Source organism: Pelophylax lessonae, assembly GCF_965119305.1.
Source record: "Pelophylax lessonae genome assembly, chromosome: 4".
NCBI lineage: Eukaryota > Metazoa > Chordata > Amphibia > Anura > Ranidae > Pelophylax > Pelophylax lessonae.
In genome coordinates, this window is record NC_138771.1 from 170,428,618 (window position 1) to 170,500,706 (window position 72,089).

Sequence of the window (72,089 nt, forward strand, 5' to 3'; positions counted from 1 at the left end):
TAACTCTGTATCCAGATGGCACTGACAACCGCTTGTTGAAAACGATTGGAAGATCGTTTCGTTCCAGCTGAGTCTTATCCCAGCAGATCTCAGCCACCAGCCGCACTGACAGCCTGCTAGACTTTTACCTTCTAGCAGGCTGTCAGTGCGGCTGGTGGCTGAGATCTGCTGGGATAAGACTCAGCTGGAACGAAACGATCCTCCAATCGTTTTCAACAAGCGGTTGTCAGTGCCATCTGGATACAGAGTTATACTCGCCTGAGAGCAGCGTAACAGTATTTGTTATCCACATCCATCTGAGGCTGTCAGTACCAACTGGATACAGAGACATACTCCTCTAAGAGGAGTGTAGCAGCGCATGTTATCTATATCCATCTGGTAAGAGGCCCAGCGGGCTACTTTGCACGCACGGTGGGGAGCACCATTTTGATTTAGAGCACTGGGATCGTTTGATTTTGCTAAGGAGAGCACTTACTTTATTCCGTCCGGTAAGGAGGAATTCCAACAGGTGGAGGGAATTCAAGTCACTAGCTGTTTTGAACACCATCTGTCACGAATCACATCACTGATAACTGTTTCGATATTGACACATTGGTGTCTTGGGACTTTTTTCTAGATATATATATATATTTTTTGCACTAATATTTTTGCACCAATATAATTTGTTTGATTTTGAGGTTGCATATTTTGTTATTTGCAATTTATTGCACAGTTTATTTTGATATAGCGCACCACCTATTACATATTATATATATATATATATATACGTTGTGGTATACACTACACTATCTGATCTCAACAAACTGTAAAAAGCAAAAATCTCTCTCCCTGCCAGCAATGTATTATTAACTATAGAATCCCACTTATAAATCACCTGCTGGCCAAGGGATCAAACCCACAATCTTGCAATTGCAGGCCTGATATTCTACCAGCTACGCCACCATCAAGCATGCTTAGGTTGAACACACTTTCCCTGCCTAACTAACTAACTCCTATCTCACCCTACACACACAGTGGATGAGATAAAAGTTAGGGAGAGTGTGTTCAGCTTAAGCAGGCTTAACGGTGGCGTAGGTGGTAGAATACCAGGCTTGCAATGAGAGGGCTGTAGGTTAGATTACCTTGGCCAGTGGGTGATTTATTGGCATTTAGAGGTCAGAGTCCATTATAATGCGGGAACTCAAAGTTCCCACGAAGAAGCCCATTTGTTCATCATTCGACGAACGAGTGAACAACCAATGTTCGAGCCGAACTTATGCTCGACTCAAAGCTCATCCCTATTCATCTGTATGCTTTTTTAATTAAATTTGAACTGCCGCCTCAAAAGAGTGAAATAAATGCACAAATATCTTCAGAAAAAAAAAATCTTATGGGTTTTTCCCACCAAACTCTACATTCTTTTCTATCCCCAGAGAAATAATTAGAAATAATGAATTTCTGGGACTTGGTGCCTGCCACTAGTCTTCTTCCTCCCCTAAAAGTTATATATATCACCACATTACCCACATTAGCAGCAAGTGGTAATGACTTCCTCTTGTGGGCTATCCGTTATATTTCACTGTCCTATGGTATTTTGTTTGATTATGCTTGATTATCTATGATTGGAATCTGGTACAAGGAGTCTCAACCCTTGCAAAACAGTAGTTTTATGACATGGGAGCTCAACCTGTGGCTCTCCAGCTTTTGCAGAGCCACAAGTCCTATGAGACATTGCAAGCCCCTGACAGTTACAAGTATGATTCCCAAAGGCAGAAGCATAATGTGACTTATAGTTCCACAAATGCTGGAGGGCCACAGGTTGAGCATCAATGTTTTTTTAATACTTTATGTTATAGGTTGTTAAATATGTTCCTCCTGTTGCATGACTACAGCTTTTGATTTTTTTTGGTTTAGCTTTGAGCCTGGTGCTCTCCATTACCTTACCTTGATAGAGTATTACCACTACTTTCATCAATTCTATGGTCTTCATGTATATTTTGATAATTTCACCCTCTGGTGCTATATTTTTATATGTCTCATTCTGACATGGACAATTGATGTTTCTGTTTTTTTATATGGCCATTAAGATTATGTCTTTAAATGTTGACTTGATACGGAAGGAAGCCCTACTGTAAAGTTGATATTTTATGTATCCAGGAAACCTACATTCAAGCAGATAAGGTTCCTACATGTACCCACCGAAAAAGACCTCATATTGGTATTGCCTAGGCAAGTTTTAAGAAAAATTATATTTATGGCATTGAAGAACTTGTTTTGAGTCCACGTTTACAAGGTCAAAACAGACCTGGAATGTAGATATATTGTGTTAATGGCTGATTTTGAACAAGTTGTTTATATTCTGATTTGTGTGTATGCATCCCACACTAAACACTCAAAATTCTGTAGAAAAATTCCAATGACTGCGTAAAATCATTTGTCACGGCATTTATTATGATGTGGATATTTTAACACTGTAACTTTTTTTTAGACACAACCAGTCCCTACACGAAACAAACAAGGGCCCTCGTCACTATTTAGCGGTCTGAGTACCTTTATGATGTTTGGAGATGCCAGCATTGAAATGAAAAAGACTATATACTTTTTTTCCTGTCCAAACTATTCTCAAAAATAGACCTATTTCTGACTATTAGATAACTTTTATACGGTCATCCATCAACACAATCTCCTGGTCTGACAATGACTTTCTAGTTGGTTGTTAGACATCCCTAGATGTTTCTGATGACGGTAACGTGTGTTCTGTCTCTGCCCTACTTTTGTCAGATGACATTAGGAGCACCCATATATGTGTGTTTTTCCATGCATTTGGAAACACACAGGTGTGAATGGAGCCTCATTGTTCTTGTGTAAACACACCAATTTCACTTTCATTCGCACTTAGTGTAGTGGAAACACGTGTTTTTAGGCATGTTTCTACACAAATAAGGCAGCCTGTAGCAGTAGTTTGGTTCTTCAGCACTGTCAAGGTTCCACACCAAAGTTTTATGCCATTGCTGCTCAGCTGCCAAATTTCAGAACATTTTTCTATAGGGTCATTTCTGCATTGCTTTCCAGTGTTTGCTGTGTATTATGCTGCTCCGGCACTTTCAAGATGTCACACCTAATTTTTACACAGTTGCACCTCAGCTGTCAAATTTTGTAATTTTTTTTTTCTTCAGGGTCATCCCTGCTCTGGTACTGTCAAAGTGTCACACTTGTTTTTTGATTTTGTTTTAATTGCTCTGCAAGTTACCCCTATATTTTCCCTAATATGTTTATTTCTTATGATCCCTAATAATATTAGGCAAAATACTGTGATTATTTCTGACAGCTTGACAAATGCTTGGGATATTTTTTATAAATAAATTCCATAATATTTCTGTGGCTGCTCCTCAGTTGTAAAAATTATAGTATTTGCTACAGGCTAAATCAGGTGCTTTAACTCCTGTTTTCAACCTATGCCAGTGCCCCATCAATCAAGACTATTTGTGTCTTTTGACCCTCTGATAGTGTAGTCTAACACCAATTTTTCCATTAAAACCTGTCCAATCACCCCACAATAAACGTGGGCTGGTAAAAGTTCTTACATTCTGTGAATTGAGTTTGTAAAATATTTTGGTGACCTGCTTTTGATCAAATAATACACTCTAGTACCAATGTTTTGATTATAGGCTGCTGAATGTCTCACCTCCTGTTAAAAATGTGGAAAGTTCACATTTTTTCATTATTCTATAGACAGTCAGTGCAATATTTTGCTGTCTTTTTTTCTGGAAAATAAATACACTTTAAATAAGATTTTGTTTTTTGATTTTTTTATTCTTTATTTAAGGTATGCAACAAGACAATGTAGTCTGACACTGCAGTCTGTTCTCAGTGATAACTGTCAACAGTAGTGTTGAGCGAACACGGACTGTATTATTCGTGTTCGTACCGAATAATTGGATTTTTTTTACCCGAACACGGACACGGACACTTTACTGTATGTTCGGGTAAAAATCCGTGTTCGGTCGTTTTATTTCCAGGTTTTGCATGCTTTGGCGCTCTTTTCATGGCGGGCTTTCAACAGCCAATCAACAATCGTTTAACTGGTGTGCCTTAAGCCATCCCAGCCATGCCTGCAAATGTCTTAGTAGCTGTGATTGGCCGTCTGAAGCATGTGACCAAGTCTTTATAAGTTCGAGGCAGCCGCCGCAGCAGCGTCATTCTGCTGCTTAGCTAAGGGACAGAGCACACATCAATGTGCTGGCTGCTGATTAGGGAAAGATAGGCAGGAAAAAACCATTTGTGTCCAGATAGAATTGAGGGACAGGTCGGAGTGTTTAGGCAGGGCGAGTTGTAGGCATTTTAGGGATAGAGTCTGCTGAATTATAGGGTCAGTGTCTTCTACAAACTACAATCGATATTGCTGTGTGGGGGGTGGGGTGAATCTGCACTCAATCCTGATCTACGATCTCTTCTCAATCCTGTTAGGGACAGAGTCTGCTGAATTTTAGGGAAACTGTGTTCTACAAACTACAATCGATATTGCTGTGTGGTGTGGGATTGGAGATAGGCAGGTGTCAGTGATCCACATCCATTTTTCTGTGTGTGAGCTGCAGTGAACACAATCTTTTTGGGCTGCAGTGAACACAATCTTTTTGGGCTGCAGTGAACACAATCTTTTTGGGCTGCAGTGAACACAATCTTTTTGGGGTGCAGTGAACAAAATCTTTTTGGGGTGCAGTGAACACAATCCTTTTTGGTGTGCAGTGAACACAATCTTTGTGGGGTGCAGTGAACAAAATCCTTTGTGGGGTGCAGTGAACACAATCTTTTTGGGGTGCAGTGAACAAAATCCTTTTTGGGGTGCAGTGAACAACATCCTTTTTGGGGTGCAGTGAACACAATCTTTTTGGGGTGCAGTGAACAAAATCCTTTGTGGGGTGCAGTGAACACAATCTTTTTGGGGTGCAGTGAACACAATCTTTTTGGGGTGGAGTGAACAACATCCTTTTTGGGGTGCAGTGAACAAAATCCTTTTTGGGGTGCAGTGAACAAAATCATTTTTGGGGTGCAGTGAACACAATCTTTTTGGGGTGCAGTGAACACAATCTTTGTAGGGTGCAGTGAACACAATCTTTTTGGGGTGGAGTGAACAACATCCTTTTTGGGGTGCAGTGAACAACATCCTTTTTGGGGTGCAGTGAACACAATCTTTTTGGGGTGCAGTGAACACAATCTTTGTGGGGTACAGTGAACAGAATCTTTGTGGGGTGCAGTGAACACAATCTTTGGGGGGTACAGTGAACACAATCTTTTTGGGGTGCAGTGAACACAATCTTTGTGGGGTGCAGTGAACACAATCTTTTTGGGGTGGAGTGAACAAAATCATTTTTGGGGTGCAGTGAACAACATCCTTTTTGGGGTGCAGTGATCAAAATCCTTTTTGGGGTGCAGTGAACACAATCTTTTTGGGGTGCAGTGAACAAAATCCTTTGTGGGGTGCAGTGAACAGAATCTTTGTGGGGTGCAGTGAACACAATCTTTGGGGGGGTACAGTGAACACAATCTTTTTGGGGTACAGTGAACACAATCTTTTTGGGGTGCAGTGAACACAATCTTTGTGGGGTACAGTGAACAGAATCTTTGTGGGGTGCAGTGAACACAATCTTTGGGGGGTACAGTGAACACAATCTTTTTGGGGTGCAGTGAACACAATCTTTGGGGGGTACAGTGAACACAATCTTTTTGGGGTGCAGTGAACACAATCTTTGTGGGGTGCAGTGAACACAATCTTTGGGGGGGTACAGTGAACACAATCTTTTTGGGGTGCAGTGAACAACATCCTTTTAGGGTGCAGTGAACACAATCTTTGTGGGGTGCAGTGAACAACATCCTTTTAGGGTGCAGTGAACACAATCTTTGTGGGGTACAGTGAACAGAATCTTTGTGGGGTGCAGTGAACACAATCTTTGGGGGGTACAGTGAACACAATCTTTGTGAGGTGCAGTGAACACAATCTTTGTGGGGTGCAGTGAACACAATCATTGTGGGGTGCAGTGAACTCAATCTTTGTGGGGTACAGTGAACACAATCTCATACTTCTGAAGGTTTGAGGGTGCTGCCTGTTCCATACTCCCCCTACTCCTCATCTAGCCTTTTAGGGGTACAAACAATAGTAATTGGGGCCTAGTGTGGTTGTGTACGTGTGATATACATACACTTTTTTTGGATCATATTTTCTATTCCGCTATTTAATCAAAAACCTTTGGGGATCAGTTAAATTGGGGGATAGTCTGTGTTGGTACGTGTGAGAGAGATCCACCTTTCCAAGTTGTTGGGGTTCATCTCATACTTCTGAAGGTTTGAGGGTGCTGCCTGTTCCATACCCCCCCTACTCCTCATCTAGCCTTTTAGGGGTACAAACAATAGTAATTGGGGCCTAGTGTGGTTGTGTACGTGTGATATACATACACTTTTTTTGGATCATATTTTCTATTCCGCTATTTAATCAAAAACCTTTGGGGATCAGTTAAATTGGGGGATAGTCTGTGTTGGTACGTGTGAGAGAGATCCACCTTTCCAAGTTTTTGGGGTTCATCTCATACTTCTGAAGATTTGAGGGTGCTGCCTGTTCCATACCCCCCCCTACTCCTCATCTAGCCTTTTAGGGGTACAAACAATAGTAATTGGGGCCTAGTGTGGTTGTGTACGTGTGATATACATACACTTTTTTTGGATCATATTTTCTATTCCGCTATTTAATCAAAAACCTTTGGGGATCAGTTAAATTGGGGGATAGTCTGTGTTGGTACGTGTGAGAGAGATCCACCTTTCCAAGTTGTTGGGGTTCATCTCATACTTCTGAAGGTTTGAGGGTGCTGCCTGTTCCATACTCCCCCTACTCCTAGCCTTTTAGGGGTACAAACAATAGTAATTGGGGCCTAGTGTGGTTGTGTACGTGTGATATACATACACTTTTTTTGGATCATATTTTCTATTCCGCTATTTAATCAAAAACCTTTGGGGATCAGTTAAATTGGGGGATAGTCTGTGTTGGTACGTGTGAGAAAGATCCACCTTTCCAAGTTGTTGGGGTTCATCTCATACTTCTGAAGGTTTGAGGGTGCTGCCTGTTCCATACCCCCCCTACTCCTCATCTAGCCTTTTAGGGGTACAAACAATAGTAATTGGGGCCTAGTGTGGTTGTGTACGTGTGATATACATACACTTTTTTTGGATCATATTTTCTATTCCGCTATTTAATCAAAAACCTTTGGGGATCAGTTAAATTGGGGGATAGTCTGTGTTGGTACGTGTGAGAGAGATCCACCTTTCCAAGTTGTTGGGGTTCATCTCATACTTCTGAAGGTTTGAGGGTGCTGCCTGTTCCATACTCCCCCTACTCCTCATCTAGCCTTTTAGGGGTACAAACAATAGTAATTGGGGCCCAGTGTGGTTGTGTACGTGTGATATACATACACTTTTTTTGGATCATATTTTCTATTCCGCTATTTAATCAAAAACCTTTGGGGATCAGTTAAATTGGGGGATAGTCTGTGTTGGTACGTGTGAGAGAGATCCACCTTTCCAAGTTGTTGGGGTTCATCTCATACTTCTGAAGGTTTGAGGGTGCTGCCTGTTCCATACCCCCCCTACTCCTCATCTAGCCTTTTAGGGGTACAAACAATAGTAATTGGGGCCTAGTGTGGTTGTGTACGTGTGATATACATACACTTTTTTTGGATCATATTTTCTATTCCGCTATTTAATCAAAAACCTTTGGGGATCAGTTAAATTGGGGGATAGTCTGTGTTGGTACGTGTGAGAGAGATCCACCTTTCCAAGTTGTTGGGGTTCATCTCATACTTCTGAAGGTTTGAGGGTGCTGCCTGTTCCATACCCCCCCTACTCCTCATCTAGCCTTTTAGGGGTACAAACAATAGTAATTGGGGCCTAGTGTGGTTGTGTACGTGTGATATACATACACTTTTTTTGGATCATATTTTCTATTCCGCTATTTAATCAAAAACCTTTGGGGATCAGTTAAATTGGGGGATAGTCTGTGTTGGTACGTGTGAGAAAGATCCACCTTTCCAAGTTGTTGGGGTTCATCTCATACTTCTGAAGGTTTGAGGGTGCTGCCTGTTCCATACCCCCCCTACTCCTCATCTAGCCTTTTAGGGGTACAAACAATAGTAATTGGGGCCTAGTGTGGTTGTGTACGTGTGATATACATACACTTTTTTTGGATCATATTTTCTATTCCGCTATTTAATCAAAAACCTTTGGGGATCAGTTAAATTGGGGGATAGTCTGTGTTGGTACGTGTGAGAGAGATCCACCTTTCCAAGTTGTTGGGGTTCATCTCATACTTCTGAAGGTTTGAGGGTGCTGCCTGTTCCATACTCCCCCTACTCCTCATCTAGCCTTTTAGGGGTACAAACAATAGTAATTGGGGCCCAGTGTGGTTGTGTACGTGTGATATACATACACTTTTTTTGGATCATATTTTCTATTCCGCTATTTAATCAAAAACCTTTGGGGATCAGTTAAATTGGGGGATAGTCTGTGTTGGTACGTGTGAGAGAGATCCACCTTTCCAAGTTGTTGGGGTTCATCTCATACTTCTGAAGGTTTGAGGGTGCTGCCTGTTCCATACCCCCCCTACTCCTCATCTAGCCTTTTAGGGGTACAAACAATAGTAATTGGGGCCTAGTGTGGTTGTGTACGTGTGATATACATACACTTTTTTTGGATCATATTTTCTATTCCGCTATTTAATCAAAAACCTTTGGGGATCAGTTAAATTGGGGGATAGTCTGTGTTGGTACGTGTGAGAGAGATCCACCTTTCCAAGTTGTTGGGGTTCATCTCATACTTCTGAAGGTTTGAGGGTGCTGCCTGTTCCATACCCCCCCTACTCCTCATCTAGCCTTTTAGGGGTACAAACAATAGTAATTGGGGCCTAGTGTGGTTGTGTACGTGTGATATACATACACTTTTTTTGGATCATATTTTCTATTCCGCTATTTAATCAAAAACCTTTGGGGATCAGTTAAATTGGGGGATAGTCTGTGTTGGTACGTGTGAGAGAGATCCACCTTTCCAAGTTGTTGGGGTTCATCTCATACTTCTGAAGGTTTGAGGGTGCTGCCTGTTCCATACCCCCCCTACTCCTCATCTAGCCTTTTAGGGGTACAAACAATAGTAATTGGGGCCTAGTGTGGTTGTGTACGTGTGATATACATACACTTTTTTTGGATCATATTTTCTATTCCGCTATTTAATCAAAAACCTTTGGGGATCAGTTAAATTGGGGGATAGTCTGTGTTGGTACGTGTGAGAGAGATCCACCTTTCCAAGTTTTTGGGGTTCATCTCATACTTCTGAAGATTTGAGGGTGCTGCATGTTCCATACTCCTCTTCCTCATCCTCCCTTTAGGGTAGGAAAAAATTTAATCGGGCCTAGTCTGTGTTTGTACGTGTGAGATACACAGTTTTTTATCCTATTCCGCTATTCAATACACACCCTTTTGGTGTAAAAAACATTAAATTGCGGCATAGTTTGCATATTTGACATTTGCATATATTGTGTCTTGTTGCGCTGTTTTGGGTACTCCACCAACATGGCCAGTGGCAATGACGCCATTCTCAGCTTAACTATCCCACTTCTATGCCTCCTTGAAAAAACAATTTGGGCGATGATGGAAGAGGATGTGGCACAGGATGAGGAGGAGGAGGAGGAGGATGAAGAGGTAACATTTCAAAGGCTTTCAGGGCAGTCATTCGCAAGGGGCTCCGAGGGTGGGTTCCTGCACACACAAACGCCAGGGACACAATTGTCCAGCAGGGGCACAGTTCTGGAGGATGAGGAGGATGAGGAGGAGGAGGAGCTGGAGGAGGAGATGGAACCATGTTCACAGCAGGGTGGCACCCAGGCCAGCTCATGGCCATCACTGGTGCGTGGCTGGGGGGATACAGAGGACACGGACGATACACCTCCCACAGAGGACAGCCTTTCGTCGCCTCTGGGCAGCCTGGCACACATGAGCGATTACATGCTGCAGTGTCTCCACAACGACCGCCGAGTTGCCCACATTCTAACTTGTGCTGATTACTGGGTGGCCACGCTGCTGGATCCCCGTTACAAGGACAACGTACCGTCCTTAATTCACTCACTGGAGCGCGATCACAAGATGCGCGAGTACAAGCGCACGCTGGTAGACGCCATGCTGCTGGCATTCCCATCTGACAGCGGGGCCACAGTGGAAGCACAAGGCAGAGGAGGAGGAGGTCGCCAACGCAACCAGGGCACCGCCAGCACCTCAGAAGGCAGGGTTAGCATGGCCGAAATGTGGAAAAGCTTTGTCAGCACGCCACAACAAACAGCAGCACCAGCAGCTCAGATGGAACGTCTTAGCAGGAGGCAGCATTTTACCAACATGGTGGAGCAGTATGTGTGCACACGCCTACATGTAGTGAATGACGGGTCTGCCCCCTTCAACTTCTGGGTCTCCAAATTGGGCACATGGCCTGAGCTTGCCCTTTACGCCTTGGAGGTGCTGGCGTGCCCTGCAGCCAGTGTATTATCTGAACGGGTATTTAGCACGGCTGGGGGCGTTATAACAGACAAGCGCAGCCGCCTGTCCAGAGACAATGTGGACAAGCTCACGTTCATTAAAATGAACCAGGCATGGATCCCACGGGACTTTTCCGTACCTTTTGCAGAATAGCAATGGATACCGACCTTACCCACCCATTGTTCCATTTTTGCTCTTTCTCACTCTTTTGGGGTGTACCCTCATTTAAAATTTTTGAAAAGAAGCAGTGTTGGCTACCTCGTCCTCCTCCTCAGGGCCAGATTAATGTAGGGGCTATTGGAGCTGCAGCTCCAGGCCCCTACCTTTTATATAGGCCCCGGGTTGGCCATATTCACTGTTACCGCTCTTCTGTCACTTGTAAACACAGAAGTCTGGCTTCTATGCTCGCTTCCCCAGGCAGCACCCTCAGAACCTCCCCACACAGCGTGAAGGCCGGACAAGGAGGGACAGTTGGCGATGCATGGATGTGTTTATGGGCTTCAGAGACAGCATCCCATGTTGAATTAGGCATGCATGGCTGCACCCTTCCTCCTCTGGGTGCATGGCAAGGCACGGCCCTTAAGGCCCTTCAAAATCCTCAGCACCAAGCCCATGATGCTGTTAATCCGGCCCTGGTCCTCCTCCACCGCCGCTTCCACCTACACCGCCCATAGGTGTGCGCAGCCTATTGCATTAAGGTGTGCACCCCAAAGTTGAAATACACATGCATGTGTTTGCCAGCAGGGAGAGTAATGTATCGGGGCCATGTACCTGTAGGCAAGGAGAAATAGAGCAGAGCAGGTCCCAGGGAGATCTTTCCCATCTCCTCACTGGCAATGCTATGTGCCCTAGGTGATTAGGGTGTGCCCAGGCACACCCAGCACACCCTGTGCGCACGCCTATGTCACCGCCACATCCACCACCACCTCAACCTCCCTCCTACTCCATATGGGCCTCGTCCTTCAGAGATGAAGAAGAACATTGTTTTATTTTTCTGTTTTTTTTTGTTGTTTTAAGTTATTTCCCTATCCACATTTGTTTGCAGAGCACTTGCCATGCTCTTAATTACGTTTTGCTGCCATTTGCAGCACTCTAGCCCTTTCCTTTGGTGTTTTAGAGCCATTTTAGTGCCTTAAAGTTCGGGTCCCCATTGACTTCAATGGGGTTCGGTGTCCGGGAAAAGTTCGGTAAAAGTCCGGGACACGGACCCGGACTTTTTTTTAAAGTTCGGCCGAACCCGTCGAACACGGACATCTAGGTGTCCGCTCAACCCTAGTCAACAGTATTATATTAAGCATGTACAAACAAGGGGTTTAAAGACTGCATCAAAGCAACAGATCAAGTCCTTTAAAAAACAAACAATACCTAAAGGCTTATGGCCGTAGCATCCAGCGTAAGTATATCCTGTATTGTGGTGGAAGTCACATAGGAGTACATGACATACATGTACACACCAAGGAGATGGCACAGACTGGTAGACACTCAATTACTATGAGGTTAAACAGAAACATCATATGGTATAGGACAAGCATGTCCAGGCCTCAAAACAGTTGCACCTATCGGTCACGCATACAATATAGCATTTTCCTTGGTTTTGAGAATGGGATAAAGGGGGAGAAGAAAAAAGTTAAAGGGAAGAGAAAGTGAGGAGCATCGGCAGGTTCCACGGCTCAAGAAGTCTGAATCTCAAAGAGAAGTAATCTTTTACTAATTTAAGGGTAGGTCAAATATTCATCTGAGATATAGAATGAATCCCAGTACAGCATTTGTGTATTGTGTTCCTCTGTCTTGTCCCTGAGAGCAACGGTCAAATGTTTAATCCGTTAAATATGGCTCACTCTTACAAACAATGGTGACGCAGTAGGTTGGGATGTTGCTTCCACATGCTGGGGATGCATGTCCTGGCAGCATTCAGAAGATGTTTTACCAAAGACTTAGGGTATCTCTTACTGGATATAGGTTTTAAGTTAAGGATCACTGAAGCCGGGTTGTTAAAGAGAGAAATGTCCATAAGTTTGTGAATGATCTGCTGGATTTGTTGCTAGAAAGGGCAAAGCTTTGGACAGTCCCAGAAGATATGGAGTAATGTGCCAGTCTGACCAACTCCCCCCCCCCCCCCCGAGTGTGTGTTTACGATGAGAAGGTTTACTTTGCCAAACCTAACTCATAAAGATTGTCCGGCGCTTACGAAAGAATCCCTGATTTAACTTAACTGGAAAAGTCTGCAAAAGACACAGGAGACATGGCATGATAATAATTTTGAGGACGTTGCATCTACCAAACCAAGAGAATTAGTGTCTTCCATTTCTCCAAATCTGCAGAGAAGATGCTTTATAAATGTTGAAAGTTGTATTGAAAAATAAGGTGAAGATTAGAAGAGATGTTGGTTCCCAGGTACTGGATGGCTTGAGAGGCCCAAAAAAAGGGAAATTTCTACTGAGTTGAGCAAGGGAACGAGGTGCAGGAGAGACTTTAAGGGAATCCAATGTTTGCAGTTCGACTTTAAAGTCCGACAAGTCACCATATGCACGCATTTTGGCCAATAAGACTGGTATAGAGATAATCAGATACATAAAACAGTAAATCATCCGCATAAGTGGCAAATTTATGGTGCTATGTACTAGGTTTAAGGCCTCCAATGTTAGAATTGAGCCTAATGTGTTGCAATAGAGGTTCTAAAGCAAGTGAAAAAAGGTGTGAAGAGAGGGGGCAACCCAGTCTTGTTCATTTGTTATAGCAAATGATTCGAGGGGGCTCCAATTACCCTAACTGTAGCAGTAGGAGTTGAGTAGAGAGTCACGATCCAAGATAGTATATGAACTGGCATCACATGTGTCACAAGGTAGCCAGGAGAAAAGTCCAGTTCACCCTGTTGAATGCTTTTTTAGCATCAGTCGATAAAAGGATGAGTGGAATGTTAAGATGCTTGGATCTTACTATAATGTTACTATAATATAATAATCTATTGTTAATAGTCCTAATCATGTTATCTTGGGCCTCTCTTATAACTAAACCCGACCTGATTGAGAAGCATGATTCACTGGAGGACGGAGCCTAATCTCCCAGCTAGAATTTTCATAAACAAAGATCACAGTTAAGCAAAGAGAGAGACCTAAAACTGGCACAGAGGAGTGAATCTTTCCCCGGTTTGGGGATTACCAAGATACTTTCACGTAGAAGGTCTGGGGCATAGTATGGTTATCTAATATTGCATTATAGGCATTAGTGAAATAGGTCATCAAATGTTCATGGAAGGTTTTATAATATGAGACTGTATAGCCATTAGGTCCAAGAGCTCCCCCCCCCCCCCCATAGATCCAGACACTGCACTTGTGAATTCATCTAAAGAGAGAGGCTGAGAGAGTATTTGATTTTTTTCAATTTCCTCCGCATTAAGGGAGGGCAGTCTTGGGGCTCTAAGGTAGTCATCAATTGCTGCCACCTTATTAGAAGCATTGGCTGTGGGGGGGAAGAGGGATGTAAGTTATAAAGTGACACATAGAAAATACAGAAGGTCTTAGCTATCTCTAGGGACAAATTAATTTTAGAGCCTGAGGGAGTGAACGAAGTTGGAATGCACGATGAGTTGCAATGGGCGCATATGGCGTTCACCAGAGACCTGCTGTACTTGTCACCAAATTCATAATAAAAACTCTATGAGCCCTCATGGGTTTATTTTTGGCCTGAAATAACAATTGTTTCCTGATCAGCTCCTGTAGGCAAGTGAGCTCTGCTTCTGTAAGATTTTATTTATAAAAAGCTGACTTGTTCATTCTGTTACAAATGCAGACTATCAAAGATGCTCATTTCCACCTTTTTTATATAAAATAAATACAGTTTAATTGTGGGCTGCAAAACTGTATTTGGTCTGTTATTTTCAAAATGTGTCCTACTCTAACTTACCTTGTCTCTCTTTCTCCCTTTAAATGTAGCCTACTAAAAAGTCTTACACAAAGTTCAGATAGTCTGTACAATATTTCTAGCATAATGCACTATAATTTTATGTTGAAACCTGCCTTATCTCTTCATTTTCAAAAGCAGCCTATTTGTCATGTAGCTGAGAGGAGACTGAAATGACGAGGTCAGCCATCTCCAGCCCAGGCCCCACTAAAAATGGAACAGAGGTTACCAAGAGACAGGAGAAACACATGTGCCAGCAGATGTTGATAGGAGAACTTGCAGCAGGAAAAGTGGTTCCACGAAGACTGGCGAACCAATGGGACAAGAACAGTAGCAATGTTTAGTAATCTAGCCCAGGTTAAAAGGGCACTCCACTTTCATTGCTGGTTTAGGATGTGTGGCTTGTCAGAGCACTCAGCAGACCCGAGATAGGAGCATTTAGGGATGTACAGAGTTGGTACAGCAGACAGCCAGGCAGGCACTTGAACAGGACAGGAAGCAGGGATCATAGACAGAAGCGTGGTTACAGGAAAAGCCAGGGTTATAAACAGGCAGGCAACGAGGCACAAAATCATAAGCAAAGCCAAAGTCAAGAACAGAGCCAATTCAGGAATTAGGGACAAGTCAGAAGCAGAATCCAAGATCAGGTCAGGGGCAAGTCAGATCAGCAACAAGGGAATCATATAGGATAAACGTAAGGCACAGGGAACAGCTAAAAATCAGTAAGCACAGAACATTGGCATGAGCATCCTTTAAATATCCCATCTGGAGCTAACAGGAATTGTGCATGCATGTGCATGCGTGGGCAAGTGTGCATTCTTGCGCAAATGCGTGCACCTGGAAACCATTCTGTGGGAAATACCATACGCATGTGCATATCTGTACTCCAAATGTCTCACAGAGATTCCTTGACACTAAAAAAAAGGATTACATGACAGCATGTCTGTGCAATACTACTGATTCTTGTCTCTGACATAATCCACTATAATTTATATCTCATGTTAAAACCTTCCTCATAAGATAAGATAACATAATATACTTTATTGTCATTATATACATACAATGAAATTTATCATGGTACTCTTTACACTTTACAGCAGCAATATTTAAAAAAAATCATTTTTCGATACAACCACACTTGCATACTTCCTAACACACACCTTTGTGTATCCTTAAATACAGCAAAAAATATAAAATATTCTTTTAAAAAAAGTAAAATTTGTACATAGAATTGCTAAAACTCTGCTCCAGTGGGTTTATAGACAATACAGCCCTAGTGAAAAAACTATACTTCAGGTGATTAGTGTGCCTTTTAGGGGTCCTATATCTTTTACCTGATGGCAGTGGGGTAAACACATGGAAACCTGGATCAGTTGAATCACTACTAAGACCTTTTGTTCCAATATACCAAAATCCAATAATGACCAGGCAGTAGATTTCTAGTATGTATGCCAATACTTTATTTACTGGGGAGGTATATCCAAAAACACCAATAAAATATAATACCAAAAAACGTGGATCTGACATCTGCAACTGCTTATACAAAAAATATTTTTTTATTATTTGTAAACATATTAAAATCCAAATTCCAGTGTATTATGTCCTGGGGTACCCCCTTCCCTCCGGTCCTACCTCTTTCCCACCTATATCATCCTCCCCTGTACCTACCCAACCCTCAAAAAGATCCCCTTTAACCTGAACCCCCCCCCCCCTGGAGTATGATAGAATAAATCAGTCAGATGCTCCGCTAGGGAACCCCTGAATAGTATAGAAGGCAAAAGGCATGTGGTATCCTGTTGGCAAAAGATATCTGGCCAAATGAGGATGTAGAGGACCTTCATAGGGAATATGCGACTACAAACAGTATTGGTCAATCCAATATTGTACATAGTGGCTGTATGCCAGTATGTCTAGAATTGCAGCTGATATGACCAACTTCTTCATTAAAGTGGAGCAGTGTTGTGTCCAGTTGTAATGCATGTACACACATGAGGTCTCACCACAACCATCCAGGTCCTGTTGTAGGTATAATGCCTCCTGAGATGTCCGAACTCTTCTCTGTGTCCTCAATGGCTGGCTATATCAGATAGCTCTGGGTGTATAGTTTTCCCTGCTCACTGGCATGCACTTCAGCTTGCAGTATGCAGGTCCAGTTTTGAGGTTTAGATAGTTTGGGGGGAGGGGAGAAGAGGGAGGGAATAAGGTAAAGAGGTACACCTAGACACAATGCAATGGAATTCTAAATTTTATATGATTACAATTAATAAAATATATTTTAAGTCTTTGTTGGTATAAATACAAGGTGAGCCTCTAGGGTCACAAATGTGTGGGGGGTACCATCATCTATTTAGTAATACAAAACTGGAAAAGGAGATGGTTTCCCCAAAAAATGTCTCCAAAGAAAGGGGGAGGTGAGAAAAAAATTTAGTTTCCGGTGAGTATGCTGGCCATGCAAGAACTAGAATGTTTTCAGCTTCCAGGAATTGTGTACAGATCCTTGCAACATGGGGCTGTGCATTATCATGCTGCAACATGAGGTGATGATCATGGATGAATGGCACAACAATGAGCCTCAGGATCTAGTCACAGTATCTCTATTCATTCAAAATGCCATCAATAAAATGCACCTGTGTTCCTTGTGCATAAAATACATCTGCCAAAACCATAACCCCACTGCAAACTTGGGCCATTCAATCCACAATGTTGACATCAGAAAACTGCTCACCCCCACAACGCCATACATGCTGTCTGCCATCTGCCCTGTACAGTGGAAACGTGATTCATCCGTGAAGAGAACACCTCTCCAAAGTGCCAGATGTCATCGAATGTGAGCATTTGCCCACTCAAGTCAGTTATGACGATGAACTGTAGTCAGGTTGAGACCCCGATGAGGGTAATGAGCATGCAGATGAGCTTCCCTGAGGTGGTTTGATACAGTTTGTGCAGAAATTCTTTGGTTATGCAAACCGATTGTTGCAGCAGCTGTCCGGGTAGCTGGTCTCAGACGATCTTGGAGGTGAAGATGCTGAATGTGGAGGTCCTGGGCTGGTGTGGTTACACGTGGTCTGCAGTTGTGAGGCTGGTTGGATGTACTGCCAAATTCTTTGAAACGTCTTTGGAGACGGCTTATCTTGGAGAAATGAACATTGAATTCAGGGGCAACAGCTCTGGTGAATATTTCTGTAGTCAGCATGCCAATTGTACGCTCCCTCAAAACTTACGACATCTGTGGCATTGTGCTGTGTGATAAAACTGCACATTTTAGAGTGCCCATTTATTGTGGCCAGCCTATAGCACACCTGTGCAATAATCCAGCTGTCTAATCAGCAATTGGCAAAGGAGAAGTGCTCAGTAACACAGATTTATACACATTTGTGAACAATATTTGAGAGAAATAGGCCTTTTGTGTACAAAAAAAAGTCTTAGATCTTTGAGTTCAGCTCATGAAAAATGGGGGCAAAAACCAAAGTGATGCGTTTATAATTGTGTTCAGTATATATATATATATATATATATATATATATATATATATATATACATACATATATATATATATATATATATATATATATATATATATATATATATATATACAGTATCTCACAAAAGTGAGTACACCCCTCACATTTCTGTAAATATTTTATTATAACTTTTTATGTGACAACACTGCAGAAATTACACTTTGCTACGATGAAAAGTAGTGAAAATTTGCTGTCCCCTCAAATAACTCAACACACAACCATTAATGTCTAAACCACTGGCAGAAAAAGTGAGTACAACCCTAGGTGAACATGTCCAATTTGGGCCAAATTAGCCATTTTCCCTCCCCCGGTGTTATGTGACTCATTAGTGTTACAAGGTCTCAGATGTGAAAAGGGAGCAGGTGTGTTAAATTTGATGTTATCGCTCTCACCCTCCTCCTTTTTGTCACTGGAAGTTCAACATGGCACCTCATAGCAAAGAACTCCCTGAGGATCTGAAAAAAAGAATTGTTGCTCTACATAAAGATGGCCTAGGCTATAAGAAGATTGCCAAGACCCTGAAACTGAGCTGCAGCATGGTGGCCAAGACCATACAGGGATTAAAAAGGACATGTTCCACTCAGAATAGGACTCGCCATGGTCGACCAAAGAAGTTTAATGCACATGCTCAGCTTCATATCCAGAGGTTGTCTTTGGGAAATAGACGTATGATTGCTGCCAGCATTGCTGCAGAGGTTTAAAGGGTGGGGGGTAAGCATGTCAGTGCTCAGAGCATATGCCGCACACTGCATCAAATTGGTCTGCATGGCTGTCGTTCCAGAAGGAAGCCTCTTCTAAAGATGATGCACAAGAAAGCCCGCAAATAGTTTGCTGAAGACATGCAGACTAAGGACATGGATTACTGGAACCATGTTCTGTGGTCTGATGAGACCAAGATAAACTTATTTGGTTTAGATGTTGTCAAGCGTGTGTCGCAGCAACCAGGTGAGGAGTGCAAAGACAAGTGTGTCTTGCCTACAGTCAAGCATAGTGGTGTCATGGTCCGGCACTGGGGAGCTACAGTTCATTGAGGGAACCATGAATGCCAACATGTACTGTGACATACTGAAGCATAGCATGATCTCCTCCCTTTGGAAACTGGGCTGCAGGGCAGTATTCCAACATTATAATGACCCCAAACACACCTCCAAGAAGACCACTGCTTTGCTAAAGAATCTGAGGGTAAAGGTGATGGACTGGCCAAGCATGTCTCCAGACCTACACCCTATTGAGAATCTGTGGGGAATCCTCAAACAGAAGGTGAAGAAGCGCAAGGTCTCTAACATCCACCAGCTCCATGATGTTGTCATGGAGCAGTGGAAGAGAACTCCAGTGCCAACCTGTGAAGCTCTGGTGAACTCCATGCCCAAGAAGAATAAGGCAGTGCTGGAAAATAATGGTGGCCACACAAAGCATTGACACTTTGGGCCCAATTTGGACATTTACACCTAGGGGTGTACTCACTTTTATTGCCTGTGGTTTAGACCATAATGGCTATGTGTTGAGTTATTTTGTACTTTTGTGAGATACTGTATATATATATATATATATATATATATATATATATATATATATATATATATATATATAAATATATGTGCCATTAAAACATATGTAGGTATATAGAGAGAGGGGGAGGGAAGAATGGGAAAGGGGGAGGTTAGAGGGGAAGGGGGGAAAAGAGAGGGGGAATGGAAAGGGAAGGGGAGAGGGAAGGAAGGGGGGGATGGGGGAAGGGGAACAAGGGGGCGGGGAATGGAGAAGGGGTGAAGAGGGAGGGGGAGGTAGGAATGGGGAGGGGAAAGGAGGAAGTGGAGGGGTAGATGGAGGGAGTGGAAATAGAATGTGAAGGGAAAAGGGGGAAATGGGGGGAGGGGGAGAAAGGAAAAGGGAGGGGAGGGGGAAGGAAGGGAAAGAGAGGGGAGAGAAAAAAGGGGGTATAGGGGGAAGGGAGGGGGGAGAAAGGAAAGGGGAGGGGGGAGGGGAAGGGAGAGGGTAAGGAAAGGGAGGGGGGTTGGGAAGGGGGAAAGGGGAAAAGGGAGGGGGAAAGAGAAAGGGGAATAGAGGAGGGGAAAGAAAGGCTTCCTATATAGTTGGTAAAAAATGAACCTGTAATTGCCAGGGGGTACAATACATCAGCAGCCAGGGGAGATGAAAAGAGGGGGGGGTTATATATTTAGAAAGGATATGGAGGGAGGATGCAGCTACTCCCAAATATTCTCGATAGTATACTTTTAAATTGCTCCAAAATGATCCTAGGACACTAAAAAGATATACATAATAATAGTAGACTTCCATCAGCCCACAGTGTAATCAATGCTGATAATCATGTAGGCAGTGACCAGAGCACATAGAGCAGGTAGCATGAAAATAAAATAATAAACTATAATAAACCAAGTCTTACCTGGAGCTGTCAATGTTAAAGTGTTTCCCCCGGCTGAGTTCACCACACTAGTAAGCTGTCTGATTGCCAGCTTAAGTAACCCCCAACCCAGGTGATCATGACACGCTGACCACCGTCAGCGTGTGACGTCACCGGGTCTGATCTTCCGTACTGAAAATGCAGGGTGGGAGGACAATGACAGAAGAGGGGGGTAAGGAAAAGAGGCAGAAAGGGAAATGAAGGAAAGAAGAAAAAGAATGAGGAGTAAATGTACTAGAGGTATTATTGTTACAGAAAGGGTTTATAAGACAAAACCTCATTTAAGCCTAGTGTAACAGTGGCGTTGAGTCTTTCTATCCATAAGGTCTCAAGTTGTAATATAGTCCTATCCCAATCCCCGCCTCTAGGATCCTGAGGGACAACCTAGAGTACTAGGTATTTGGCCACTTTTAAATTGTATCTATGGTATGGTGGAATAATACAGGTGATCACCTTTTTGCTGGCAAAATTTGCGGATGGTTTTACCCACATAAAATGTGTTACATTCACAAACCATCAGATAAATTACCTCTCTAGTGCCACAATTGGCATGGGTCTGTGACGAGAGCAGCTCACTAATCATCAGTCTGAAGGTAGAGCCTTCAAGGACCCAAGGCAGCGGGGACATTGGCGAGAATGAAAGGTACCACTACTACCTGATGATGAACTCCGCTAGGTCATGTAATGACTATTGGTTAACCGGTCCCTAAGGGAAATGGCCCTACAGAAAACGAGTTCAGGGGTTGCTCTGATATATATATTGAGGATATGATGATCAGCTAGGAGATGCCAGTGATTTGATAGAATAGTACAAAGCTGACAATGTTGAACTTAAAATCTAGTAATAATTTTATTGGGAAAGGGGGAATTGGGACTTTAAATGAGACACCAAGTCCATGACGGACAGGCATCTCCATCCCTGAATATTGAGTAAACGAGAGAAATAAGTTGAGACTTTGAATGAGGCACTGGCTAGCAGCTGATGGAATAAGGTAACACAATGTAAATAATTAATAAAAAAATGTATTAATAATTGATTGAAGACCAGAATACACATAACATCTTATAGAAGAAAGAATATAAATGGTTAACATGAGCCAATATATATATATATATATATATATATATATATATATATATTTCATAAACAACAAGGAAATGGCAATACATAATTCCAAACAATGTCACCGTAGCATACATTGGATCAAGATAAAGCAAATAATAACGGTATGGCTGCATAAGTAGAGGCTTGACGTATTTTGTGCACTAAACACACTTTCTCAGGAGCAGATGCAGGACATAGGTCTGCAAAAAGAATTTGTGTGTATGAGTATCTAAAGAATCTCACAATTATCCCCAAAAATAAAGGGAAAAGGGAGAATATAGGATGACTTATAAATCAACTCAGAGTTTAAAATGGTGTAGAAAATGGAAGGAATGGATATATATCCAACTCGAGAGCTGTGGGAGCATAACCAACGGTGGTCCTGGGCACAACCCAAGCCCATTTAAAAAATGGGAGGTCCCCAAAGGGAGTGAAAAATTAAACATGCAGCAGCTATAAGCAATATCTGTAAAGAAAGTAGAATAAACAATGTATAAGAAATATAGGAATATTACTGCTTGCATGTTGATATAGAAAAACCTGGGAAACCCATTTCAACCACAGACAAGGTAGAAACTTAGTAAGAAATAGAAATAGGAACACGGAGTCAACAACCAAATAAAAGGAAAGTGATGAGGTGAAAAAAGTGAAAAAATGAAAAAGCTAAGGAAGTTGACACCAGCAAAAAAAAAAAATCATAATAAATAAATAAATAATTCACCAATGAAACCCTGTACCATCCAAGGGGAGATTGGTTTATACCAAGCATGATTGCTTAGAACATCCTGGCACATCGATTGATACTGGACATGCGTCATGAGGACAATATTACCGCCTTTGTCAGACGGATTTACGACAATGTCCATTCTTTTTTGAAGTTGCCTAAGTGCTTGATTTTGATTAGGAGTAAGGGTGGAAGGGGTGTTATGCCATTGCTGGTGTTTGGGATCTTTAATAGAATTATAAAGAAAAGCCCAAATGGCTGGACATGTCATCAAATCTGAGAAGTTGCATGATATTGGTTTGAAAGCCTAATTGAGGCAGTGTCTAGTAGGGATGATCGAACTTTTGAAAAGTTCGGTTCGACCAGAACACCCGAATTTCCCAAAAGTTCGGTTCGGATTTCAGAACCCCATTGAAATCAATGGGACCCGAACTTTGGTAATCAAAAAAAACAATTTTTAAGCCCTAAAACCCAATAAATGCCCCTAAAAAGTGCCTAGGGTTCTGGGTCATGCCCCATTAACTATTAATCACACAAAAAAGAGTTCTTAAAAATTGTCATTTTTGATAAAAATGCCAATTATTGAAAAAAAAAAAAAAAAAGAGAGAGATTTTTTGATTTTGACTTTGGATTTAGTATCTGAGGGGGTCTAAAAAGTGTACATGTGAAGTTTCAGCTCTGTAGCATGTCCAAAAAAAAAAGATAATTTTTCAGTAGAACAGGGATGTGGGACCCTCCTTTTACACCTATATGATCTTTTTTTCTGGTTCTGGACATGCTACAGAGCTGAAACTTCACAGGTACACCTTTTAGACCCCCCAGACACAAAATCACACAAAAAAAGTTCTTAAATATTGTCATTTTTGATAAAAAAGCCAATTATTGAAAAATTTAAAAAAAACAGAGATTTTTTGATTTTTACTTTGGATTTCGTATCTAGGGGGTCTAAAAAGTGTACATGTGAAATTTCAGCTCTGTAGCATGTCCAGAACCATAAAAAAAAGATTGTTTGTATTAGAAAACTTTCAGCACAGGAGTATGGCTTCGCTGCTGTAACACCTTGCCGGTTTAATAGAAGGCATTTTTTTGGGTTCTTTGCAGTCAGGAAAAACATCTGAACTTGTGTATAGTGGTACTGTGCACAAGTTCAGATGTTTTGCCTGCCTCCAAAACCCCCCAAAAAATGCCAGCAAAAACACACCTGGGCATTTTTTTTTTGACGCTAGCGTTTTTTGGGCATTTTTTGGGGTTCTTTTGAGGCAGGCAAAACATCTGAACTTGTGTATAGTGGTATATATACACACATAATTATATGTATATAGACACCTAGCCATATATAGGTGTGATAGTAGCAGAAATATATTACTGTAAATGATTTCATTAGCGCAAGCATATATTTCTGCTACTATCACACCTATATATGTCTAGGTGTGTAAATAAATATATGGATGTGTGTATATACACCACTATACACAAGTTCAGATGTTTTGCCTGCCTCCAAAACCCCCCAAAAAATGCCAGCAAAAACACACCTGGGCATTTTTATTTTGACGCTAACGTTTTTTTGGCATTTTTTTGGGTTCTTTTGAGGCAGGCAAAACATCTGAACTTGTGTATAGTGGTATATATACACACATAATTATATGTATATAGACACCTAGCCATATATAGGTGTGATAGTAGCAAAAATATATTACTGTAAATGATTTCATTAGCGCAAGCATTTATTTCTGCTACTATCACACCTATATATGTCTAGGGGTATATATACAGACATATATGTGTATATATACTATATATACCCCCTATACACATGTTCAGATGTCATGTGAGAAGCCATATTCCAGTTCCGAAGCAATTCAGAGAAATGATCATTTCTCTATAGCGGTCACCCTGCTATGGAAGGGTTTTGTCACCCTGCCATAGCAGTCACTGCCAGTTAACCCTACACTACACTACGGTCCCTTTACACTTAACACTTTCCCTACAGAAACTAAATTTTTGAAGCTAACTTAAGTGTAAAGGAGCACTCTAACTACACTAGATATCCCTTTCCTCACACTAATAAATAGCTAAATTACACTTTTAAAGTAAAATTAACAGAACTGCTTCCACTCTCTTCCATGTCCAGTATAACAATGCTAGGAATATGGCGGGGGCGATCTTATATACTGGGGGGCGTATTCACTAATGATTGGTCTAGGGACCCCCTAGTCACTCCAATCAAATTCCTAGCATTCTCCTGCCCCCTCAATTGGCTTTTGCTAATGGTTCTGGTCCAATCACAGGCTTTTAAAGCCCATTTCCTGAAGCATTGCATTTTGGTCGGTTCTGGTTGCCGAATTCCGAACTTTTTGGACAAAAAGTTCTAAATTCGGCCGAACCTCGAACACCCAATGTTCGGGCCGAACCGATGGTCGACCCGAACCGTTCGATCATCCCTAGTGTCTAGAGCTTCCTTTTCTTGTGAGGCGCTTGACATGGAGGATGATACATCCTCTGTAGTCCCTTCTTCATCCACAGCATGAGATCCTGGAGAGCCTGGAACTCCCCCATAGTAAAATGCTTGGTTTTTCCGGTTAGTTCCTTCTCTATTTGCATTTGTTGTAGATTTTTTTAAAATAAATATATAAGTCAAAGTGCGTGCAAACAAATACAGGTCTTTAATTGTCTCAGTCACACTGAGTGAATCAAATGGAAAAAAGCCCAGACCTAATTGCAAGACAGAGAGCTCTTCTTAAAATAATTCAGTGGGGGTGAGATTGACAATATTTAACTGTGTGGAGTGCTTAGAGGAAGAGGGGGTTTGAGGACAAATATGTCTAGGTTGCTCTGTTGTTGTTTCCTTGGATCGGGTGTAGTGAGCTCTAAAAATCATTGTTGACTGATTGTGTTCTGGGAACAGAATTAGATGATCGCAGAATTTTGGGAATAACATTGTGTAGTGTGGACGTGAGTAAGGGAGTGCCACCACCTGAGGCTAAGTGTCCTAAGGGGGAGACACTTCATTTGTATGTGATTGTTTATGTGGTTTTGTGGATTTTTTACCCTTCTTGATCTCTGCTGGTGAAGTACCTCCACCAAACCATGACAGCTTACGTGAAGAATTAAGTGCTTGTGGTCCAGAAGACTGTGAACCCGTCTGTTGGGAAAAGTAGAAGAGAGTGATGAATCAGATTAATTCAGATCTAAGGTGGTTGATTGGCCCTGGAGCTGCCCATCTCTAGAGAGTCCCCTCCTACCAAAGTTCCTGCCAGTCCATTTCTAGGTGTACCCCTCTGAGAAGCCAAGTTTGTCTTTGAGGAATTTGCCTTGTTTCTTCTCAATCATGTCTTTGTTTAACCTCCCTGGCGGTATGATTATTTCAGATGTTAGGTGCTGAAAGCAGTACAATTATTTTGCATGTAATTCTTAAGGATTAGCAGCCCAAACCAACTATTTACATATGATTTTTTTTTACTGTGCGTTCTTCTTTATAACATCTCGGGTATGATAAAGTTTGAAACACAAAATCATAAATTATAATATAATAAATAACTATAAATAATAACAAATAATAATATAATAATAATAATACTTTTTATTCAATAAATTATAGTAAATAACATAATCAAAAACACTGACTTATTTTGGCCAAACAAGGATGCAATATTAGTAGTCATATTCAGTAAACGTCCTGGGTATGGAAAATTTTAAAACAGGGTACAGCAGGACAATAGTACTGTGTTTCTTTACGGATTCTCCTTCCAGTGTCGTCACATTTGGAACAGCAAACCACACACATCCTTGTATTTGCAGGCTTCTTTTCTGTTGGTGGAATGTGGTCCATAAAGTAATGACCAGTCAGGTGTTCGGGGTTCACAACACCAGCAACACGGCGTCTGGATCTATTTACAGCCGTTGGTGTTTGGTGCCTGAGAAATATCAGTTTGGCAACTTTACAAACAAAGTCCACCTGAACCACAGGCCTGTCACTCTTTTTTTAGTAGAATAAATGCATTCCACAAACATTGTTCAAGAAGATGCCTGAAGGTTTTTTTGTAATATTTTTTTTGTTGTTTCCGCATTGCCGGATAAAAAGTCATGGCCTTGTCAGCTCTGTCCACACCTCCCATGGTGTTATTGTAATCCATCAGAAGTTGTGGTTTCATTACGTCTTTTCCACCTTTTGTGTGTACCATGAGAGTAGAGGTGTTGTGAATGGTACTCATTAGGCACACATCTTTTTTGTCTCACCATCTCAGTGCCATAATTTTGCCTTTCTGCCAGGCAACTATTTCTCCTGCCTTGAGCTTTTAATTGGTAAAGGTTGGCGGTATGTCACGCCGGTTAGCTGTAACGGTCCCATATGCATCCGTCTTGTTTTGAAGAAGGAACTCACAGAGTTCTGGAGAACACAGTTCTCCAGAACAGTACCCCTGGTCGAGTGATGGCTCAATCAACGTAAGAACCGAAGCGGTTGCCATTCCATAACTGCTGAATCTTTCTTAAAATTTGGTTATTTTCCCGGTGTATAGGACCGAATTCCATATGTAACCAGTGCTGGATTCACATAGCATGAATGACTTTATGCCAAAGCGTGCTCTCTTTGACGCTATATACTGTATCCAGCTGAGTCTTCCTTTGTAGGCCATTAGACTTTCGTCGATACAAATGTCTCTATCTGGTACATTGGACTGCTGGAAATGTTTTAAAATAATTTGATAAACGTCCCAAATATTTTTGAGTTTCTGAGCTGGATGAGAAGTCTCGTCAAATTCATCATTATTTGCAAAATGCAAATATTTCATAATCAGCAAAAATTTGTATTCCGACATGACTGTGCCAAAAAAAGGAGTGGCCAGTAATTTGTTGGTGGTCCAATACCACTTCTGCAGGGGTTTCCCCACCACTCCCTGCAGAATAATTAGGCCCAGAAACTTCCAGATATCCGCTTTGGTCACTGGTTCCCACATTCTGTTACTTGAAAGCCTCCGATGCGCTGCAGCTTGTTGCTCCTGGTACCGATTAGTTTCCATAACAATCTTTTCAATAACCTCATCGGTCAAAAGGAGTTGGAGGTATGCCAAGGGGTTGTCATCCTCAACATCCACTTTGATACCAGGAGCTCCAGTAAACGGGAACCTTGGGGGCGCTACGTGCTCCGTACCGCAGTGAATCAAGCACTAAGTCCGCACATCGCTGGGCACAGTCGCAGGATCATCGCTAAAATCGCTTTCTGCGTCCGATGACGAACTTCCCCATGAATCGCTATCACTCCATTCTGCAAGTGATTCTGTATTGCTGTCGCTGTTTTCCAGCAGGTCATATACTGCTTTTGAGGTGGCGGCACGCTTTTTTGATGCCATGGTCGCTCTGCAGTTTCCAGACACAAAGTACAGAAAAAATGCAGCAAGGGCAATGGAAAAAGCACTGGGGGGCAAGCTAAGGTCAATTTATTTTATTTTAGTAATGTAATCCAATAGGATTACAATATATCAGTGTGTTTGTGTTTTTAACTTTTTGAATTTGCCCCCCCCTGAGAGCATCACGTCGCAGGAGACGGAAGCCGGGGCACAGAGCATCGGGCGGAAGATCCGGCTGCCGTACACTGCCGGGATACATCGCTGGATCCCGGGACAAGGTGAGTACCCTCTCTTTCAGGATCCAGCGATGCTCCCTGGCGGTACCCCGAGTGTGGCTCGGGGTTACTGTTAATGGCACTGAAATTTAACCCTGAGCCACACTCGGGAATACCACCAGGGAGGTTAACTCAAGGCATTCCCGTAGTTCTCTCCACTTAGTGGAAAAGGCCAGTACATCTATGAGGTGTTTATATTGTGAATTTAGTTTATCTACAAAGTATTTCTCCATCAAGGAACGTCATATCAGTGATGTATTGGGTTATGAGTAATCTTATTAGCTCAATAGTACATTGGGCTAGGCTCTTTTCCCAAGATTTTCTAAAAGCCAGGGGTGATTCTTTGATGGTAGGGAAAACCTGGACCTATAAGCCCAGAGGGCTCTCTTCCTTAATGTATTGTTTGAAATATTCAATGTGCCAGTATAAATGTGATTTGCGTTTCAGTAAATAAACATTCTGTCAAGAAAAAGCTTCAATTCCTCATCAGTTTTCTGTCCTGTCAAGCATGTAGCCAGAATATTGGACATGAACCCAGCCCAAGCTGTACCGAGAATGTCTATTGTGGGAAAGGAATAATAATAGACAAAAAGTTTGTTAAGTGGAATCAAAAATTGTTTATCAACATAGAATAAGCGACATGAAATTGACTAGCAAAGATAAAGGGGAGGCTCTGGGAGGCCAGGGGTAATACAGTAATGGGGCAAAGATTCCCTACACAGGCTGATGAATGTCCAACATCCCCCAAAACACTGTGAACCTCTAAAAGGAAACAGGTGTGTTATCCATCCAATCGGAATAAAAAGGTGAGCCTCTAAGATCAAAAATTAGTGGGGGGTACCATCATCCATATAGGAATACAAAACTGGAAAATAAATAAAATGTCTCCAAGGAAAGGGGGAGGTGAGAAAACTTTGGACTTTCTCGGTACCTGAAGCTTGATAAACACCAGAAAAAAATAAAAATATAATTTTATTCATACAACAAGATAAAATCACATATCTGAACAGATTTTTCAGAAAGGTAGAAATGATACATAAAACAATGGACTAAGTCTAACAGTATCAACAGTAAGTCTAGCAGTGCATTTACTATTATTAGGATACTGTTAGACTTAGATCCCCCCCATGTCAATGGTTATCCGGTACATCGTACCCCTACCCATTCACCAAAAAAGTGTACAAAAAAACTAAACACAAAAGACAGTTTTTTCCTTTATTCCAAAAAAAATTTAAAAATAGTGTCCCAATCACCACTATTAATTTATTTATTAAGCGATCTGGTACAACCAGATAACATTTGGAACTGTTTGGCACACCATTCCGATTGGACACTTATTTCTATATGGATTTAATCCATTTTACCACTGAAGAGATTTTTTTATATATATTTTGTAATTTATATTTATTGGCACTGAATGCACAGAGCACTTTTATAATAATGGCTATATAGAAGAAGCACTTATTCACTTTTGGTTATAGTAAGAATTGATGGGATCTTCACATAAGCACTTTATATTTATATGAATTAAGGATATATTTATGAATTTTGGAATAAGATGCACGTATTAGGATTCGATATTCATTTCAACATAGGCAAAATTAACTAATAGGTGCCAAATTACACAAAAGCACTTTTCATATACTTCAGAACACCCCGAAGCACATCACAACCCCCCCATAACCTCTATCTGTGACTGTTTAATAGGATCAGTTTATGTGATGCAGCATTAGGGTGGTTGGTAGAGAATCCACGATAGCGCAGGAACCATACACCTTAATATAAGCGCAATTACATCTACCACCACTAGAGGATAGTAGTGTAACTCCTCTCTCCTCTACTCCTCACTCCTCTATGACCCTGCTGGCGTTATCCGCTCCTCGATGTACTGGCCTGTGGAGAGAGAGAGACTGGAGTTACAGAGCACCAGCCAGCAGGCCAGGTACCCTGGCAATATAAATAAAAATATAGAAATATAAATACCACCACCACCATCCAGGCAGTCGTCCACAGGCACAGCCACACAGCCATCTGAGTCAGACTCAGGAGCAACACAGTCAGTCACAGGAGGGACAGCAGCACAGGAGGAGTCAGTCGGACAGTCCAGAGTACACAGTCACAGACAGCCTGGAGGACAGAGTCAGACAGACCCCACCAGTGTGCACCATCACCAGCCGCCACCACCACCACCACCACCACCAGCAGCCAGCAGGTACCAAAAAAAAAACCCATAAAATACCACAGTCAGGACTGGAGTGGACTCAGGAGTAAGACTCAGGTCAGGTACCACCGCACCACACTGCCAGTACCCTGACCAGTGCCACACCACCAGCCACCACTGCCCACCACCACCAGTGCACCAGCACCACCAGTCCACAACCACCATGCAACCAGCTGGTACCACTCACCAAATACCCACTAAGGTACCACTCAGCAAATACCGCTCCGTACCACTCAGCAAATACCACTCAGGTACCCACTGCCAGTGTATCACGCAGCCGGAAACACTCAGCAAATACCACTCAGGTACCAGTGCCACCAGTGCCACTCAGCATTAGTACCACTCAGCAAATACCACTCAGGTACCAGTGTACCACACAGGTACCACAGTGCCACTTTCAGCAAATACCACTCAGGTACCACTCAGCAAATACCACTCAGGTACCAGTGTACCACACAGCCAGCCAGTATCACTCAGCAAATACCACTCAGGTACCACCAGTGCCACTCAGCAAATACCACTTAGGTATCATACCAGTGTATCACACAGGTATCACTCAGCAAATACCACACAGGTACCACTCAGGAATCAGGATTCACCACATAGGTGTCTCATTGTCCCACAGCAACACTAAAATAGTGTAGATTACTGTACAATGTTTTATAATAATAATTGTTTCTATTTAGTGTTAATTTCATTCATTTAACATATTTAATATTGGGGGCATACAAGTTATTTGACATATTTGATTATTTTTTAAAAGTAACGCAATAGTTACTTTTGCTGGTAATTTGTTACCTTTTTACTGATGTAACTCAGTTACTAACTCAGTTTCTTTTTGGGAGAAGTAACTAGTAACTATAACTAATTACTTTTTTTAAGTTACATGCCCAACACTGGTCGCAATATCATTCATTTATGCTGTTACAAATCGACTAGATTGTAAGTGCAACTACTCAAATAAATTGTGCATTTTTACAATAGTGGTTTCCTCTTAGATTGTTTTTTATCACCCTATATGTTCATTCATATGTGGGGAGCCCCTGCTGGTTGATTGTGTGTTATCCTTCTAGCCGCACATGTTGTACACAGAATTACTGGCTGGGATTTTGCAGTTCTACATCGTATGATCGATCACAAAAACAAGCATATTAGACGTACTGGTAAAACAGGAGTCTAATTTTGAAGTGAGCCCGATAGCTTAACTACTGTATTTTCTGGCGTATAAGACTACTTTTGAACCTCAAAAAAATCCCTCAAAAATGGGAGGTCGTCTTATACGCCGAGTATAATATCTCCAAGGTAACCTAAGTATAAGTATTACTGGTAGATCATGTAATAGGGGGGTCGTCTTATACGCCCAGTCGTCTTATACGCCGGAAAATACGGTATTAGGTGGAGGCTCATCACCTGAAGTAGATCTCTGGACTCTACTACCTCACTTGTTATGCGATCCTTCTTATTACAAAGGACTTTTGGGCTTTACTGCCACATAGATTTATTGATGAGTCTAAGTTGATTGCGCTGCACTTTCTCATGTTGTATGTTCTATTTTGGGTTTTGTGATTAACCTTCAGTGTTCAGCTGCATTATCCATTTTTATTGCTAATTAGTTTTTACTCTTTGCACTGATTGCATCTTTATTATTGCTGTATATATTCCATGCTCTTATGTCTTCTGAAGAAGCGGCATATGGCCACGAAACATGTCGAGAAGTTTGGCTACATGTATATCCCTCTGGGCCGTGACTATCAATGCTATCTTAAGCATGGCATGTGTAATACTGTGATTGCTCAGTGTGGGGATCACATTGTAGCTAATATTGGAAACTCTATTAATTATTGATTAACCCTTATATTTGATGATTGATTTAATGTCTTTTTGTAAAATAAAGATATTGTATGTTTTTTTTGTTGTGTGTACTGAGAAAATCAATTTTCCTACACATTTTTTGGTATACAGTATATTCATTTATATTTGGGATGTGGTACCCTTTGTAGCGGTTTTCTATTAGTGGCACATATGTGTAATTTGCATATAAGAGACAATCTAAATACTGTCTTGCACTGTCATGCCTGTCACAGTTCCATCAGTTATTGGCACTAGCAGAGTACAGGTATGAGGGTGGTGGGGGGATCAGTGGAGGATTTCAGCTAATAGAGAAGAAAGCAGCACAAGGGACATATCCTACTAACTGTAGCTAATGCTACGTGCACTGATTTGTTTTTCCCTTGTTAATAAACTTGTACTTTAGGTATGTATGCTGTATATCGATTAGTCAATTTACTATATCAATTTACTACTAACTGTAGGTAATGCCACTTGCACTGATTTGTTTTTTCTTTGTTACTAAACTTGGGCTTTAAGTACTGTATTTATCGGCGTATAACACGCACTTTTTTCCCCTGAAAATATAGTGCAAACTGTGGGTGCGTGTTATACGCCGATATTTTTTTTTTCCAACGAGGGGGGCGGGGATTGGGCGGTCCGCTCTGCCTCTCCTGGCCCTAGCACAGCCCTGCCAGCGTACTCTGCAGTTAAAAAAAGACTCACTGCCAGCCCTTTTTATAGATCGTTACTACATTATGGTGTCCTTTTATGAAACGGAGATGACCAGTGATCCTGCTGATCACAGCTCATTTCCGATCATTCTCAGTTTATGAAACAGAAATGATCGCAGGAGAACATGTTCTCCGCTGATCATCTCTTCACACGGGAATCTGCCATTGACAGACACAGAAACAACCAGGCTATGAAGCTGCGATCCCCGCACTTCACTGGCGATCTGGGTCAGAATTCACACTCCCGGGTTCACCAGCCTGGAGCTTGTGAAGCGGGGAGTGAAGACAGAATCGGGGGAGAACTGAGGGGGAAAAAGGAAGATTATGGACTTCCTTCTTCCTCGTTCAGACCCCCCAACACAGTAATCATGTCCCCCTGCCATATTTATGTATATATATACATGTATATATATACACACATACATGTAGATATATATTTAATGTGTATATAGATATACAATGTATGTGTGTGTGTATTCAGTGTATATATATATATATTTATGTAAGGGGACTATTATTTATTAACCTCGTGTACTCAGCAGTGATAATTTATCACTGCTTGTTAAAGCGCGCCAGGGATTTTCATACTACTGTAATCTCGCTTTGTCTCACGAGATTACAGAGCCCCATTGACTTCTACACAGATCTCCGAGAAAACCGTTCTCCTCTGATCACCCTGGGCGAACTGAAGTTCTCCCATTCATAAAATGGGTGCCAGATGTGATCATTTTCCCTGGAGAACTGTAGAGAAGCCAACAGAGAAAAAAATTCACCCGTTCATAAAAGTACACCAATATATCACTGTCATTGAAAAATGCAGCCTCTAAATACCTTCGTATAGCTTCGTTCTTGCTGGCTGCTCTCCTCCTCCCACTCCTCCTCCTCTGAGTGTAGCTTCAGATTGGTGGAGGAGAGCGGTCACATGACCGGCCATTGAACGTCAGAGAAGAGCAGTCACATGACCGGCCATGAAAGAACGGAGCTACTGAGGTATTTAGAGGCATCGGTTTACAACAATAACAGTGACACATTGTAGGAAGCATCTATGGAAAGGGGCTGGCAGTGATTTTGTTTTTACTTTAGAGTACGCTGTCAGGGCTGTCCCAGGAGACTGGGGGTCTCCTGGGAGTGCAGGGGGGCTGTGCAATGTAAAGGGGGCTTTGTAATAAAAGGGGGCATGTAGTGTGCATGGGGGGAACTGTGCAATGTATAGTATGTATAGGGGGGCTGTTTAATGAAAGGGGCAGTGTACTGTTATTTTTAAATATTTAAAATGTTTTTTTCCTAAAACTTCCCTCTTAAAGTGAAGGTGCGTGTTATACGCTTGTGCGTGTTATACGCCAATAAATACGGTATGTATACTGTATATCTATTAGTCAATTTACTATATGAAGCATTGGTTAAAATAATTATTCCAAATATATTTAATGACAAGATAATTCATTTTTAAAGTACACTTTTATGCTAAATTATAAAGGTGAGTTGTTTAATAACCCAAGCACAATTTAGACTCCCCTTGCAAAATCATGTTGGGTCTTTACAGGCCTATGATAAATAGAAGCTGTTTCTCATGACACTTGTGAACAATGGGTGAAATTGATATTAGAAAAATCTCATTTATCTTCTGCTTTTTTTCTTGATAGAGGTTCTTGTCACCATGGCTATTATATGACCAACACGCAAAGGCCATCTCATTAGTTTTCCTTATCAAGATCACATGGTGTTTTTTTTTTTAATTGATATTACTTACAGTTTAAATTCAATTATAAAACTGAATATTTTGTTCATGCTGTAGCAATATGAGATGGATGTTTGACTCTATAAAAACAATATGAATCTTGTTTCCATAGTAGCTACATGCATCTTGTGTTCAAATTAATCACGCTTGACAGATTGACTACAATATCTGCAAGCTGCAAGCAAAAAATAAATCTAAATAAAAAAACTTATTCAGATGAGTTTTATGTTCTGATTTTTTTTTTCTTTTTGAATGAGCTTATTCTGTATCAAAAGTTAAGCATGTACTAAGGTCTATGTCCACAAACAAATACTTAAATACGTTTTAATAATATATTATATGTTGTTCAGTAATGTGCTCTTCTTAGCTTTTACTTCACAGATCAAAATGTTGCAATTGTGGAAAACATGTGCTGTAAATATATATTAAACATAAGTTAGGTTAAAAATATACTCATGAATACATGTATAGTGGATTAAAATATTTAAAAAGAAAAACATTAAAACTGATATAACAATATATAAATTAAACAAAATAAGATAAAAGGAAAATGGTGTTTAACCACTTGCCGACCGCCGCACGACTATTTACTGCGGCGGTCAGCCCTGTGCAGGCAAAGTGACGTAGGACTACATCGCTCATTCCCGCCGGTCTGGTGCACGCTCCCGCAAATCCCCCCCCCGCCCCCGCCGATGGCTTGATTGGGTCCAGAACCGGTCAGTCATCAGGTCCAGGCCAATGATTTTTGGCCTGGACCTGTTGATCGGTCCTGCCCAATCAGATTCTATTCTGAGCCTGTGTAATGTAAACACAGGCTCAGAAAAGACGTGCTCTCCCCTCCCATGATCCTTTTTGGATTCATCGAAAGGAGAGAGCACATGTAACTGTGAGTACTGCACCAAGCACACATACACACACTTAGATAGGCACATTTAACCCAGATCGCCCCCCCCAGTTAACCCCTACACCCCCTGTCATGAAACACACTGTATACAGTATATAGCATTTTCCTATATACCCGTATAAGTGTGATTTGTGACCAGGTGTAGCGCTTGCAGCCCCCCCTTTTACACTTAAAATACCCGCCACTCCCCAATAAAGATTTAACCCCCTGATCCCCCCTGATCACCCCTGATCACCCCCAGTTAACCCCTTCCCCCCTGTCATATTGCACACTAATACAAACGTAATATACTATTTTTCTGTATTTTGTATTAGTGCGATTGTGACTTGAGTTAGCGCTAGCGACTTCGTTTCTGTCCCAAGTAGGTTTAGGGTCCCCGCCACCCCCCCAATAAAGATTTAACCCCCTGATCCCCCCTGATCACCCCTACACCCCTGTCACAACACACACTGTATACAGTAAATAGCATTTTCCTATATACCCGTATAAGTGTGACTTGTGACCAGGTTTAGTGTTTGCGGCCCCTTCTTTTACACTTAAAATACCCACCACCCCCAATAAAGATTAAACCCCCTGATCCCCCCCTGATCACCCCCAGTTAACCCCTTCCCCCCTGTCACATTGCACACTAATACACACGTAATATAGTTTTACTATATTTTGTATTAGTGTGATTGTGACTTGAGTTAGCGCTAGCGTGTTAGTTTCTGTCCCAAAGGAGGTTTAGGGTCCCCGCCACCCCCCAATAAAGATTTAACCCCCTGATCACCCCCAGTTAACCCCTTCATTGCCCTGTCATAGTGTCACTTTTATAGTGTACAGTTTTTTTTTCTGATCACTATTATAGAGTTAGAAATTAGAAATAACCCCTTGGATTACCACACGCACATACACTTCCGTTACTAGTATAGTGTTTTAACAGATCAATATCTGATCTGATCAGAACTATACTAGCTTCCCCATAGTTTAGGGTTCCCAAAACGCGGTGTTTGCATGGTCAGCACTGATTCCTGCCAGCACCTGCGTTTAACCCCTCCGCCAAGCCCACCCCACCCAGGCAAGTGTAGTAATCAAAAGATTCCTGTCACTTACAAAAAAACACAACACACAAAACTGCTGTGTTAGCAGAGTCAGGCCTGATCCCTGCTAGCATTAGCAGTTTTTTTGGTAGTGCTTGAAATAGTCCTTGACAACCAAGTGCTTTTATTACCTGTGAGTCACACTACTGTACCGGTAAATTTAGTTACCAAAATGTCCAAACGTTGGTACAGTAGTGCAGAGGCTTATAGTATACTGACCATGTCAGATGAGAGCGATGGGGAAGCCTCACTGGCAGAATCAGGGTCAGTATACGAACCTGATGACAGCAGCGGCTCCCTGACAGATAGCTCAGACGACGGATGGGTCCCTGTTAGACCCAGGTGTACCCGACCCCATTCCTGAGTTGTTGAGATGCAGGAATCGCAGAGTGTCGGTACTAGTGCCGCTCATCCTGGCGGCTTGGCAAGCGCCAGCGGCCTAGTACACCCTGGACCTAGTACAACCAGCACTGCAGTATCACTTGGTGACATGGTGAGTCCCATAAGTGCTAGCACGGGTAGTGGCCCGCAGCCACCGCGTATTCGAAGACAGGCCCGTAGAGCCCATAGTGCCCTCCCTGATGCGCTGGCATATCCCAATTGGCAACCCACTGATTCTACAGCGCCAGTACTTCCCCCATTCACTGCCCAACCTGGAATCCACGTGGAGACAGCTGGTTTTACGCCCCTGAACTTTTTTGAGCTGTTCTTCACGGAAGATCTTTTCAGATCTATTGTGGATCAATCAAATTTATATGCACAACAATTTATCGTCGCCAACCCAAATTCGCCCCTTGCCAGACCATTTGGCTGGAAATCTATAACAGTTTCGGATTTTAAAATCTTTCTGGTCCTTTCCCTCAACATGGGCATAACCAAACAGAGTGAATTGCGGCTATATTGGTTCACTAGCCCACTTCACCATATGCGCATGTACTCTACCTCCATGTCCAGGGCGAGATATGAGCAAATTCTGCGATTTATGCATTTCAGCAACAATGAAATCTGTCGTCCTCGGGGAGACCCTGCATATGATCGGCTCCACAAAATTCGGCCCCTCATTGACCACTTCAATCAGCGGTTTGCAGTCTTGTTTTTATGCCCGAACAAGTTGTCTGCATTTACAAGTCCCTGATTAAGTTTACTGGCTGCCTTGCTATGAAACAGTACCTGCCCAGCAAGCGTGCCAAGTATGGGGTCAATCTGTACAAGCTCTGTGACAGGGCCACAGGCTATACAGTTAGTTTCCGGGTCTATGAGGGAAAAAGATAGCACTGTGGAGCCCCCCAACTGCCAAGACTACATAGGGAGCAGCTGCAAGATAGTTTGGGACTTGGTGTCACCCTTATCCCCTTAAAGGGGTACCATTTGTACGTGGACAACTTCTACACAAGCGTGCCACTATTTAGTCATCTTCTTGAATTACAAATTGGCGCATGTGGCACCATGCGACCTAATTGCCGGGGCTTCCCCCAATGGCTTGTAAATTCCAGTCTTAGTCGGGGGGAGAGAGCCTGCTTGAAAACGGACAAATTGCTTGCAGTGAAGTGGAGGGATACACGGGATGTTTTCGTTCTGTCCTCCCTTCACGCAGACGTTATGGAGAAACCTCTCTGTGTCCACGACTACAACCTTAATATGGGAGGGGTGGACCTTAATGACCATCTTGTGGCGCGTATTTAGTTGCCCGTAAAGCCAGACACTGGTACAAAAAAGTGTCTGTTTATTTATTCCAAATGGCTATGCTGAACGCCTTTGTCCTATACAGGGCGTCAGGATGGATCCTTCCGAGAATTCCAGGAAGCGATCATCCTTGCCTACCTGTACCCAGGAGGTATGCCTGCCCAACTTCCCCTTCCAGGTGCAGTGAGCCTGCTGCATGAGAGACATTTTCCACATGTCCTCCCACGTACCCCTACCCAAACTCATCCCCAAAGAAGATGTAGTGTCTGTAGCAGGCGTGGATTTAGGCGTGACACCCGCTATTATTGTCCCAGATGTCCTAACCAACCTGGTCTCTGCATCGGGGAACTCTACCATACACTAGTAGAGTATTAGTGTATGGTACAGCACGACATAGTGTAGGGCACACAAATACAGGGTCTCGAAAGATGTTCGATGGCTATCGACATTTTGAGAGACCCAAGCTGGAAAATCGCAGTTCACAAAAAAAAGTGTTCCAAAAAAAAAATAAAAAAACAGTTGTCGTGTCAGTCATTATTTTATGTTCTTCTACTCTTCCTAATGTACTTTTACTGTACTTTGCTTGTTTTTAATTCTTTTGTTAACCTGTTTCTCTTGCAGGTACCCGTCAGCTGCCACATTGATTTTATATATTATGACACAAACAGCGTTTGCGCACAGCATAAATGGATACCTCTGATGGCAGCAGCTGCGGATCGGCTGATTTCAGCACTGCAATTAAAATACCTTTTAGGTATACGTGGAATATTGTCATGTATACCCACCATTAAATTCAGTGGGTGGCTGTTTGGGCAGTTAATGGTGTGTAATACTACACAATATTCCTGTGGTGATTTCTGTTAGGGTTCTCTTTTTTTTTGTTCAGCCCACAGGCTGCATGAAAAAAAAAAAAAACCTACACTATATGCCAAACAAGGACCAGCAATGTACTGGTACGTTGCTTGACTTTGAGTGGTTATACCAGGATGATGCCTGCAGATTTAGGCATCACCTTGGTATCGTTTTTTACAGCCAGCGGTCAGCTTACATGTAAAAGCAATCCTAGCAGATAATTGGCTGCTAGACTGCTTTTACATTCAGTGGGAGGGGACTCCCCCCCCCCTACCGCCGCCTTCCATGGTTTTTCTCGGGCTCTCCTGTCCCACCGGTTAACCCGAGAGTGCAGCCGGTGGTTCAGTTATCTAACCATAGAGCTGTCTGGAGATGAGAATGGCTCCAATCATCTCTATGGCCTAAGATACTGGAAGCTACGAGCATTTCATGACTTCTGTTTTGTCAGAAATAAACAGCGCCATTGGGAAATTGGGAAAGTATTTTATCACACCAATTTTGGTGTGGTCAGATGCGTTAAGGTCAGAGGAGAGATCTAGAGTCTAAAAGACCCCAATTTTTTTTAAAAAAGAGTACCTGTCACTACAGATTGCTATCATAGGGGATATTTAATGAAATGAAAGGTGTCAAAATAACATAAAAAAGCAAAATAAATTTTAAAAAAAATCAAGCGTTGGTCTAGTGTCATATGTAAACCGTAATTGCAGCATGCATGTGAGGTATCGCTGCGAACGCCAGGTCGAGTGCAGTAATCCTTGCAGTAGACCTCCTCTGTAAGTCTAAAGTGGTACCCTGTAAAGACTTTTAAAGGCTTTTAAAAATGTACGTAGTTTGTTGCCGCTGCACAGGCGTGCGCAATTTTTAAAGCATGTTATGTTTGGTATCTATGTACTCGGCATAAGATCATCTTTTAAATTTAACCAAACAATTTGGAATTATATAGTGTATTTGTGCAATAAATTAAAAAAAATCTGTGAGCAAATACCATGTGACAAAAAAATTTGCAACATCCACCATTTTGTTCTATAGGGCCTCTGCTTTAAAGAAATATATAATGTTTGGGGGTTCAAAGTAATTTTCTAGTAAAAAAAAAAATATATTTTCATGTAAACAAAAAGTCACAAAAAAGGCTTGGTTTTCAAGTGGTTAGAAGAGTGGATGATGTGTGGCTAAGATGGAGCATAAAATGCCCGGACAGTTCAAACACCCCCCAAATGGCCCCTTTTTGAAAAGTAGACACCCAAAGCTATTTGCTCAGAGGCATATTGAGTCCATGGAGTATTTTATATTTTGCCCTAAGTTTCGGGAAAATGACAATTTGTTTTTTTTTTTTGTTTTTTTACAGAAAGTTGTCACTAAATGATATATCTCACGCATGGGTGTATGTGAAATGACAAGTTTTCTAATGGCGTAAATTGCTTATTTTACCTCTGCACTATCTGTCACAGTTTCGGAGGCCCTGAAATTTCAAGATAGCACAACCCCCCCCCCCCTCACAAATGACCCAATTTTGCAAAGTAGACACTCTAAGCTATTTGCTGAGAGGCATGGTGAGTCCATGGAATATTTTATATTTTGCCACAAGTTTCGGGAATTTTTTTTTGTTTTTTTACACAAAGTTGTCACTAAAGGATATATTGCTCACACATGCCATGGGTATATGTGAAATGACACCCCAAAATACATTCTGTTGCTTCTTATGAGTACAGGGATACCACATGTGTGAGACTTTTTGGGAGCCTAGCTGTGTACGGGCCCCCCGAAAACCAATCCCCATCTTCAGGTTTTCTAATGGCGTAAATTGCTTATTTTACCTCTGCACTACCTGTCACAGTTTCAGAGGCCCTGAAATTTCAAGATAGCACAAAACCCCCCCAAATAACCCCATTTTGCAAAGTAGACACTCTAAGCTATTTGCTGAAAGGCATGAAGAGTCCATGGAATATTTTATATTTTGCCACAAGTTTCGGGAAAATTATTATTTCTTTTGTTTTGTTGTTTTTTTACACAAAGTTGTCACTAAATGATATATTGCTCACACATGCCATGGGTATATGTGAAATTACACCCCAAAATACATTCTGCTGCTTCTCCTGAGTACAGGGATACCCCATGTGTGAGACTTTTTGGCAGTCTAGCCGCGTACAGGACCCGGAAACCAATCCGCACCTTCTGGCTTTCTAAGGGCATAAATTGTGGATCTCACTCCTTACTACCTATCACACTTTTGAAGGCCATGAAATGCCAAGATTGCACAACCCCCCCCCAAATGACCCCATTTTGCAAATTAGACACTCCAATCTATTTGCTGAGAGGCATGGTGGGTATTTTGCAGCCCCCTTTTTTTTTTTGGAAAATGAAGAAAAACAGGAAAATGCATTTTTTTTCCTCTTTTTTCTTTTCAGTAGTTTTTATTAAGTTTCAAAGATAACAAATAACAATCACAACATACATGTACACAGGTTGAAATCAATAATAATCACATTAAACAGTGCATACCTGGCTCGGCTATCAGTCAGCGCCACGGTATTACCCAGGGCAGAGCCCCCCACAGGCCGGCCCCCAGCCATAAACGTCTGCAGTGAGCCGACAGAGAGGCCACCCCAGACCACCCCTAAAGGGAACAACACTGTGGTCCAGTACGACCCCCCCCAGCCCCCCGCAGAGGCCGGGCACCGACCCCCGGGGCGCCCACCCTTTCCTCTTGTCGTTAATGGGCGCTGAATGCAGTAACCACAACCATATCTAGCAGCCCTTCAACCTCTGTACAACTGAGAAGCACATATCATTTATATAAAAGACTATCAACTGGACAGTCCGAAAACACTAGCCTCTTGTTCAGTTAAATGTCATCATTCATAATTACAGTCACAATAAGGTAAAAAGATACCCAAAGATAAGGCTTGCCCTCACCTCGGATACTTCAGTGACCAACGGTTCCAATTCCGTTCAAACTGTAGACTCCTCCCATTTACATTGGCAAAATTTTTTTCATAAGAATAGTAGGAATGTACACGGTTAACCACCTCTATTAATGTGAGTGCAGCGTCAGATCTCCATGCTGCTGTAATAGTCGTCCTAGCTGCAGTAAGAACATGAGTAACTATAGTGCGATGTTGAGAGGGGATTTTTTGAATGCCTAGGTTCAAAAGGGCCAGGGTTGGGGACATAGGGATTAACTCCCCAGTCACTGACCGAAGCAGGGCAAACACCACCGCCCAGTAGCCCTTAAGTTTCCTACATTGCCACAGAAGGTGAAACAGTGTTCCCTGGTCCCAGCAACCCCTCCAACAGGTAGGGGTGGCATCCTTGAACATACTCTTCAGACACACCGGAGTCAGGTAGCTATGGTGGAGGACTTTAAGAGCCACCTCCTAATGATCAGTGAGTAAATTAATATCCGAAGCGAATGGCTATCCTCCATTCGCGCTCCGTAAATTCCTCCGCCAGGTCCCTTTCCCATGCTAACTCATTGGCTGACGTACTGTACCTATAATGGTGTTGCAATGCCTGATAAAACCATGAAAGCCCTCTTGGTTTATGGTATTGTTTGAGCAGATAGTCCCACATATCAGAAGGAACCTCCACCATTGGGTCAGGATGTTTAATGTGGTAATGATGTAGTTGGGCCCGGAAAAAGGAAGGTGTAGCGTTAGGTTGAGAGCGTAATTCCCGATACGTGAACGATCTAGGTAATGCCCCAGACGGTATTCTCAAGGAGGGTATGAGAAATTCATAAGTTGCCAAAGTCAGTTCTGTCTTAGTTTTAGGGATCCCCATTAAGGATTGCGCCACTCCTCTTAGGGTAGTCTGCAGAGAGGATAGGTTGGGGGTATGAACCTCTCTTTTTGTCAGGGAGGCCAGGAGCAAGGACGGGAGTTCTTTTTGCGCCACTATTGCCCTCTCCAGGAGAACCCACAGCTTGTCCGAAGCAGGGTCAAACCAAGCCTTTGCCTGGTCCAACAGGGCTGCTCAGTAGTAAGTCTTGAGGCGCGGGAAACCAGCGCCCCCTGCAGATCTAGGTTTGATCAACGTAGAATACGGAATTTTCAGCACTTTACCCCCCCCCCCATAAGAATTTCCTAAATACTTTGTCCATGTTACGAAAAATGCATTCCGTTATCACCACAGGGAGTGTCCTAAAGTAATATAAGATCTTTGGAAGAGCCGACATCTTGAGAGCAGCTATGCGTCCCAAACACGATAGTTCGTAGAAGGCAATGTGCGTTAAATCCTCCATAACGGTGGATTGTAACTTAGTGAAATTGGTGTGGTATGTTTGAGACGTCGGCGCCACCAAAGATATTCCTAGATATGGGACAGATTTGGTAGTCCACTGAAAGGGATACGTAGCCTGAAGGTGCAGTAGCTCTCGGGAGGATGGAAAGATCGGCAAGCACAAGGATTTAGTCACATTAAGTTTATAATAGGAGATGGCTCCAAAAGGCGTTGTAAACTGTGAAGGGATTTTGTGGGGGAAGTCAGGGTAAAGATCACATCATCCGCGAATAGCCCGATTTTGTGATCTCTGCCCCCTACCCTAATTCCTGAAATGTTGGGGTCACTCCTAATGGCCTCCGCCAAAGGCTCCATGACTAAGGAGAAGATAAGTGGGAACAAAGGGCACCCTTGGCGCGTGCCATTAATTATAATGAAGCCGTCAGACAAGGCGCTGGATGTAAACACCCTGGCCGACGGCCTAGTGTAGAGCGCTGAAATGGCAGAAAACATGGGTCCCTGAATCCCAAATTTAGTCAAGGTCGCTCTCAGGTACCCCCAGTAAACCCTATCGAACGCTTTTTCAGCGTCCAATGTCAGGAACACTGAGGGCACCTTCCGATTTTCGGCTATCTGTAAGAGATCTAACATCCTTCTAGTACCACCTGGTGCCTGCCGACCCTTCACGAATCCCACCTGGTCCGCCTTGACCAAGCATGGGGTAACTTCCGCTAGCCGTAACGCTAAAATGTTTGCATATAGCTTAAGGTCTGTATTTAGGAGGGAAATGGGACGGAAATTTTGGGGTGCATCGGGTGGTTTACCAGGTTTGGGTAGAGCAACTATTACTGCTTGCAGCATCTCCTCTGGAAAGGAGGAATGCTGTGCAGCTGCATTGAATACTTTGCAAAGGTATGGGGACAGGGTTTGTTGAAATGCTCTATAGTATTCGGCCGAGAAGCCGTCCGCCCCAGGAGATTTGTTAGATGGCAGAGAGGATATGGCTTTTTGTACTTCTTCCTCTGTTATGGGAGATTTCATAGCTTGTAACATTTGGTCTGTTATAGTGGGGAGTTGCAAAGAGTCAAGAAAAGAGTTGATAAGGTAATCTGTAGGTTGCAGGGTAGTCTCATCATCTTTAAGATTATATAGGGATGTGTAGTAATTTGAAAATGCGTTGGCAATTGCAGTAGGATGGTGCACTTGGGCTTTAGTTTTGGGGTCCCTAATGGAGGACAGCTTCGTTTTTTGTTGTCTTTTTTTTCAGGAAATTAGCTAGAATTTTGCCCGATTTATTGCCCTGGGAATAATATCGGGCCTTGGAGAGGAACAGAAGGTGCTGATGATCCTCTAAAAGTTTATGACGGACAAGCCGTCTACATTCTGTTAGCTCCTCTAATTTATTCAAGGTTGGGTCTGCTTTGTGAGCGGCTTCTAGGGATCGGAGTTTCTCTAGAAGTGAAGTCAAAGCTTGAGCCCTTGCCCTCTTAACCCTGGAAGCCTGCTGGATAAAGATCCCCCTAGAAAATGCCTAACGTGCACACCAGAGATTGAAAATGTCCATCCCCAGTGTGTCATTAGTCTCAAAGTATTCCCGAATCCGACCACCCAACCGTTCCCAATGGCCCGCATCCCGGAGCAGAGAAACATTATTACGCCACAGATGAACAGGCATAGTCATATGAGGCTCCGAGACCACCACAGTGGATGTGTGCTATAACATCCCGAGGTATTTTGTCAGGCAGATGTTGCGGCTTTGGCAGGCGATGAGCACGATCCACCACTGCTTCTGCCACTGGTGTGTCAGGCATAAGAGCTAACAGCATAGCCTGCACATAGGCTCTCAGTTCAGAGGGGGGAACTGACTCAGGGACCCTCTGCAGTTTGACATTGTTACGACGGGCCCTATCCTCCAGGTCCGCCAGATTGCTCTTCAGGGCCTCCAGGTCATCTCCTCTGGCATTATGATCATCCACAAGTTTGTTGTGGGCAATAGAGAATTCCTCCATTTTAGTCTCTATATGATCTACTCTGCCCCCAAGCTCCACAACCTCAGTTTTAATGCCATTGACACAGGCCACAATCTCTCTGTGAAAAGATCCGATAATGGACATAAGCATTTCCTTCATTGTGACATCCGTGAGTGGTTGTCCTGTGGTTGGAAAGTCTTTAATGTTAGCATAAAATTCCAGCGTGCTGTCTAAGGAGATGTTAACTTCTGGGCTATCTCCAGTACACCTATGGGCTTCCGATCTTCGAGGCGCAGTTTTTTGTGGGCTGTGGGATGAGGAACCCCCATGGGACGATCTGCTGCTGGCGGAGGGTGATAGTGATCCCAAATCCCGCCCGCAACCCTGCTGCATTCCACCGGAGGCTCCGGCACCTCCGGCCTGCGGGGAGGCCTCTGCGCCATTTTGGGAGCGCAGGGTACTAGTGGAGGAGAAAAAGTCCATTAATTTACGGGGTCCCCCGTGGTTTTTTCGCTTCCCCATCGTGGTCTATAGGGTCCCTGGGGTCTCAGGTAGGTAATAGGAGCCGGAGTCGCATACCCTCATCGCCGTATCAGTTGCGGAGACACCAGGAGTGTCGGAGCTCTGTACTCACGCGGCCATCTCCTTCGGCTGCCGGCCACGCCCCCCTTTTCCTCTTTTTTCAATTTCCAAAACTTTGTGACAAAAAGTGAGATCTGCAAAACACTCAACATGCCTCTCTGCAAATAGCTTAGGGTGTCTACTTTACGAAAAGGGGTCTTTGGGGGGGGGGGGGGGGTTGTGCTGTCTTGGCATTTCATGGCCTCCGAAACTGTGATAGGTAGTCAGGAGTGAAATCAACAATTTACGCCCTTGGAAAGCCTGAAAGTTGGGGTTTGGTTTCCGGGGTCCTGTACTTGGCTAGACTGCAAAAAAGTCTCACACATGGGGTATCCTTGTACTCAGGAGAAGCAGCAAAATGTATTTTGGGGTGTCATTTCACATATACCCATGGCATGTGTGAGCAATATATCATTTAGTGACAACTTTGTGTAAAAAAATATATATATATATATTTCCCGGAACTTGTGGCAAAATATAAAATATTCCATGGACTCACCATGCCTCTCAGTAAATAGCTTGAGGTGTCTACTTTCCAAAATGGGGTCATTTGGGGGGGGGGGGGGTTATGTGCTATCTTGCCTAGGTTCAAAAGGGCCAGGGTCGGGGACATAGGGATTAACTCCCCAGTCACTGACCGAAGCAGGGCAAACACCACCGCCCAGTAGCCCTTAAGTTTCCTACATTGCCACAGAAGGTGAAACAGTGTTCCCTGGTCCCAGCAACCCCTCCAACAGGTAGGGGTGGCATCCTTGAACATACTCTTCAGACACACCGGAGTCAGGTAGCTATGGTGGAGGACTTTAAGAGCCACCTCCTAATGATCAGTGAGTAAATTAATATCCGAAGCGAATGGCTATCCTCCATTCGCGCTCCGTAAATTCCTCCGCCAGGTCCCTTTCCCATGCTAACTCATTGGCTGACGTACTGTACCTATAATGGTGTTGCAATGCCTGATAAAACCATGAAAGCCCTCTTGGTTTATGGTATTGTTTGAGCAGATAGTCCCACATATCAGAAGGAACCTCCACCATTGGGTCAGGATGTTTAATGTGGTAATGATGTAGTTGGGCCCGGAAAAAGGAAGGTGTAGCGTTAGGTTGAGAGCGTAATTCCCGATACGTGAACGATCTAGGTAATGCCCCAGACGGTATTCTCAAGGAGGGTATGAGAAATTCATAAGTTGCCAAAGTCAGTTCTGTCTTAGTTTTAGGGATCCCCATTAAGGATTGCGCCACTCCTCTTAGGGTAGTCTGCAGAGAGGATAGGTTGGGGGTATGAACCTCTCTTTTTGTCAGGGAGGCCAGGAGCAAGGACGGGAGTTCTTTTTGCGCCACTATTGCCCTCTCCAGGAGAACCCACAGCTTGTCCGAAGCAGGGTCAAACCAAGCCTTTGCCTGGTCCAACAGGGCTGCTCAGTAGTAAGTCTTGAGGCGTGGGAAACCAGCGCCCCCTGCAGATCTAGGTTTGATCAACGTAGAATACGGAATTTTCAGCACTTTACCCCCCCCCCCCATAAGAATTTCCTAAATACTTTGTCCATGTTACGAAAAATGCATTCCGTTATCACCACAGGGAGTGTCCTAAAGTAATATAAGATCTTTGGAAGAGCCGACATCTTGAGAGCAGCTATGCGTCCCAAACACGATAGTTCGTAGAAGGCAATGTGCGTTAAATCCTCCATAACGGTGGATTGTAACTTAGTGAAATTGGTGTGGTATGTTTGAGACGTCGGCGCCACCAAAGATATTCCTAGATATGGGACAGATTTGGTAGTCCACTGAAAGGGATACGTAGCCTGAAGGTGCAGTAGCTCTCGGGAGGATGGAAAGATCGGCAAGCACAAGGATTTAGTCACATTAAGTTTATAATAGGAGATGGCTCCAAAAGGCGTTGTAAACTGTGAAGGGATTTTGTGGGGGAAGTCAGGGTAAAGATCACATCATCCGCGAATAGCCCGATTTTGTGATCTCTGCCCCCTACCCTAATTCCTGAAATGTTGGGGTCACTCCTAATGGCCTCCGCCAAAGGCTCCATGACTAAGGAGAAGATAAGTGGGGACAAAGGGCACCCTTGGCGCGTGCCATTAATTATAATGAAGCCGTCAGACAAGGCGCTGGATGTAAACACCCTGGCCGACGGCCTAGTGTAGAGCGCTGAAATGGCAGAAAACATGGGTCCCTGAATCCCAAATTTAGTCAAGGTCGCTCTCAGGTACCCCCAGTAAACCCTATCGAACGCTTTTTCAGCGTCCAATGTCAGGAACACTGAGGGCACCTTCCGATTTTCGGCTATCTGTAAGAGATCTAACATCCTTCTAGTACCACCTGGTGCCTGCCGACCCTTCACGAATCCCACCTGGTCCGCCTTGACCAAGCATGGGGTAACTTCCGCTAGCCGTAACGCTAAAATGTTTGCATATAGCTTAAGGTCTGTATTTAGGAGGGAAATGGGACGGAAATTTTGGGGTGCATCGGGTGGTTTACCAGGTTTGGGTAGAGCAACTATTACTGCTTGCAGCATCTCCTCTGGAAAGGAGGAATGCTGTGCAGCTGCATTGAATACTTTGCAAAGGTATGGGGACAGGGTTTGTTGAAATGCTCTATAGTATTCGGCCGAGAAGCCGTCCGCCCCAGGAGATTTGTTAGATGGCAGAGAGGATATGGCTTTTTGTACTTCTTCCTCTGTTATGGGAGATTTCATAGCTTGTAACATTTGGTCTGTTATAGTGGGGAGTTGCAAAGAGTCAAGAAAAGAGTTGATAAGGTAATCTGTAGGTTGCAGGGTAGTCTCATCATCTTTAAGATTATATAGGGATGTGTAGTAATTTGAAAATGCGTTGGCAATTGCAGTAGGATGGTGCACTTGGGCTTTAGTTTTGGGGTCCCTAATGGAGGACAGCTTCGTTTTTTGTTGTCTTTTTTTTCAGGAAATTAGCTAGCATTTTGCCCGATTTATTGCCCTGGGAATAATATCGGGCCTTGGAGAGGAACAGAAGGTGCTGATGATCCTCTAAAAGTTTATGACGGACAAGCCGTCTACATTCTGTTAGCTCCTCTAATTTATTCAAGGTTGGGTCTGCTTTGTGAGCGGCTTCTAGGGATCGGAGTTTCTCTAGAAGTGAAGTCAAAGCTTGAGCCCTTGCCCTCTTAACCCTGGAAGCCTGCTGGATAAAGATCCCCCTAGAAAATGCCTAACGTGCACACCAGAGATTGAAAATGTCCATCCCCGGTGTGTCATTAGTCTCAAAGTATTCCCGAATCCGACCACCCAACCGTTCCCAATGGCCCGCATCCCGGAGCAGAGAAACATTATTACGCCACAGATGAACAGGCATAGTCATATGAGGCTCCGAGACCACCACAGTGGATGTGTGCTATAACATCCCGAGGTATTTTGTCAGGCAGATGTTGCGGCTTTGGCAGGCGATGAGCACGATCCACCACTGCTTCTGCCACTGGTGTGTCAGGCATAAGAGCTAACAGCATAGCCTGCACATAGGCTCTCAGTTCAGAGGGGGGAACTGACTCAGGGACCCTCTGCAGTTTGACATTGTTACGACGGGCCCTATCCTCCAGGTCCGCCAGATTGCTCTTCAGGGCCTCCAGGTCATCTCCTCTGGCATTATGATCATCCACAAGTTTGTTGTGGGCAATAGAGAATTCCTCCATTTTAGTCTCTATATGATCTACTCTGCCCCCAAGCTCCACAACCTCAGTTTTAATGCCATTGACACAGGCCACAATCTCTCTGTGAAAAGATCCGATAATGGACATAAGCATTTCCTTCATTGTGACATCCGTGAGTGGTTGTCCTGTGGTTGGAAAGTCTTTAATGTTAGCATAAAATTCCAGCGTGCTGTCTAAGGAGATGTTAACTTCTCGGCTATCTCCAGTACACCTATGGGCTTCCGATCTTCGAGGCGCAGTTTTTTGTGGGCTGTGGGATGAGGAACCCCCATGGGACGATCTGTTGCTGGCGGAGGGTGATAGTGATCCCAAATCCCGCCCGCGACCCTGCTGCATTCCACCGGAGGCTCCGGCACCTCCGGCCTGCGGGGAGGCCTCTGCGCCATTTTGGGAGCGCAGGGTACTAGTGGAGGAGAAAAAGTCCATTAATTTACGGGGTCCCCCGTGGTTTTTTCGCTTCCCCATCGTGGTCTATAGGGTCCCTGGGGTCTCAGGTAGGTAATAGGAGCCGGAGTCGCATACCCTCATCGCCGTATCAGTTGCGGAGACACCAGGAGTGTCGGAGCTCTGTACTCACGCGGCCATCTCCTTCGGCTGCCGGCCACGCCCCCCTTTTCCTCTTTTTTCAATTTCCAAAACTTTGTGACAAAAAGTGAGATCTGCAAAACACTCAACATGCCTCTCTGCAAATAGCTTAGGGTGTCTACTTTACGAAAAGGGGTCTTTGGGGGGGGGGGGGTTGTGCTGTCTTGGCATTTCATGGCCTCCGAAACTGTGATAGGTAGTCAGGAGTGAAATCAACAATTTACGCCCTTGGAAAGCCTGAAAGTTGGGGTTTGGTTTCCGGGGTCCTGTACTTGGCTAGACTGCAAAAAAGTCTCACACATGGGGTATCCTTGTACTCAGGAGAAGCAGCAAAATGTATTTTGGGGTGTCATTTCACATATACCCATGGCATGTGTGAGCAATATATCATTTAGTGACAACTTTGTGTAAAAAAATATATATATATATATTTCCCGGAACTTGTGGCAAAATATAAAATATTCCATGGACTCACCATGCCTCTCAGTAAATAGCTTGAGGTGTCTACTTTCCAAAATGGGGTCATTTGGGGGGGGGGGGGGGGTTATGTGCTATCTTGGAATTTTAGGGCCTCCGAAACTGTGACAGGTAGTGCAGAGGGGAAATGCACAATTTACGCCATTAGAAAACCTGAGAGTGTTGATTGGTTTTCGCGGTCCTGTACACAGCTAGGCTCCCAAAAAGTCTCACACATGTGGTATCCCTGTACTCAGGGGAAGCAGTAGAATGTATTTTGGGGTGTCATTCCACATATACCCATGGCATGTGTGAGCAATTTATCATTTAGTGACAACTTTGTGTTAAAAAACAACAAAATAAAAAAATTTAATTTTCCCGAAACTTGTGGCAAAATATAAAATATTCCATGGACTCACCATGCCTCTCAGCAAATAGCTTGGGGTGCCTACTTTCCAAAATGGGGTCATTTGGGGGGGGTTTGTGCTATCTTGAAATTTCAGGGCCTCCGAAACTGTAATGGGTAGTGAGGAGTAAAATCAAAAATTTACGCCATTAGAAAACCTGAAGATGGTGATTGATTTTTGGGGTCCCGTACACAGCTAGGCTCCAAAAAAGTCTCACACATGGGGTATCCCCATACTCAGGAGACGCGGCAGAATGTATTTTGGGGTGTCATTCTACAAATCCCCATGTCATGTGTGAGAAATGTATCTTTTAGTGACAACTTTGTGTTAAAAAAAAAAATTGTAATTTTCCTAAAACTTGTGGCAAAATATAAAATATTCCATGGACTCACCATGCCTTTCAGCAAACAGCTTGGGGTGTCTACTTTCTAAAATGGGGTCATTTGGGGGGGTTTTGTGGTATCTTCTTGACATTTCAGGGCCTCCTAAACCGTTATAGGTAGTGAGAAAATGCAATGAAAAATGTACTCCCTTTGAAATTCTGATGGTGGGGATTGGTTTTCGGGGTCTCGTACACAGCTAGGCTCCCAAAAAGTCTCACATATATGGTATCCCTGTACTCAGGAGAAGCAGCAAAATATGTTTTGGGGTGTAATTACACATATACACATGGCATGTGTGAGCAATATATAATTTCAATGACAACTTTGTGTAAAAAAAAAACATTTTTTTTAGTCATTTTTCAAACACCTGTAACAAAAAAATGAAATATTCAATGAGCTCAACATGCCTCTCAGGACATTCCTTAGGATGTCTACTTTCCAAAAAGTGGTAGTTTGGGGGGGGGGGGGGTTGTACTGCCCTGCCATTTTAGCACTTAATGAAATGAGATAGGCAGTCAGAAATTAAAGCTGCGTAAATTTCAGTATTTACACCATAGTTTGTAGACGCTGTAACTTTTGAGCAAACCAATAAAAATACGCTCATTGAATTTTTTTTTGTCAAAGACATGTGGCCAAAAAATATGACATAAATTGAGTATTTTGGATATTTTTTAAAAGACAAAGTTGAAAATGTCATTTTTTCTCAAAATTTTCGCTCTTTTTTTTTTTTTTAATATCGCAAAAAATAAAAAACGCAGAGGTGATCAAATACTACCAAAAACAAGCTCTGTTTGTGGGGAAAAAAAAGGACGTAAATTTCGTTTGGGTACAGCATTGCATGACCGCGCAATGTCAGTTAAAGTCACGAAGTGCCAAGTTGAAAAAAGGGGTCTGGTCAGGAAGGGGGTAAAATCTTCCGGGGCTTAAGTGGGTAAATATAAAAAAATGATATGGCTTCCATTTTTGTTACACATTATTGAGCTGAATTTCAAAAGAAGTGGAGGTTGTTCATTAAGCAAAGTTAATGTTAATCAATTAACGTGTATGTGCACACAGCTTAGTAAATGAGGTGAGTTTGTGTTCACTTTGCATACTCAATCATGTACAAGAAAAATTGAAAAAACTGTATTTTTGTTTGTACACAGGATTACCTCATCCATATACTTTACAAAGAGATATTTCTTTAGTAAATCAACTTTAGTGTGTCCATTTCACTTCAAGCCAAGCACACTTCTAAGGCATCCTACTGCCCTCACTTCAGCACCCATTGACCTTCTCTCAGTCAACGTTTCTGGTTTTGCTCGTTACTTACCAACTTTTGGGACCAAGTGGCTAGCTACAATATATGTATATGGGGTCACAAACTGTCTTACCCTTAAAGAGACATTTTTATTATTATTTTTCAGTTACAGCACACCAGCTTCTCACCTGACCAGTGGTCAGTCTGGGAGACCTCCACAATACCTGCAATGAACTTATCTTTCTCTATTGGTAGCTCACAGAGCTATACTTAAGAAGTGAATATGCCATAAGGTGGCACCATTTCAGATATAAGAAAGGAGCTGAGACTATTAATTTAAAGAGAGAAGCTGAATTTAGAGTTTCAGAAATTTATGTCAACTAAACATTTTGTCACCAGATTGCATGACTTCATGGAATCTACCTTAACAAGCCTATAATTGACAGCTGTTCTGCCTTCTTTCTGATATATGGAGTGTTGTGCTAAAGAAACTCCAGGCAATCTTTAGAGCAGATTGTCTACCTTGTTTAATCTTCAAGCTATCTTTTCCACTCATCAGAGGTTTATGTATCCTGGTCCTATATAACAATGTAACATCAGACCTTAGTCTCTAATTCACACCTGTTTTTCTTATGTAGTGTACCTTTATAGTTTCTTTGAGTATTTGTTTGTCTTTTGGGATTTACCTCCCTCACCTCCCCTTCCATTCCCTCTATTTGCACGTGGTATATATGCATAGATATTTCTGTTTCATTCTGGGTTTTCTGTGGTTTTTCTGTGAGCTCCCTTCTTATCAGGTGTGACCCCCAAGTACCCAACCACCCACATCTCCATTCTCTTCTTGAAAGTATAACTATACAACAAACTTAAAAACTATGTGGAAGTTGATTTCTATGTTATTAATGACCTTACCATTACTTAGGTTACCTGAGTGTGTTGAAAATGTTTCACATTAAACCATTAAGTACTGTCTGTGATACTTTTCTTATTTGCACTAACATACAATTTTTCAGGGCAAGCTTTCAGGGTGTACCCCCCTCATCAGCATCCAAGCAGTACTAATGAACAAAGTTTTAGCAGATTGTTAATAAGACAAAAAAAAAAAAACACACAAACAGCAACAATTAAAAAGCCTCAATAAAACACTACCAACCAACCTACAGTACATTCGGAACTAATCAATGCAATTATGAATAATCCAGACTTTAGGGACTTCTACATGCTGCCCAAGATCCACAAACCAAGAAATCCAGGCACACCCATAATAAAAGGTATAAACACATTTACTTAAATCTCAGGTCTTGTAGAAAAAAATGTTAAAGCCATTGTCATAAATACTGCTAGTTTTCTACAAGATACAACTGATTTCCTGAACAAGAGCAACAATATACAGCAATTAAAACAAAAGTACAGCACTGAGAATGTTACACAGCTCATTGAATTAATTCTAACACACAACGACCTCCCTTTCAATAGTGACATCTATTTTCAATGTATGGGCGCTGCTTTGGGGAGTAAAATGACACCCCAATATGCAAACTTACTTATAGCTGACGTGGAGGGCAGATTCTTTGACAGCATCCAACAAAAGCCATATCGATACTACTGCAATATCGATGACAATTTTATCATAAGCACAGAAAATGAAGAAAATCTAATAAAACTTTACTCATTGATGAACACGTTTCACCCATCATTCAAGCTAAAAATGAACTGTTCAAACACACATGTCAATTTTATAGACACCACAGTACACATCAGAGATGACAAGCTGCACACCTCAATATACAAAAACCCACTGACAGATGCAAACATCTCCACAATTCCAGCTCCCACCCCCAGCACACTAAGCAAGTCATCATACACAGACAGGCCATCAGATACTATCATATGTGAAATAAATATCTAAGAACACTAGCAGACTCCTTCAATAAGAAAGGGTACAAGGACAAAACCATCAATACCAGCATAAACACGGCCATGAAAACCCAAAGAGAACATCTCCCCCAATACAAAAAAACAAAAAAACAAATAACCATTTACTTCTAATAACTATATACAATCCTGCATTACAAGGAATCAGAAAGATAGTCAAGGACTTAAAGCCAATTATAACAGAGGATAAAGCTCTGAAAGAAATATTTCAGCAACCCCCAATCTCAGTGCTGGCTTTCAGGCAACCACCCAACCTCAGAAAGAAACTAATAAGCAGGAAACTACATTCTGACTACATATTCACAAATAAAGGAACTAGGCCCTGAACAAAAAACACTACAAATGGTGCTGTCCAATCAGTCCATCAAAAAGTGTCACACACATAAAAGGGACCTTTAATATCACAAGATCATACAGCTGCACCTCCAGTAATGTTCTGTATCTCATCCAATGCAAACAATGTAGCCAAGGTTCTTACACTTGGTGAAACAGGACAAACATTGCAGACACAAATTTGCACAGACACACCATTAAAGTACACAAGGAAGATTATTTCTGCACGGGACATCATTTTTCACAAACAGATCACAGTATGGGAGACCTGAATGTTTTGAATCTTTCTATCCACAAAGTTCAAGTACTTCACTATCACCGGACGAAGGGTACACCGTTCATTAGATGGGGGACCCACACGGTGTGCCCGTTCGGTGACACATATGTTGGTAATTCCCAGGGCTTGAGGGATATGTTGAACACTTATGTCCATCAGGGAATCAGCACCAAAGGTCTCCGGGAGGCCTATTATGCGCAGGTTATTTCTGCGTGACCTATTTTCTAGGTCATCCACTTTGTCAAGCAAGTACTGCTGGGTTTGCTTAAATTGTTTCTCCTGATAAAAGGAGGCTTGCGTTTCCTCCTCTATTTCGGCCACTCTGCTTTCTAGCTCAGTGAGCCGCATTGCGTGCTCACCAATGTCCTTCCTTATTTGAGCTATCCCTGCTGCCAATGCTCTGTCCACTGCCTCAGTAATCGTTGGTGATAGCAGTGCTGCCACAGCCTATGCGATACCAGCATATTGATCAGATGACACCGCACTGGAGGAGTCAGGGGGGTAGTAGCGTGCAGAGATCCGGGCACAGAGGGATGGTTGGTGAGAGACTGAGCCGCGCCCTCCGCCATCTTGGCTGCAGGGCAGTCGGCTGAAGCTTCATCTGAGCGGGCGGAGGGAGCGGCGGTGATGGAGCCGTGCACCAGGAATCCCCGCTAAGTCAGAGGTGGAGGGGGGTGTCGCAGGCTCACCGATCGGGTGTTAAGGCAGAGTTTATAAGCCGAAGCGTCCGGAGCCACCACTTCCTGCTTCTTCACATCTGGCGCCGGAACCGGAAGTCCCTATGTTTTGGTTCTTAAAGGGAACTTTAAAAGCTTTCAACCATGTATCATAAAGGAATCCTTTATGTACTATGTGCAGTTCTTTTTGTAAAACCCAATAAAAATGCATTAGAAGAATTTGACCAAAAGGTACACTTTGTGCAGAAAATCTTTTTTTCTGCTATATTTAATTTTTAGGAACCCATGGTATGTATGTGAGACACTCAGGCTTCTAGGAAGTATAGTCCTGCACCTGCTGCTATGAGTGCTGGCTGGAAAGGAGCAAGCCCATGCTCCAGACAATGAGAGCAGAAGATCCCAGGAGCCACACATCAGAACAAGACCTGCTGTGTGTAGACAAGTGGCAGTCTCAGCCTGGACCCCCACCAGGCCATGCCCCCAACACATTTCACTCCACCCACTGGAGCTTACTCATCCCCATGAGGCCTGGCGGGGTCCAGGCTGAGACTTCCACTTGTCAACACACAGCAGGTCTTGTTCTGTGTGCAGCTGTAATGTTCTGGTACCTCTGGTACCCTTGTTACCTATTTCTCTCTTACTAAATTGCGTCCCATCTTGTTATCCAAGAGACGCATACACCTTCTTTGTCCGTAATAAGGATTCTAGCCTTAGGCCTATCATTGATTTCAGACAATTAAATGCCATTACAATAAAGGATCGTTATCCTTTACCTCTTATTCCTGAACTTATCAAACAGGTGCGTGGAGCTTCTTTCTTTTCAAAATTGGACCTAAAAGGGGCATACAATTTAATTTGAATCCGTAAAGGGGATGAATGGAAGACGGCATTCAGAACCAGATACGGACTGTTTGAGTACCTTGTAATGCCATTTGGGCTATGTAATGCTCCCGCAGCCTTCCAACGATTTATAAATGAGATATTCAGAGACTTGCTTGATGTTTGTGTCGTAGTATATTTGGACGATATACTTATCTATTCTTATTCCTTACCTGAGCACATAAAACATGTGAGACTTGTGTTGTCAAGGCTACTTGCACATAACTTATACGTTAAATCAAAAAAATGTTTGTTTCATAAAGAGGAAGTACTATTCCTAGGATATATTATATCTAAAAATGGAATCAAAATGGACATGAGCAAAATATCCTGCATTCTGGATTGGCCTGTGCCTACCACTCGCAAAGCATTACAAAGGTTCCTAGGATTCTCTAACTACTATAGGAAATTCATTAAGAACTTCTCTGCTATTGTGAAACCTCTCACACAACTCACAAGCACGAAGAAACCTTTTAATTGGTCAACAGAAGCAAATGGAGCATTCTGTCTGCTGAAATCAAGCTTTACTACTGCCCCCATACTATGCCATCCAGACCCATCCCTTCAATACATCTTGGAGGTAGATGCGTCAAATATGGCAGTAGGAGCAGTTCTCTCACAACGACCAACAAACACCTCACCTCTTCACCCAGTTGCTTTCTTCTCAAAATCATTAAACAGCCCCGAGGTGAACTACCCAGTAGGTGAGAAGGAGTTACTAGCCATAAAACTGGCGTTAGAGAATTGGCGACATCTACTCGAGGGCACTCAATTGCCAATCCTGATATATACTGATCACAAAAACCTTCAATACCTTCAGACTAATAGAACTCTTTCCCACCGACAGGTACGGTGGTCGCTATTCTTTCTGAGATTTAATTTTTTAGTGACTTACACGCCCGCAGACAAAAATAAAAAAGCGGATGCACTTTCACGACTAACCGAGAAGGATTGTACCGAGGTTCCCTCAGTTCCTATAATACCACTTGAACGTATTATCAGTGTCATTCGCTCCCTGAAGGAAGAGATTTTGCACAGCATAGGACTGGACTCACCTCCACCACAACTAACTACTGACGCAGAAGGCTTCCTCTACTACAACGATAAATTATACATACTCCCTACTATGCGAACCAAGATCTTGGAATTGTCGCATGATGTTCCTATGGCAGGACATATGGGTATGACTAAAACTTTCAATCTACTTACTAGGCAGTTTTGGTGGCCAGACATGAAGACAACTGTAAAAAAGTTCGTTTCATCTTGTGATATCTGTGCAAGGTCTAAAATTGACGACACGAAACCATCGGGGTTACTTTGTAGTTTACCGATACCCCAGGTTCCGTGGGAAGTGGTATCCTTAGACTTCATAGTGGAACTACCACCTTCCAAAGGATTCAACACCATCTTGGTGTCAGTGGACCATCTGACCAAGATGGCACATTTCACTCCTATCCGAAAACTACCTTCATCCAAACAAACAGCGGAATTGCTTGTGAAACATGTCTTTAAGTTACATGGTATTCCAAAAACACTGCTGTCTGACCGTGGTTCACAATTCATCTCAAAGTTTTGGCTAGCTCTATGTCAGATACTACGAATAGAGCGTAAACTTACCTCTCCCTACCACCCTCAGACCAACGGACAGACAGAGAGAGTTAACCAGTGCATTGAACAGTATCTGCGTTGCTATACTTCGTATCTACAGGACGATTGGGCAGATCTCCTCCCGCTAGCGGAATTCGCCTATAACAACGCGACTCATAGCACTACTAAACAAAGTCCATTTTACCTAAATTATGGGTTTCATCCCACACTCCTTCCTCCACGTATCTTGCCATCAAGTAATCCAGTGGCATCTGATTATCTTACCCAGATAAAGGATTCTCTGGGATTACTCAACAATACCATATCCCATGCTCATAGCCAACAAAAGAAGTACTACGACCTCCATAGGAAACCCTCTCCCCAATATGCCATTGGGGATCTTGTTTGGCTTTCTACAAAAAATCTGAGATTGAAAATCCCTAGTAAAAAACTTGGACCTCTATTTCTGGGACCTTTCCCAATAGAGAAGCTTATTGGAAAAGCTGCAGTACAACTCACATTACCAACGGACCTCAAGATACATCCCATCTTCCATGTGTCGCTACTGAAGCCCCATGTTCCTAACCAAGGAATAAGGCCTACTATCTCACCTCCACCTCCTGTACAAGTGGAGGGTGGAGAAGAATTTGAGATAAAAGAAATTTTGGATTCCCGTTTCCATAGAAGAAGACTCCAGTATCTTGTACGATGGAAAAACTATGGGCCCCAAGATGACACCTGGCTGGATACCTCCGATATACATGCCCCTAGACTGATTCGCAATTTCCACTCGAAATATCCAGAAAAACCAGTTCTAGAGGCCTTCCGGAGCCGGCCTTAAGGGGGGGGGGGGTACTGTAATGTTCTGGTACCTCTGGTACCCTTGTTACCTATTTCTCTCTTACTAAATTGCGTCCCATCTTGTTATCCAAGAGACACATACACCTTTAAGACCGGATGACATCATTGCCGAGCGCCGCTATGAGCGGCTATTTCAATCGCCGGCTTTCTCTCACTCATTGCTCGTTAAAACCACATGTTCACCGCACCTTCTCCTGTGAAGTCGGAGTTGCTGACATTTCCCTTTGCTGAACTGAAGCCGGAACCTCGCTGCTGATCCGTATCTCGCTACGGGATCACCTCTCTCTAAGGACACTGTTACTACTAACCTATCTAAGTGATAAGTACCCCACAGGGGATTCTTACTAACCAATCTCCTACTGTCATCTACTGCAATTACCAGGACTATCTGTATCTATCTATTTACTGTCATCTACTGCAATTACCAGGACTATCTGTATCTATCTATCTACTATCATCTGCATAGACAGTTAGCTCTTGGGACTACCTTCAACTATCTCTGCACTAGGTTACTCTGTCTAAGTATACTCCATCTGTGTCCTCTCACCATCTGCACTATACTTGACATCAGAACCTATCTGCTTACCATCCTGCAACTCTCCTAATACTACTCTTAGTGTTCACCATACAATTGCCTGTCTCTCATCTATACAATCTCATATATTCTATCCCTCCATTAAACATCTGATTGAGTATATGTATATTGCATAACAGGCTGTGCACGGTGATGAAGTCCTGAGAGTTGGATATGTTGTTCAACAGAATCTCTACAAGGCTACTGAGTGTAATAATTCTGCAGCTGTAAATCCATCCACTAACAAAAACGCATGAACGTTACAGCAGCTCCCGGAAGCTTCTGCTCTTTAGGGATGATCGAACGGTTCAGGTCAACCATCGGTTCGACCCGAACATTGACTGTTCGAAATTCGGCCGAATTCCAAACTTTTTGCGGAAAAAGTTCGGAATTCTGCAACCAGAACCGACCAAAATGCAATGGGACAGGAACTGGGCTTTAAAAGCCTGTGATTGGACCAGAACCATCAGTAAAAGCCAATTGAGGGGGCAGGAGGATGCTAGGAATGTGATTGGAGTGACTAGGGGGCCCAGAGGCCAATCAGTAGCGAATACGCCCCCCAGTATATAACATAGCCCCGCAAAATCTCTAGCACTGTAATACAGGGCCTGTGGAAGAGAGTGGAAGCAGTTCTGTTACTCCTGCTTCAAAAGTGTCATTTAGCAATTATTAGTGTGAGGAAAGGGATATCTAGTGTAGTTAGGGTACTATTTTCCACTTTATTTAGCTTTAATAATCTAGTTTCTGTAGGGAAAGTGTTAAGTGCCAGGGTGACCGCAGTGTAGTGTAGGGTGAACTGACTCTGACTGCTATGGCAGGGTGACCGCCATAGAAAAAAGATTGTTTGTATTAGAATTGCAATAGAGCAGGCATAGGGCTCCGCTACTTTCACACCTGGGCGTTTTTGTTGCAGGCGTTTATTGGGCTTTTTTGTGGACATCTTTGGAGGCAGGCATGACATCTGAACTTCTGTGTAGGGGTATATATACACACATACATATATGTATATATACACATACACACATATAGGTGTGAAAATAGCAGAACCCTATGCCTGCGCTAATGAAATTATTTGCAGGCATAGGGCTCCGCTCCTATCACACCTATATGTGTGTATGTGTATAAATACATATATGTGTGTGTGTATATATACCCCTATACAGAAGTTCAGATGTTATGCCTGCCTCCAAAGACACCTAAAAAATGCCCAAAAAAACGCCTGCAACAAAAACGCCCAGGTGTGTTGTTGCAGGCATTTTTTGGGGCATTTTTTGGGCGTCTTTGGAGGCAGACATAACATCTGAACGTTTGTATAGGGGTATATATACACACACACATATATGTATATATACACATACACACATATAGGTGTGATAGGAGCGGAGCCCTATGCCTGCAAATTATTTCATTAGCGCAGGCATAGGGTTCCGCTACTTTCACACCTATATGTGTGTATGTGTATATATACATATATGTGTGTGTGTATATATACCCCTACACAGAAGTTCAGATGTTATGCCTGCCTCCAAAGACGCCCAGAAAATGCCCAAAAAAACGCCTGCAACAAAAACACCCAGGTGTGTTGTTGCAGGCGTTTTTTGGGCATTTTTAGGCGTCTTTGGAGGCAGGCATAACATCTGAACTTCTGTATAGGGGTATATATACACACACACATATATGTATTTATACACATACACACATATAGGTGTGATAGGAGCGGAGCCCTATGCCTGCAAATAATTTCATTAGCACAGGCATAGGGTTCTGCTACTTTCACACTTATATGTGTGTATGTGTATATATACATATATGTGTGTGTGTGTGTACATATACCCCTACACAGAAGTTCAGATGTCATGCCTGCCTCCAAAGACATCCACAAAAAAGCCCAATAGCGGAGCCATATCCCTGCTCTACTGCAATTCTAATACAAACAATCTTTTTTTTTTCTGGTTCTGGACATGCTACAGAGTTGAAACTTCACAGGTACACTTTTTAGACCCCCCAGACACTAAATCCAAAGAAATCTCTTTTTTTTTTCAATAATTGGCTCTCTATCAAAAACGACAATTTTTAAGAACTTTTTTTTGTGTGATCAATAGTCCCTGGGGCATGACCCAGAACCCTAGGCACTTTTTAGGGGCATTTATTGGGTTTTAGGGCTTTAAAATTGTGTTTTTTGATTACCGAAGTTCGGGTCCCATTGATTTCAATAGGGTTCTGGAATCCGGACCCGAACTTTCGGGATGTTCGGGTGTTCTGGTCGAACCAAACTTTTCAAAAGTTTGATCATCCCTACGCTCTTACCTGTCATATTTAATTATTAACCAGTTCCACCCGGCCTGCAGCAAAATGATGGCCATGTGGGACTTTTGTCGTTCTGAGTGGACATCATATGATGTTCTCCCAGAACACTCCTGTCGCACGGCCCTGGGGCGGCGCAGCAGCACACAGCCAATGACTAACCAATGACTATACCGGCCCGCTGTCAGTGCCATGTGATCATTGAGACCAATCACAGCAATTCACATGACAATTGTAAACAATGAATGCCTTCCTTTCATTCCATCTATTGTATACAATTGTGTTGCTAGCTGTGATTGGTCACAGTGACCACATGTACCATGTAAATAGCTTTGGCCAATCACAGCTAATCACAACAAAAGACACTGAATTGATCAGTTTTATTCAGTAAAATGGTTGCTTATACCAATGAAATTAACTGGTATAAGCAATTAAAAAGTAAAAAAAGTTTAAAATGTAAAGAAATTAAAGTGTAAAATAAAAATAAAAAAAATCTGATCACTTCCTAGAAGTAGTACAGTGTCTCTATTGTAACACTGAATTGCTCTAGTCACAATGTGCAAAAAAGTGGTATAAAAAAGAAAAAAGAAGAAATTAAAAACATTTTTTTTTTGTCACCAGTCAATGTCCCTGATCACTTCTACACCAGTTATGTGATAACACTGTACTGGTGACAATAAGTAAAAAAAAAAATATTGTAAAATGTCTTTTCATTTTTCATTTATTGAGTTTCAAAAAAATTGTAACAAAAAAATTCCAACTTAAAAAAACTAGCCTTGACTCCTACTAAATACCTTTGGCTGTCTTTTTTTTCCAAAAGGGGATCTTTGGGGGTATTTGTACTGTCCTGGCATTTTTGGGCCTCCAGAAATGAATTATCAGTTTATATATATATATATATATATATATATATATATATATATATATATATATACATAAATATCACAGTTTGGGGACTCTGTACCTTTTCTACAGACTTAATAATAAACATTGATTTGGGTTATTTTTACTAAAGAAATTTGGCAGAATAGATTTTGACCTAAAATTGTAGGTTTTTTTTTTGTTTATTTAGTAAAAAGATAAAAAACCCAGCGGTGATTAAATACCACCAAAACAAAGCTCTATTTGTGTGAAAATGTTTTAAATCATTTCTTATGGGTACAGTATTGCATGATATCACAATTGTCATTTAAAGTGTGACAGCACTGAAAGCAGAAAATTGGTCTGGGCAGGAAGGGGTTAAAAGTGCCCAATATTGAAACAGTTAAAGTTTTTTATGATATAACAACACAATTAGATGCAAAAGTCTGCTTCTCACTTAGCAATGTTTATAAAACATTTTTGTATTTCTAACCCATGCATCTTTACTAAAGATGAGATCTAAAGACTCCAAATGAATGCCCACTTAAGAATTGGTCAGGGTCTAGAGATGTAAAAATATCCAGGAATTCGGAAGCCATGAGAATAAAATGCTTTTCCTGTTTTTTTCCCAGAATAAATGTTATTTTTTTAGAAAAATTTAAAAGAAAATTCAGTGTGGAGTAGTTTTACAAATTGAAAGTAATTTTGTTACATTACATTGCATAAAACGCAGTGTATCTAAAAGTACTATACTTAAAATAAAAGTACAGCTTATTTGGTAAATAAACTAAACTTGATTTTTAAAATTGTATTTTTATTACAAATGGAATAACAAGGAATGTATATGTTAAAAACATTTCAAATACAAACGAGAACAGGATTTTTCCCTAATGGGGGCGTGGCTACCTGCGCAGTGGATGGCGGCTTTCTAGCTCTGCTCCGATCGGCCACCCTGGACACAGACAGCATACAGGGCTCCCTGCCGCCTGACAACAGCTCCGGCCACCCGCAGAACCCCTACGATCCCTCACGGACCATGATCCGTCCTAAAAAGGACACCCCGTCTACATTCAGGTAAGGACCTAGGCTTACCTCACCACGGGGGAATGAACGCTCCAGAGCCTGCTAAGGATCCCTTCACTGCCTTCCCTACAGGGGGGCAGCCAGTATCTGATACTGTATTAAAAGAAATGCTGATATCCCTCGGGTCCTCACTGCACACAGATTTATGGGATTGTATGAATCCATTCAAGTCTGAAATTAACTCCCTAGGCACCAGGGTAGACACCATTGAACACACTATGGATAACCATGCATCCTCTTTTAATGCTATGTTGGAGGCATTTAACAACCATTCAGAGGAGATCAAGTGGCTTAAACCAAAGGTGGCAGATTTGGAAGACTGTTCCAGACGGAACAATATTAAAATGGGGAATACCAGAATCCATTCTGCCCTCACAGCTTCTACAATATGTCACTACCCTCTTTTCGTCTCTGGTTCCCTCTCTATCTACCTCAGATCTGGCAATAGATAGAATCCACAGATTGCCTAAGCCTGCCTTTATTGCTGGTGACCTACCTAGAGATGTACTACTTAGGGTACATTTTTATCAAGCAAATGAATAAATAATGCAGGCATTCCGACAGTCTTCCTTTACATTCCTGAGGGATACAGCGAGCTTCAATTGCTACCCGACCTTTATAGACACACCCTGCAAAGTAGGCAAAGGTCAAAGGCTACAGTAACAAAGGCACTGAGGAACCACAACATCCCCCACAAGTGGAGATATCCAGCTATGCTCTCAATCACTAACACAGGTTCCACGGTTATGGTCAAGACCCTGACAGAGGGACTCCAAGCCCTCCAGCGGTGGAACATTTTACCGCCAGTGCAAAACGCTCTAACGACCCACCCACAGCCATTGCCCCTGGAAACTGAATGGCAGGTAGTTTCATGGAAAAGGTCGGCAAAAAAGAAATAATCTGCCGAGGAGCCCTCACCTCTGATCATAATACTCAATTCAATGTTGTCCCTGGCCTTAGGATGATTTTATATCCAAATGGCCCTTTTTACTCTCTTAACGGCATTGCCTGTTCCCGGACTGCTGAGACGGTCCTTTTTTTACTCTTCTTTGTTTTTTCTTTATCTTTGACCGTATCTGTTGGACCCAAACCCTTTTATCTGCTACTTCCTGGGATTACACTAGCTCACTCGACCCATCACCCCTCTGGACCCTCATCTGCTCTATACCGACTGCTGTGAATCTGTAGAGGGGTCGATGCCTCACAGCACCACTCCCACTTATCTGACGCACTTTTAATACACTGGGACAATGACTATTAAGTGCCTTTCCATTAATGCCAATGGACTTAATCATCCAGCAAAGAGACACTCACTTTGGAAAGAAATCACCACTAGTAAAGCTGACATAGTTGCAGTACAAGAGACCCATTTTGATTCTCATAGTCACCCAGCCTGTGTGCACAAAGACTATCCCCACGTATTCTTGGCTAGTGGACCTGGGAGGAAAAAAGGAGTCATGCTTGCGTTCAGGAACTCTCTTACATTCAAATCCCACAAGTCCATCCTGGATCTGGAAGGTCACTACATAATTCTTACCTATGAAGTAACCGATCTGCCGACGACGATCGTCTCCCTCTATGCTCCGAACACTCAGAATTTTTCCCTAATAATATTTTATGTGTTATTGACAATGCTGATCTAGAATTTGGCTCTTGCGAGAGCTTGATCAATTTTATACTTATTGCCAGGTATCATTTTATCTATAAATGAAATTATTGTGTATGTTTGTTAGGCAGTGGTTTGTAACTAGTGTTGAGCGAACACGGACTGTATTATTCGTGTTCGCACCGAATAATTGGATTTTTTGTACCCGAACACGGACACGGACACTTTACTGTATGTTCGGGTAAAAATCCGTGTTCGGTCGTTTTATTTCCGGGTTTTGCATGCTTTGGCGCTCTTTTCATGGCGGGCTTTCAACAGCCAATCAACAATCGTTTAACTGGTGTGCCTTAAGCCATCCCAGCCATGCCTGCAAATGTCTCAGTAGCTGTGATTGGCCGTCTGAAGCATGTGACCAAGTCTTTATAAGTTCGAGGCAGCCGCAGCGGCGTCATTATGCTGCTTAGATTCAGGGACAGAGCACACATCAACGTGCTGGCTGCTGATTAGGGAAAGATAGGCAGGAAAAAACCATTTGTGTCCGGATAGAATTGAGGGACAGGTCGGAGTGTTTAGGCAGGGCGAGTTGTAGGCATTTTAGGGATAGAGTCTGCTGAATTATATAGGGTCAGTGTCTTCTACAAACTACAATCGATATTGCTGTGTGGGGGGTGGGGTCTGCACTCAATCCTGATCTACGATCTCTTCTCAATCCTGTTAGGGACAGAGTCTGCTGAATTTTAGGGAAACTGTGTTCTACAAACTACAATCGATATTGCTGTGTGGTGTGGGATTGGAGATAGGCAGGTGTCAGTGATCCACATCCATTTTTCTGTGTGTGAGCTGCAGTGAACACAATCTTTTTGGGCTGCAGTGAACACAATCTTTTTGGGCTGCAGTGAACACAATCTTTTTGGGCTGCAGTGAACACAATCTTTTTGGGGTGCAGTGAACAAAATCTTTTTGGGGTGCAGTGAACACAATCCTTTTTGGTGTGCAGTGAACACAATCTTTGTGGGGTGCAGTGAACAAAATCCTTTGTGGGGTGCAGTGAACACAATCTTTTTGGGGTGCAGTGAACAAAATCCTTTTTGGGGTGCAGTGAACAACATCCTTTTTGGGGTGCAGTGAACACAATCTTTTTGGGGTGCAGTGAACAAAATCCTTTGTGGGGTGCAGTGAACACAATCTTTTTGGGGTGCAGTGAACACAATCTTTTTGGGGTGGAGTGAACAACATCCTTTTTGGGGTGCAGTGAACAAAATCCTTTTTGGGGTGCAGTGAACAAAATCATTTTTGGGGTGCAGTGAACACAATCTTTTTGGGGTGCAGTGAACACAATCTTTGTGGGGTGCAGTGAACACAATCTTTTTGGGGTGGAGTGAACAACATCCTTTTTGGGGTGCAGTGAACAACATCCTTTTTGGGGTGCAGTGAACACAATCTTTTTGGGGTGCAGTGAACACAATCTTTGTGGGGTACAGTGAACAGAATCTTTGTGGGGTGCAGTGAACACAATCTTTGGGGGGTACAGTGAACACAATCTTTGTGAGGTGCAGTGAACACAATCTTTGTGGGGTGCAGTGAACACAATCATTGTGGGGTGCAGTGAACTCAATCTTTGTGGGGTACAGTGAACACAATCTCATACTGAAGGTTTGAGGGTGCTGCCTGTTCCATACTCCCCCTACTCCTCATCTAGCCTTTTAGGGGTACAAACAATAGTAATTGGGGCCTAGTGTGGTTGTGTACGTGTGATATACATACACTTTTTTGGGATCATATTTTCTATTCCGCTATTTAATCAAAAACCTTTGGGGATCAGTTAAATTGGGGGATAGTCTGTGTTGGTACGTGTGAGAGAGATCCACCTTTCCAAGTTGTTGGGGTTCATCTCATACTTCTGAAGGTTTGAGGGTGCTGCCTGTTCCATACTCCCCCTACTCCTAGCCTTTTAGGGGTACAAACAATAGTAATTGGGGCCTAGTGTGGTTGTGTACGTGTGATATACATACACTTTTTTGGGATCATATTTTCTATTCCGCTATTTAATCAAAAACCTTTGGGGATCAGTTAAATTGGGGGATAGTCTGTGTTGGTACGTGTGAGAGAGATCCACCTTTCCAAGTTGTTGGGGTTCATCTCATACTTCTGAAGGTTTGAGGGTGCTGCCTGTTCCATACCCCCCCTACTCCTCATCTAGCCTTTTAGGGGTACAAACAATAGTAATTGGGGCCTAGTGTGGTTGTGTACGTGTGATATACATACACTTTTTTTGGATCATATTTTCTATTCCGCTATTTAATCAAAAACCTTTGGGGATCAGTTAAATTGGGGGATAGTCTGTGTTGGTACGTGTGAGAGAGATCCACCTTTCCAAGTTGTTGGGGTTCATCTCATACTTCTGAAGGTTTGAGGGTGCTGCCTGTTCCATACCCCCCCTACTCCTCATCTAGCCTTTTAGGGGTACAAACAATAGTAATTGGGGCCTAGTGTGGTTGTGTACGTGTGATATACATACACTTTTTTTGGATCATATTTTCTATTCCGCTATTTAATCAAAAACCTTTGGGGATCAGTTAAATTGGGGGATAGTCTGTGTCGGTACGTGTGAGAGAGATCCACCTTTCCAAGTTGTTGGGGTTCATCTCATACTTCTGAAGGTTTGAGGGTGCTGCCTGTTCCATACTCCCCCTACTCCTCATCTAGCCTTTTAGGGGTACAAACAATAGTAATTGGGGCCCAGTGTGGTTGTGTACGTGTGATATACATACACTTTTTTTGGATTATATTTTCTATTCCGCTATTTAATCAAAAACCTTTGGGGATCAGTTAAATTGGGGGATAGTCTGTGTTGGTACGTGTGAGAGAGATCCACCTTTCCAAGTTGTTGGGGTTCATCTCATACTTCTGAAGGTTTGAGGGTGCTGCCTGTTCCATACTCCCCCTACTCCTAGCCTTTTAGGGGTACAAACAATAGTAATTGGGGCCTAGTGTGGTTGTGTACGTGTGATATACATACACTTTTTTGGGATCATATTTTCTATTCCGCTATTTAATCAAAAACCTTTGGGGATCAGTTAAATTGGGGGATAGTCTGTGTCGGTACGTGTGAGAGAGATCCACCTTTCCAAGTTGTTGGGGTTCATCTCATACTTCTGAAGGTTTGAGGGTGCTGCCTGTTCCATACCCCCCCTACTCCTCATCTAGCCTTTTAGGGGTACAAACAATAGTAATTGGGGCCTAGTGTGGTTGTGTACGTGTGATATACATACACTTTTTTTGGATCATATTTTCTTTTCCGCTATTTAATCAAAAACCTTTGGGGATCAGTTAAATTGGGGGATAGTCTGTGTCGGTACGTGTGAGAGAGATCCACCTTTCCAAGTTGTTGGGGTTCATCTCATACTTCTGAAGGTTTGAGGGTGCTGCCTGTTCCATACCCCCCCTACTCCTCATCTAGCCTTTTAGGGGTACAAACAATAGTAATTGGGGCCTAGTGTGGTTGTGTACGTGCGAGATACATACACTTTTTTTGATCATATTTCCTATTCCGCTATTCAATAAAAACCTTTGAGGATCAATTGAATTGCGGGATAGTCTGTGTCGGTACGTGTGAGAGAGATCCACCTTTCCAAGTTGTTGGGGTTCATCTCATACTTCTGAAGGTTTGAGGGTGCTGCCTGTTCCATACTCCCCCTACTCCTCATCTAGCCTTTTAGGGGTACAAACAATAGTAATTGGGGCCCAGTGTGGTTGTGTACGTGTGATATACATACACTTTTTTTGGATCATATTTTCTATTCCGCTATTTAATTTAACTGGGCCTCCATGCAAGACCTGTGTGCCTTGTTGCGCTGTTTTGAGTACTCCACCAACATGGCCAGTGGCAATGACGCCGTTCTCAGCTTAACTATCCCACTTCCATGCCTCCTTGAAAAAACAATTCGGGCGATGATGGAAGAGGATGTGGCACAGGATGAGGAGGAGGAGGAGGATGAAGAGGTAACATTTCCAAGGCTTTCAGGGCAGTCATTCGCAAGGGGCTCCGAGGGTGGGTTCCTGCACACGCAAACGCCAGGGACGCAATTGTCCAGCAGGGGCACAGTTCTGGAGGATGAGGAGGATGAGGAGGAGGAGGAGCTGGAGGAGGAGATGGAACCATGTTCACAGCAGGGTGGCACCCAGGCCAGCTCATGGCCATCACTGGTGCGTGGCTGGGGGGATACAGAGGACACGGACGATACACCTCCCACAGAGGACAGCCTTTCGTTGCCTCTGGGCAGCCTGGCACACATGAGCGATTACATGCTGCAGTGTCTCCACAACGACCGCCGAGTTGCCCACATTCTAACTTGTGCTGATTACTGGGTGGCCACGCTGCTGGATCCCCGTTACAAGGACAACGTACCGTCCTTAATTCACTCACTGGAGCGCGATCGCAAGATGCGCGAGTACAAGCGCACGCTGGTAGACGCCATGCTGCTGGCATTCCCATCTGACAGCGGGGCCACAGTGGAAGCACAAGGCAGAGGAGGAGGAGGAGGAGGTCGCCAACGCAACCAGGGCACCGCCAGCACCTCAGAAGGCAGGGTTAGCATGGCCGAAATGTGGAAAAGCTTTGTCAGCACGCCACAACAAACAGCAGCACCAGCAGCTCAGATGGAACGTCTTAGCAGGAGGCAGCATTTTACCAACATGGTGGAGCAGTATGTGTGCACACGCCTACATGTAGTGAATGACGGGTCTGCCCCCTTCAACTTCTGGGTCTCCAAATTGGGCACATGGCTTGAGCTTGCCCTTTACGCCTTGGAGGTGCTGGCGTGCCCTGCAGCCAGTGTATTATCTGAACGGGTATTTAGCACGGCTGGGGGCGTTATAACAGACAAGCGCAGCCGCCTGTCCAGAGACAATGTGGACAAGCTCACGTTCATTAAAATGAACCAGGCATGGATCCCACGGGACTTTTCCGTACCTTATGCAGAATAGCAATGGATACCGACCTTACCCACCCATTGTACCATTTTTGCTCTTTCTCACTCTTTTGGGGTGTACCCTCATTTAAAATTTTTGAAAAGAAGCAGTGTTGGCTACCTCGTCCTCCTCCTCAGGGCCAGATTAATGTAGGGGCTATTGGAGCTGCAGCTCCAGGCCCCTACCTTTTATATAGGCCCCGGGTTGGCCATATTCACTGTTACCGCTCTTCTGTCACTTGTAAACACAGAAGTCTGGCTTCTATGCTCGCTTCCCCAGGCAGCACCCTCAGAACCTCCCCACACAGCGTGAAGGCCGGACAAGGAGGGACAGTTGGCGATGCATGGATGTGTTTATGGGCTTCAGAGACAGCATCCCATGTTGAATTAGGCATGCATGGCTGCACCCTTCCTCCTCTGGGTGCATGGCAAGGCACGGCCCTTAAGGCCCTTCAAAATCCTCAGCACCAAGCCCATGATGCTGTTAATCCGGCCCTGGTCCTCCTCCACCGCCGCTTCCACCTACACCGCCCATAGGTGTGCGCAGCCTATTGCATTAAGGTGTGCACCCCAAAGTTGAAATACACATGCATGTGTTTGCCAGCAGGGAGAGTAATGTATCGGGGCCATGTACCTGTAGGCAAGGAGAAATAGAGCAGAGCAGGTCCCAGGGAGATCTTTCCCATCTCCTCACTGGCAATGCTATGTGCCCTAGGTGATTAGGGTGTGCCCAGGCACACCCAGCACACCCTGTGCGCACGCCTATGTCACCGCTAGGCTTGTGACGGTATCAGATTTTCATGCTGCGATTAATTGATTAAGGTTTTGCCACGGTATACGGTATTATCACGGTATTCTATTATTAAATTTAAATTATTAAATTTCCACCTCACTTCAATTTCATTGCTGAATTTAGGGGCTTTGGTTCACTTATGCACATTATTATATAGTCAGTCAGTACAGACTCTGTGAACCAGGCCTAAAATAGGTCATCAAGCAGTGTCTGGCCTAACTGGTGATAACTGGTTCTGGCGCTCGGCTCCGATCCGATGGCCTGGTCATTAAGAGGGCAAATCCTTGTGGTCAAGAAGTGGTTAAACCTGAAGGAGGTGTTGTTTATAAATTACTTTACTATTGCTTTAGGCCTGGTTCACATGTATGCGGGTTGGTGGTTCACATTTGCACAGGCATAGCAGCCCATTGATTTGAATGGGCTGCTATGCCCTCATTTTCCGCAGAAAAAAGGTGCATGCAGCATTTTTTTAAAATTCAGTGGCCTTGAAATCCATCCTGCTTTTGCACCATGCGACTAACCTGCAGTTCCTGCTCTGGCAAGCTTTCTGCATTTTTTGTATACGTGGGCACGGCATTTAAAAATAAACAGTTTGCGTGTGCAGCAACGGCAGGTAAGTCGCATGGTGCAAAAGAAGGATGGATTTCATGGCCACTGCATTTTTTTAAATTCTGCATGCACCTTTTTTCAGCTGAAAACGCAGGCATAGCAGCTCAAGCCCATTCACATCAATGGGCTGCTATGCCTGTGCAAATGTGGGCCCCCAACCCGCATACATGTGAACCAGGCCTAAAGCAATAGTAAAGTCATTAATTGGTTAAACCTGCAGGAGGACCGGTGTTTTTATCTATTAATGACTTTACTATTGCTTTAGGCCTGGTTCACATGTATGCGGGTTGGGGGCCCACATTT